Here is a 72,089-nt window from a genome sequence, read left to right as displayed (position 1 = left end):
ATTTCCGACTGCGAGTTGTGCTAGGTCCTTCGAAATATTTCTTCAATTTGGTCCAGATCGGTCTAGATTTGGATATAGCTGCCATATAGACCGATTCTCGATTTAAGGTCTGGAGCCCATATAAGGCACATTTATTGCCAGATTTTGCTGAAATTTGGGACAGTCAGTTGTGTGAGGCCCTTCGACATCCTTCTTCAATTTGGCTCTGATCGGTCCAGATTTGGATAAAGCTGCCCTACAGACCGATTTCTTGATTTAAGGTTTTTTGCCCATAATAGGTGCATTTATTGTCCGATGTCGCTGAAATTTGAGACAGTGAGTGGCGTTAGGCTCTTCGACATCTTCCTTCAATTTGTCCCTGATCTGATCAGATTTGGATATAGCTGTCATATAAAACGATCTCACGATTTAAGGTTTTGGCCCCATAAAAGGGACATTTATTGTCCGATGTCGTCGAAATTTGGGACAGTGAGTTAAGATAATATCCTCGACATACTTCGGCAATATGGCACAGTTCGGTTCATATTTGGATATAGCTGCCATATAGACCGATTTTTATACCCACCACCGAAGGATGGGGGTATATTCATTTTGTCATTCCGTTTGCAACACATCGAAATATCCATTTCCGTATATATATTCTTGATCAGCGTAAAAATCTAAGACCATCTAGACATGTCCGTCCGTCTGTCCATCTGTCTGTTGAAATCACGCTACAGCCTTTAAAAATTGAGATATTGAGCTGAAACTTTGCACAGACTCTTTTTTTGTCCATAAGCCGGTTAAGTTCGAAGATGGGCTATATCGGACTATATCTTGATATAGCCCCCATATAGACCGATCGGCCGATTTATGGTCTTAGGCCCATAAAAGCCACATTTATTATCCGATTTTGCTGAAATTTGAGACAGTGAGTTGTGTTAGGCCCTTCGATATCCTCGGTCAATTTGGCTTAGATCGGTCTAGATTTGGATATAGCTGCCATATAGACCGATCCTCCGATTTGGGGTCTTAGGCCCATAAAAGCCACATTTATTATCCGATTTTGCTGAAATTCGGGACAGTGAGTTGTGTTATGCCCTTCGATATCCTCCGTCAATTTGGCTCAGATCGGTCTAGATTTGTATATAGCTGCCATATAGACCGATCCTCCGATTTGGGGTCTTAGGCCCATAAAAGCCACATTTATTATCCGATTTTGCTGAAATTTGGGACAGTGAGTTGTGTTAGGCCATTCGACATCCTCCGTCAATATGGCTCAGATCGGTTCAGATTTGGATAAAGCTGCCATATAGACCGATCCTCCGATTTGGGGTCTTAGGCCCATAAAAGCCACATTTATTATCCGATTTTGCTGAAATTTGGGACAGTGAGTTGTGTTAGGCCATTCGACATCCTCCGTCAATATGGCTCAGATCGGTTCAGATTTGGATAAAGCTGCCATAAAGACCGATCCTCAAATTTAGGGTCTTAGGCCCATAAAAGCCACATTTATTAGCCGATTTTGGTATGATTTGAGACAGTGAGTTGTGTTCGGCCCTACAACGTCCTTCGTCAATTTGGCTCAGATCGGTTCACATTTGGATATAGCTGCCATATAGACCGATCCTCCGATTTAGGGTTTTATGCCCATAAAACACGCATTTATTGTCCGATGTCGCCGAAATTTGGGACAGTGAGTTAAGTTAAGCCCCTTGACATACTTCTGCATTATCGCACTGATCGGTCCAGATTTGGATATAGCTGCCATATAGACCGATCTCTCGGTTTTAGGTTTTGGGGCCATAAAAAGCGCATTTATTGTCCGATGTTGCCGAAATTTGGGACAAAGAGTTAAGTTAAGCCCCTCCACATATTTCTGCTATGGGACATAAGTTATGAGTTTTGCACCGGATTTTGACGAAAGGTGGTTTACATATATAGCCGAGGTGGTGGGTATCCAAAGTTCGGCCCGGCCGAACTTAACGCCTTTTTACTTGTTTTTTTAACCGATTTCGCAGCAATTTGAAATAGTGGGCGTATTTTAGCCTCCCAACATCCGACCCAAATACGGTACAGATCGGAATATATTTAGATATAACTGCCATATAGACCGATCTCCCAATAAAGGGTCTAAAGCCTATAAAAGCTTTATTTATTGCCCGATTTAGCAGAAATTTGAAACAGTCGGTTATTTTCAGCTTCCCGACATCTGACCTAAGTATAGTTCAGATCAGACTATATTTAGATATAGCTGCCATATAGACCGATCTCCCGATAAAGGGTCTTAAGCTTATAAAAGCTTTATTTTTTAACCGATTTCGCTGAAATTTAAAACAGTGAGTAGTTTTAGACCTACCAACATCTGTCTTATATATGGTTCAGATCGGACTATATTTAGATATACCTGCCCTATAGACCGATCTTCCGATAAAGGGTCTGAAGCTCATAAAAGGCCTCTTTATCATCCGATTTCGTTGAAATTTGAAACAGTGGGTTATTTTAAGCCTCTCGACATCCGCCCCAAATATGGTTTAGATCGGACTTTACGACTTTTTACTTGTTTTTGTTTTTAAGAATAATATCAGCGTCGTATGAACGATGAGCTATATGACCTTCATTGCGATACGTCGTCATTTGTAAGAATCTTTTATTTCTTGAGCATCTAAAGGGTGCAAAAGTCATATGAACTACTTTTCAAATTTGATTTGAGCACCTAGAGGAGGCAAATATTAGCCCATTGCTGCACGCGGTGTTTTGTTATGACTTTCTACAACCAACCATACTTTTTATGTACCAAATCAGTTTCGTAACTTGATAAAGCTCCTTCTTGAGCCTCCGTAGGAAACAATGATCCCGTTGAACTTAAAGTGGTTTAATTTTTGTTTGCATATTCTAATTTAAATTTAACTCTTCATGCAAAAAAAACATGTCTGCTGTTTTTTATGCTCTTTTTTGTCATGAAGAGATTAAAATAGATTATTTGTCATTTTGGTCATGATAAATCCTCGTTGCTGGTTTTGTTCATCACGACCACATGAATATGTGGAGTAGAGTTTTTTAAATTAAATTTTAGGAAATGTTTTTTTTTTAATAGCATAGAAAATCTGCAAAAACGACCATTAAAAAAAACCGAATAAATTCAATGAAAATGGGAAAATTGAAAAATTTGTATACACACAAAATAAATGAAAAACTTAAACAGATTAAAGAGACCCCAGGCAATTTTCAACAAAAAGCTTTAATGAAAAACTTTAATGCAAAAAAATTGAATTAGTTAATTAAAACTTGCATTTAAGTGCTGTCATTGCAAACAATGCCACATTTATTGGCACTTTACATTAATTAACAATAAATTACCACTTTAATAAACAAATGGAATTTAAAATTCTTTTCTGTTTTTCATTCGCACCTCTTGTATTAGCAGCAATTTGTGAAGTACAAAATATCTGTAATTAATTGTTCGTTTATTTATTCAGTGGAATTTCAATGAAAAATTGCATAATTAGTTCAACTGGTTAATGGTATTGCTATACGATACACTCTTGTAGCGTTGGAAAATTCTATAAAATAAAGGAATGCATTAAATTCATATAAAGTGATAAAACCTGGCATTCCCTATGTTCCTGCACTCAACAAAATTTAATAGCAAACAAGTAAAAGCGTGCTAAGTTCGGCGGGGCCGAATCTTATATACCCTTCACCGAGAATCGCATTTGTCGATCTCTCTTTTCGGTATCTCTTTTAAGGCAAACAAATGGTAAAAGAAACCCAGTAAGGGTCAAAGATTGGTCAATAAATGCGCTTGCAATGGCTCTTTGAGTGAAAATCCGGCTATACATATATATGAGAGCTATATCCAAATCTGAACCGATTTCTATGAAATTCACCCGTAATGTCGAGAGTCATAAGAAAATCCGTCCTAGCAAATTTCGAGAGAATCGGTAAACAAGCTACCATTTTATTGCATTATTTCTGCAAATCGGACGAACATATATATGGGAGCTATATCCAAATCTAAACCGATTTCAAGCAAACTTCTCATATATTTTTGTAGTCGTCGAGGAAGGTGTTGTACACAATTTTGGAAAGATTGGTCAATAAATGCGCTTGCAATGGCTCTAGGAGTGAAAATCGGGCTATAAATATATATCACAGCTATATCTAAATCTGAACCGATTTCTATGAAATTCAGCAATAATGTCGCGTGTTATTAAGAAATCCGTCCAACCAAATTTCGAGAGAATCGGTTTACAAATGACCATTTTATTGCATTATTACTGCAAATCGGACGAACATATATATGGGAGCTATATCTAAATCTGAACCGATTTCGAAAAAACTTCTCAGATATTGTGGTAGTTGTTGAGTAAGGCGTTGTACAAATTTCGGGAAAATTGGTTAATAAATGCGCTTGCAATGGCTCTAGGAGTGAAAATCGGGCTATATATATATATATATATATATATATATATATATATATATATATATATATATATATATATATATATATATATATATATATATATACATATATATATACAAGAGCTATATCTAAATCTGAATCGATTTTCATGAAATTAACCAACAATATCATAAGAAAATCCGACGTACCAAATTTCGAGAGAAACGGTTAACAAATGACCTTTTTATGGCATTATTACCTCCACCATGGATATATATAAGAGCTATATCCAAATCTGATCCGATTTTTCCAATTTCAATAGACTTCGGCTCTAGGCATGACTGTACCAAATTTGAAGAAGATCGGATGAAAATTGCGACCTGTAGTTTGTACACAAATTAACATGGACAGACAGACAGACGGACGGACAGACAGACAGACGAACATGGCTAAATCGAATCAGAAAGTGCTTCTGAATCGATCGGTATACTTATCAATGGGTCTATCTCTCTTCCTTTTGAGTGTTACAAACTAATTCACTAAGTTATAATACCCTGTACTACAGTAGTGGTGTAGGGTATAACAATTGCTATGTTATTGCAACAATATCAACTTATTGTTAATTTCGGACCATAATTGAATTGAAATTTGGAGACCATAGGAGAAGCAGTTGTGTAACATTTTAACCAAATCTAATAAGAATTATGCCCTTTACTGGCTGAAGAAGTAAAGTAGGGAGATCGCTTCATATGGGATCTGTATTAGGCTTTAAACCGATTCACAAGCCGTTGTACAAAATTTCAGCCAAATCGGATAATAATTGCGCATTTTAGAGGCTCAAGAAGTCAAGATCCCTGATTGGTTTGTAAGGTAGCTATATCAGGTTTTGGACAAAATTGAACCATACTTAGCACAGTTGTTGGAAGTCATAACAAAACACCTCATGCAAAATTTCAGCTAAATTGGAAAATAAATGCGACCTCTAATGGCTCAAGAAGTCAAGACCCCAGATCGGTTTATATGGCAGCTATATTAGGTTATGGACCGGTATGAACCATTCTTAACACAGTTGATGGAAGTCAAAACAAAACTCGTCATGTAAAGTTTCAGCAAAATCGGATATAAATTACTCCCTGTTGAGGCTCAAGAAGTCAAGACCCCGGATCGGTTTATATGGCAGCTATACCAGGATATGGACTGATTCCAATCATATTCGGCACAGTTGTTGGAAGTCATAACAAAAAAAGTCATGCAAAATTTCAGCAAAATCGGATAAGATTTGCTCCCTGTAGAGGCTTAAGAATTCAAGACCCCCGATCGGTTTATATGGCAGCTATATCAGGTTATGGACCGATTTAAACCATACTTGGCACAGTTGTTGGATATCATAACAAAACACGTCGTGCAAAATTTCATTCAAATCGGATAAGAATTTCGCCCTCTAGAGGCTCAAGAAGTCAAGACCCAAGATCGGTTTATATGGTAGCTATATCAAAACATGGACCTATATAGCCCATTATCAATACCAACCGACCTACACTAATAAAAAGTATTTGTGCAAAATTTCAAGCGGCTAGCTTTACTCCTTCGAAAGTTAGAGTGCCTTCAACAGACAGACGGGCGGACATGGCTAGTTCGACTTAAAATGTCGTGACGATCAAGAAATATTTCGAGCAGTTACAAACAGAATTTCGAAAGTATTATACCCCCATCCTATGGTGGAGGGTATAAAAAGTAAAAGCGTCAGGGCTCAATCTTGGGAGCCCACACACAGTGGATTGTGCTTAAAATTTTCATACCCTACACCACTACTGTCGGCGGGAGGCCACCATAGCGTAGAGGTTAGCATGTCCCTCTATGATGCTGAACGCCTGGGTTGAATCCTGGCGAGACCATAAGAAAAATTTTTCAGCGTTGGTTTTCCCCTCCTAATGCTGGCAACATTTGTGAGGTACTATGCCATACCTTCTCTCCAAAGAGGTGTAGCACTGCGGTACGCCGTTCAGAATCGGCTATAAAAAAGGAGGCCCCTTATCATTAAGCTCAAACTTGAATCGGACTCCAATCATTGACAGGTGAGAAGTTTGCCCCTGTACCTTAGTGGAATGTTCATGGGTAAAATTTGGAAAAATTTGCATTTGCATTCCATGCTACTTGCAAAATCCTTAATTGTTTTCAATATCACTCCCCTAAGTTGGTTCATGTCTGGTATTGTGTCTCCACTTAAGTGCCGGTTTCGGTTAGACGCAAAGACCGGGCAAAGACAAAGGAAATGCTTCAACGTCTCATCATCTTCCCCGCATGCCCTACACATGCTATCACTTGCCGCACCGATTTTACATAAGTGAGCTCGTAGTCCTATGTGTGCCGTTATGATACCAACAGCTATACTGACCTCCTCCTTACTTGCTTTCAGTAATAGCCTCGTCTTCTCACAATCTGGATCCCCTCATAGGATTTTCGCCGTCCAACCTACCGTTTCGTTGTTCCACAATGTTGCATGCGCATTCGTTGCCCACTCCCTTAACTCGGACTGCGTCGACCCGAAAGGCTTCGGGTTAACCAAGTTTATTGACGGCGGCAGTCCTCTGGCCTTCACCGCCAAATCGTCTGTCCTTTCATTTCCCCTTAATCCGTTAGGGCCTGGCACCCAAACGATGCGGATTTTGCCATCCTCAGGGAAGGCCTTAATCTCCTTTTTACACTGCAAGACTGTTTGTGACCTTAGCATCCTGGCTGTTATTGCCCTTATGGCAATTTTACTGTTGGTAAAGATGTTCACATTCGACGTCCTCGCGTAAGCGTTCAAAATTTTATTTTCTAATAAAACTCTGTTAAATATTGTTTTGTATTTTTACTTTGAAAATTGTTTTGTGTTATTATTTCGAATAATAGGGTCTTCCAATAAACCAGCTACCATCAACATATAGAGTTTACGGCGGCTTTGACCAATGCCTGTTGTCCTCCTTTAGGCTTGTGGTTACATTTTACGGCTTGATCTTTGTGAATAAATTCAGTTAAAATTGCAACAAATGAAACCGCTAAAATACTACAACCCCAAACAGGCGTTACAGGTCATTGTGTTAGTGTAGGAGTGTATGTGTGTGTGTGTGTATATGAGCTTGCATCCATGGTTCAATGCGGTTTATTGCAATCTCACACTCAGTCTACCATATAACTACAAGTCATTATAGAATTCTCTGGCAACTTTCTCTACCTCTCTCTCACACACACACACACACACACGCAGAGACACACTACAATACCATGGCAATAGGAAACCTCGTTTAAGCACCAGCGGTCGTTAACAAAGGTCGGAATTTTTAATCATATAACTCTTTTATAAATCAATTAGATTTTCATGCTCTCGCTGATGCGCTCATTAATTCATTTGTCCTTACATCCACTCTGCAACAATCGCCCATTTTGTGGAAATTGCCAATTAATGATTGTAATTAACCCAAAGAGAGATTAATTTCAAACACCTGGCCGAGCGTTTTCACCACGAAATACTTAAGTGGAGGACAAGCGAATTGTGGGTGATTAAAAGAATCTTTGGATGAAGGTGTGAAAAGGTCGAGTGGAAATAGAGAAGTTGCTGCTCAATAATTAGCATTTAAACGTAAATGAATACATACGGAAAAGAGCACTCACTGTTCGAAAGGGGTAAAGAATATCACTATGTTGCTATAGAGACAAGAGATTGAAATATGTTCCAAGAAGAGATTTAAGTTGCTGCCAAGCTATGTCCGAACCACCTAGGGGCTTGGAAATGACCGCATCTCTAAGCAATCACAATTCTAAGGAGTTTTCTTCGCCCGTTCTTTATTGTCAGAATTCGTATACCCTCCACCAGAGCATGGGGAATTTTAACATTGCCATTTTGTTTGTACCACATCGAAATATTGGACAAAGACCCTATAAAGTATATGTATCTCTTCTTCCAAGGACATTTTAAGTCCGTCTGGTAATGTCCGTCCTTCTGTATGTCTGTGGAAAGTCCGGTAAGTTTCAAAACAGTAAAGATAGGTGCCTGACATTTTTGCGAAAATACTTCCACCACGTTAGGTGCGGTTGTTTTTGTAAATAACTCCTATTTAGTTATAGCTCCCATATAAACCGATCCCCTAAATATATTTCTTGACCCCTTTAGAGAGAACAGTTTTTATCCGAGTTTGCTTAAATTATGTGCCATGACGTTTTCCATAACATTCAACAGATGTGCCCTGTATGTTCCGCATCGGTCCAAAACCTGATATAGCTCCCCTATAAACCGACCTCCCGAATATGCCTCTTGATTTTGCACAGTGACTTTTTCTATAACAGCTAACATATACTTCTTAAGACCCTATGGAGCGGAATTTTTATCCGCTTTGATTAAAATTTTGCACAATGCCATCTAATATGTTCTCCAACATACAAACCAAGTATGGCCCGAACCGGTTCATGACCTGTCATAGGTTCAATAGCATAGCAATTCTTATCCATTATCCTTTGCTTGCCTATAAAGAGATACCGGACAAAGAACTTGACAAATACGATCCATAGTGAATTCTATTTAAGATTCGGCCTGGCCGAACTTAGCAAGCTTTTACTTTTTTTTATACCCCTACACCACTACATAACTTAGTGCATATGTTTGTAACACCCAGAAGGAAGAGAGAGATAGACCCATTGGTAAGTATGCCGATCGACTCAGAATCACTTACTGATTCGATTTAGCTATATCCGTTTGTCTGTCTGTCTCTCTGTCCGTCTGTCTGTCTGTTTGTTTGTCCATCTGTCTGTCTGTCTGTCTGTCCGTCTGTCCATCTGTCCGTCTGTCTGTCTGTCTGTCTGTCCGTCTGTCTGTCCGTCTGTCTGTCCGTCTGTCTGTCCGTCTGTCTGTCCGTCTATCTGTCCGTCTGTCTGTCCGTCTGTCTGTCCGTCTGTCTGTCCGTCTGTCTGTCTGTCTGTCTGTCCGTCTGTCTGTCTGTCCGTCTGTCTGTCCGTCGGTCCGTCCGTCTGTCCGTCTGTCTGTCCGTCTGTCTGTCCGTCTGTCTGTCCGTCTGTCTGTCTGTCCGTCTGTCTGTCCGTCTGTCTGTCTGTCTGTCCGTCTGTCTGTCCGTCTGTCTGTCCGTCTGTCTGTCCGTCTGTCTGTCCGTCTGTCTGTCCATCTGTCTGTCCATCCGTCTGTATGTCCATCTGTCTGTACGTCTGTCTTCCCGTTTGTCTGTCCATCTGTCTGTCCATCCGTCTGTCCGTATACATCTTTGGGGTCAAATAACCTGGGGGGACGTCCCATCCCAAAACCCACCCGAACGGACATGTCTACCGATTGGGACAATTTGGGTATTAAATGAAAGGTATTTATGAGTAGAGTGCGAACTTGGCATAAAAGTGATACCCTAGGTGTCGGAGGGATACCCCACCTCCAAAAAATATCACCTAACAGGACACTTTTACCGCTTTGTGCACTATGGGTATCACATGAGAGTTATTTAAGAGTAGAGTACGTACCTGGTATACAAATTTCACCATAGTTACCAAAGGTTCCCCACCTCCCGCACGGACATGTTTACCGATTGGGATAATATGAGTATCACACGAAAGGTATTTAAGAGTAGAGTACGAACTTGGTATCCAAAATTCCGCCCAAAGTGTTAGGGGGAGTCCCCCACCCCCAAAAAACGCCCCAACAGGACTCTTTCATTGCTTTGGGCAATATGAGTATCAAATGAAAGGTATTTAAAAGTGAAGTACAAATCTAACAAAAAAAAAAATTTGTTCCAAGGTGTCTAAGGGGCCTGTCCAAACATCTGGTATCCAATTTTGTGGACAAGTGCTTTTGGGTAGTGACACTCCATAAATGCAAATTTGCCTATGAACGATCCACTACGGAACTGGAGCAAACTTCTGACATATCACTGAGTGCTGTCCCATTAAAATTTTAAGCTCAATGATAAAGGGCCTCCTTTTATAGTCCAAACGGCGTGCCACAAGGGGACACCACTTTGGGGAGAAGTTTAAACATGGCATAGTACCTCACAAGCGTCGCCAGCATTAGAACGGGATAACCACGGGACATATTTGTGGATTATGGCAAAAAAGGCGCTCCAATCTGATATCTGTTTTATGACCAAGTGTTTTGGGGACGACTCATCTCATAGACACCCTCTGAACCAAACATAAATACCGACTATAGCAATATGTAGCTTAAATGTGGTTTTTGGGAGAAGATTATTAATCTGAAATACACTTTCGGAGCAAAGCGTTTGGCTACTCCAATCCACCGCCAAAACCAAAGGAATAAAGTTAAGCATATATCAAAACATTAATGGGCCTCCTCTTACCCTATTTTCAAAAACGTCAGTTCTAGGAGATTGGTTCGGCGATTTACGCGAAATTTAGTTTTGTTATAATAATTCGATAGATGAAATTTTGAAGAAGCCTGCCAAATGGAAGCGGTGGGTTTCCCCTCCAAAAGCTGGCAAGATTTGTGAGGTACTATGCCGTGTAAAAGTTCTCTCCAAAGAGGTGTCACACTGCGGCACGCCGTTCGGACACGGCTATAAAAAGGAGGCCCCTTATCATTGAACTTAAACTTCCATTGGACTGCCCTCATTGATATATGAGAAGTTGCCCCTGTTCCTTAGTGGAATGTTCATGGGCAAAATTTGCATTTGCAATGACAATATTAGGCTCAAATGAAAGCTATTTAAGACTAGAGCTCAAATCTGATATGGGGGGACCACGTCACCTCCAAGAACACACCTATACCGGACATATTCACGGACCATAGCAATATTAGGCTCCGATGAAAGATATTTGGGAGTAGAGCACTAATAAGATATGGACCAAATAGACGATATAGACCAAATTGACGAAGGATGTCGAAGGGCCTAACACAACTCACTATCCCAAATTTCAGCAAAATCGGATAATAAATGTGGCTTTTATGGGCCTAAGACCCTAAAGCAGAGGATCGGTCTATATGGCAGCTATATCCCAATCTGGACCGATCTAGGCCAAATTGACGAAGGATGTCGAAAGGCCTAATACAACTCACTGTCCCAGATTTCAGCAAAATCGGATAATAAATGTGGCTTTTATGGGCCTATGACCCTAAATCGGAGGATCGGTCTATATGGCAGCTATATCCCAATCTGGACCGATCTGGGCCGAATTGACAAAGGATGTCGAAGGCCCTAACACAACCCACTGTCCCAAATTTGAGCAAAATCGGATAATAAATGTGACTTTTATAGCCCTAGGACCCTAAATCGGAGGATCGGTCTATATGGCAGCTATATCCAAATCTGAACCGATCTGAATGAAATTGAAGAACGATGTCGAAGGGCCTAACACAACTCACTGTCCCAAATTTCATCATAATCGGATAATAAATGTGACTTTTATAGCCCTAGGACCCTAAATCGGAGGATCGGTCTATATGGCAGCTATATCCAAATCTGAACCGATCTGAATGAAATTGAAGAACGATGTCGAAGGGCCTAACACAAATCACTGTCCCAAATTTCAGCAAAATCGGATAATAAATGTGGCTTTTATGGGCCTAAGACTCTAAATCGGAGGATCGACCTATATGGCAGCTATAACCAAATCTGAACCGATCTGGGCCAAATTGACGTAGGATGTCGAAGGGCCTAACACAACTCTCTGTCTCAAATTTCATCATAATCGGATAATAAATGTGACTTTTATAGCCCTAGGACCCTAAATCGGAGGATCGGTCTATATGGCAGCTATATCCAAATCTGAACCGATCTGAATGAAGTTGAAGAACGATGTCGAAGGGCCTAACACAAATCACTGTCCCAAATTTTAGCAAAATCGGATAATTAATGTGCCTTTTATGGGCCTAAGACCTTAAATCGGAGGATCGGTCTATATGGCGGCTATATCCAAATTTATACCGATCTGGGTCAAATTGCCAAAGGATGTCGAAGGGCCTAACACAACTCTCTGTCTCAAATTTCATCATAATCGGATAATAAATGTGACTTTTATAGCCCTAGGACCCTAAATCGGAGGATCGGTCTATATGTCAGCTATATCCAAATCTGAACTGATCTGAATGAAATTGAAGAACGACGTCGAAGGGCCTAACACAACTCACTGTCCCAAATTTCAGCAAAATCGGATAATAAATGTGGCTTTTATTGGCCTAAGACCCTAAATCGGAGGATCGGTCTATATGGCAGCTATATCCAAATCTTGACCGATCTAGGCCAAATTGACGAAAGATGTCGAAAGGCCTAACACAACTCACTGTCCCAGATTTCAGCAAAATCGGATAATAAATGTGGCTTTTATGGGCCGAAGACCCTAAATCGGAGGATCGGTCTATATGGCAGCTATATCCAAATCTGGACCGATCTGAACCAAATTGACGAAGGATGTTGAAGAGTCCAACACAACTCACTGTCCCATGTTTCAGCAAAATCTGGCAATAAATGTGACTTTTATGGGCCTAAGACCCTAAATCGGAGGATCGGTCTATATGGCAGCTATATCCAAATCTTGACCGATCTGGGCCAAATTGACAAAGGATGTCGAAGGGCCTAACACAACTCACTTTCCCAAATTTCATCATAATCGGATAATAAATGTGACTTTTATGGGCCTAGGCCCCTAAATCGGAGGATCAGTCTATATGGCAGCTATAACCAAATCTGAACCGATCTGGGCCAAATTGACGAAGGATGTCGAAGGGCCTAACACAACTCATTCTTCCAAATTTCAGCAAAATCGGATAATAAATGTGGCTTTTATGGGCCTAAGACCCTAAGTCGGAGGATCGGTGTATATGGGGGCTATATCAAGATATAGTCCGATATAGCGCATCTTCGAACTTAACCTGCTTATGGACAAAACAAGAATCTGTGCAAAGTTTCAGCTCAATATCTCTATTTTTGAAGACTGTAGCATGATTTCAACAGACAGATGGACAGACAGAAGGACATGCTTAGACCCTCTTAGATTTTTACGCTGATCAAGACTATATATACTTTATAGGGTCCGTAATGGATATTTCGATGTGTTGCAAACGGAATGACAAAATGAATATACCCCCATCCTTCGGTGGTGGGTATAAAAATAAAAGTGGAGCATTATGGACAATATGGGATTCAAATGAAAGATATTCAAGAGTAGAGTTAGAATAAAAGTTGGGTCTAAGTACCTGGGGAGCCGCCCCAGCCCCAAAACCCCTTAAATTAGGTTTAATTGACGATCATGACGATATGGGACTCAAATGAAAAGTATTCAAGAGTACAGAACGAATATAGCCAGGGAGAAGAAATATGCCTTATAATTTGTTGATATCGGAAGGGGGCGGACCCTCCCCCTTACCCCGAAAATACCACCCAAAATCACAAGTGGACCGATAAAGACAATATGGATATCAAATGAAAGGTATTGAAAAGTAGAATACGAAGATGGTATTAAAAATTGGATCCAAGTACCCAAGAAGTTGCCCTAGCTCCAAAATGTCAAAAAACAGACAAATTGGTCGTCCATGTCAACATGGGATTTAAATGAAAGGTATTCGTGAGTAGATTACGATTATTAAGTGTAGGGGGTCACCCCAGCCCCCAAAAACTCCCCAAATGGGCATATGACCCATCATGACGATATGGGACTCGGTTTGTTTGTTTGTCCGTAGAATCAAAAAAAGGAAACATAGGCTACATAATTTTTAGATATCGTCTGATGGCTGACCCTCCGCCTTACACCAAAGACGCCAACCAAAACCAAAAGAGGACTGATGGGCACAATAGGGGTATCAAATGAAAGGTATTGGAGACTAGAAAATGAAAATCATATTAAATTTTGGGTCCAAGTACCGCCCAACCCAAAAACTCGTCTAAACAGAAATATTCGATGTTCCTATCAATATGGGACTCAAATGAAAAGTATCCGGCAGTAGATTACAAATATGGCATAAAAAGTTAGTTGCAAGTAATAGAAGGTCGCCTTACCCCCACATACCCCCAAATGGGCATATCAGCCGACCAGGGCTATATAGGATTCAAACGAAAGATATTTGGGAGTATATTAAAAATATGACATTAAAAATTGCGTTTAAGTCAAGGTGGCATCTTTTCCTCCTAAAAAAACGTCGGATAGATTAATTGACCCATTATGGCAATATGGGACTCAAATGAAAGGTATTTGAGAGTAGAAAACGAATTTGATATCCAATTTTGGGGGTAAGCTCTAAGCCACCCCTTAAACTGAACTTCATTTCCGACTATAGCCATATGGAGCTCAAATCAACGGTATTTGGGAGTAAAGAACGAATTTCATATCTATTTTCAGGTGCCGGTAGCCTCCCCAGCCCCAAAACACCCTCCAAAGGGTTTATATTTGCCCACCATGACAAATGAGGTTCAAAGTAAAGGGATTTGCGAGTGGACACGAATTTGATATCCATATTTGAATCGAAATGTCTCCCCTAAAAAGCACTTCTCATTACCCTAATTTCAAAAATACCAGATTTTGGAGATTGCTAATGCGATTTGGTCGAATATTTTTGCACTCTAACAATCACCAAAAAAAAAACATGCTTTCTATTGTTGAGGAAGGGTACTGCGGGGACAGCCCAAAACCCTCCAAATGGATACATGGACCAGACACGACAATATAGAGCCATGTATTTGGGGAGCCGCTCCACCCCAAAATACCTTCCTATTATATAAAAGCTATTTGGGGTGGATATTTATTGATCTTCGGGGAATTTTTATTCATTTTCGAGACAAAGACCCTGGGGTCCACCCCACCTTCAAACACAACTTATTTACCGATCATGACATTATGGGACTCATACGAAATGTTTCTGAAAGTAGAACACGAGTCTTATATTTACTTTGATGGCCATTTGACCACCCCCGAAATACCCCCTAAACCCGAAATATTTACCAATACTGCAATATGGGGCTCAAAAGAAAGACATTTGGGAGTAGAGTAAAAATTTTCCCAGGAACCGAGCGGGGGCAAACTTTTCATACTACTTTCATAGGCTACAGTAGCACGATATCCACATTCAGGGCGAAGTGTCCCCACCCTAAATAGATCTTAGAGAGTTAAAGAAGGCGCAGCGGAGCGGGCCCTGTCCAGCTAGTGTTTTATGAAACGAAAACAAAATCATGCAAGCTAATTTGTCGAAGTAAATTTGTTGCAGAGTCCTTCGTCGAAATAATTGTTGTGTTTCTTCTTCTTAGTTTTCTGTTATAAACTCACCTTTTCAAACAATGCTGGTCTTTTTCATTGATTGATTATATGCCGTTTCCTTCTTTGGCAATGGTATTCTCTTAAAAGCCCCCTGATAATGTGACCTATCAATTGAGGTATTTCTCTCCCTCCTTGCCTCACATAAGCGCCACTGCAATAGGCCCGTTCTGGTGCTATTGCCATAGCTATGCAAATAATCCTGCCGCAAAGTGGACTTTTGGATTCCGGCATCGTTTCGCTTGGCAAACTCCTGGGGCATTATGCGAAACATAAGGTCATTGGAGGTGGTAATGTTCTTTTCATATTCAGGACCATGCCATAGTTTTATGTTGCTTCCCTCACCCCTTAAGCGATTGCTGAAGCCTTGCATTTTCCATTCTTTATACTGCTCATGGTCTTTGGTTGAATCAATGGCTATGGATTGAGTGAAGTCACATCTATACAGCGGCTTCTCTTGGCCACATTCACTTTGTCCAATAATCGCTGGTGTGATGGCTTTCTTGTCACTTTTATCTGTCAAACGTTGCTCATACCAATTACCCAACAGAACGCGTTGACTATAGGGATTCGGCCGCATTTCAAGTTGCATCAAATTGTCACTTAAATGGTGATCACTATCACTGCCGCCGCCACCGCCGCCGCCACCAACTGTAAGCATGGCAAATGACATTTCACAAAAAAGTTTGGGAAAAAAAAGTTTTGAAAGCTGAATATTTCAAATTTATCTACGGCTTGATTTTGGGTTCTATGAAAAATGTTTTTTATTCTGATTTTTTAATTTTCATGATGGCTTGCTTTGGATATTTTAAAATGTGCCAACTGTGGAAAAGTTAAGCACAAACAAGTAAAAACGTATAAAGTTCGGCCGGGCCGAATCTTGGGAACCCACCCACATGGATTCTGCCAAAAATTTTCACAACTGAACTTAGCCTTCCAAATTTTTGCCAAATAAAGTGAAAATTTATGCTTCCAGAGGCGGTCGAAGACTAATCGGGACATTGGTTTATATGAGAGCTAAATTAGGTTATAGACCGATTTGAAGAATGCTTACCATGGCATATGTAAGTCATAATAAACCCCTTAGTGCAACATTTCGGCCAAATAGGACAATAATTGCGATTTTCAGGAGCTCAAGTTGTCGAATCGGGAGATACGATTATACGAGACTTATATTAGGCACGTCTATGACAAATAGTAACAGAACACTACATGCAAAATTTAAGCCAAATAGTTTGAACATTTGAACTATCCCACAAAACCCATGCGGTTGGGGCGCTGGGCCAGTAAACCGCCCCCAAAAAACTATGAGAAGCAAAGGAATAGCAAAAACTTTAGTTTTAGAATAGAGTCTAGAAAACATTTTGCCAATATACAATATACCTATTGACATAGTGTTTCATAGGCAGCAACACTTGGGCTCACAAGACCCGGAATTTAATTCCATTTGGGTTAAATTTAGGATTGGAACACACATACTTTACTTCGGGTTTATATATAAAAGTCCAAAACGCGGAAAGAGAAGCTTCCTTATATATAAAAGTCCAAACTCGGAAAGGCAGGTTTCTTTTGACTCCCTTTCTGACTCAATTACTACAATCTTAAAGGATTTCCGGACAGTGAAATCGTTGTTGCTGGGGATTTCAGTGTCCATAACTCCTCTTGGCTTTCTTAAATTCATTCATACAAGCTTCTATTTCCATTTATGTTCCTAGTTTTTCAAAATGCAGGAGAAATAATTGAATTACAAACAAAAAGAAAATTCCTAAATTTCAAAGTGGGAAGGGTCCTTTATATAAATTTCAAATTTAACGGATATACAGGGTTGCATTTTGGGATCTTATGACAATGGTTACTACTACTTTTTTAAGCAACTGTTAATATAACAAGTGTCATCTTATGGCTTTATCATCGTCGTTCCGACAAACATTTATAAATTCGTGTACCCCCCATATAGACCGATCCGCCGATTTAGGGTCTTAGGCCTATAAAAGCCACATTTATTATCTAATTTTGCTGAAATTTGGGACAGTGAGTTGAGTTAAGCCCTTCAACATCCTTCGACATTTCGGCACAGATCGGTCCAGATTTGTATATAGCTACCATATAGACCGATCCTCCGATTTAGGGTCCTAGGCCCATAAAAGTCACATTTATTATCCGATTACAATGAATTTTGAGACAGTGCGTTGTGTTAGGGCCTTCGACATCCTTCGCCAATTCGGTCCAGATCGGTCGAGATTTGGATATAGCTGCCATATAGACCGATCCTCCGATTTAGGGTCTTAGGCCCATAAAAGCCACATTTATTATCCAATTTTGCTGAAATTTGGGACAGTTGTGTTAGGTCCTTCGAGACCCTAGGTCAATTTGGCCCAGATCGCTCAAGAATTTGATATAGCTGTCATATAGACCGATCCTCCGAATTAAGGTCCTAGGCCCATAAAAGTCATATTTATTATCCGATTTCGATGAAATTTGAGACAGTGAGTTGTGTTAGGTCCTTCGACATCCTTCGTCAATTTGACCCAGATCGGTCCAGATTTTGATATAGCTGCCATATAGACCGATCCTCCAATTTAGGGTCCTAGGCCCATAAAAGACACATTTATTATCCGATTATGATGAAATTTGAGACAGAGAGTTGTGTTAGGCCTTTCGACATCCTACGTCAATTTGGCCCGGTTCGGTCCAGATTCGGTTATAGCTGCCATATAGACCGATCCTCCAATTTAGGGTCCTAGGCCCATAAAAGACACATTTATTATCCGATTATGATGAAATTTGAGACAGAGAGTTGTGTTAGGCCTTTCGACATCCTTCGTCAATTTGGCCCACATCGGTCCAGATTTGGTTATAGCTGCCATATAGACCGATCCTCCCATTTAGGGTCCTAGGCCCATAAAAGACACATTTATTATCCGATTATGATGAAATTTGCGACACTGAGTTGTGTTAGGCTTTTCGATATCTTTCGTAAATTTGGCCCACATCGGTCCAGATTTGGATATAGCTGCCATATAGACCGATCCTCGGATTTAGGGTCCTAGGCCCATAAAAGTGACATTTATTATCCGATTTTGCTGAAATTTGGGCCAGTGAGTTATGTTTGGCCTTTCGATATCCTTCGTTAATTTGGCCCAGATCGGTTCAGATTTGGAAATTGCTGCCATATAGACCGATTCTCTGATTTAAGGTTTTGGGCCCATAGAAGGCGCATTTATTGTCCGATGTCGCCGAGTTTAGAGACAGTGAGTTAAGTTAAGCCCCTTGACATACTTCTGCTCTTTGGCACAGATCGGTCCAGATTTGGATATAGCTGCCATATAGAAAATTTCAGTTAAATCGAATGAGAATTACGCCCTCTAGAGGCTCAAGTAGTCAAGACCCAAGATCGGTTTATATGGCAGCTATATCAAAACATGGACCGATTTGACCCATTTACAATACCAACCGACACTAATAAAAAGTATTTTTGCAAAATTTCAAGCGGCTAGCTTGACTCCTTCGACAGTTAGAGTGCTTTCGAAAGACAGACGCACGGACGGACGGACAGACGGACTGACATTGCTAGATCGACTTAAAATGACATGACGATCGAGAATATATATACTTTATGGGATCTCAGAAGAATATGTCGAGGAGTTACAAACAGATTGACGAAATTAGTATACCCCCATCCTCTGTTGGAGGGTATAAAAATTATATTTCCTCCTGAAAAACTCAATCAATATCAGGACGCAAATGCATGGCAGCCAAATTTCATTTAAATATTTGACTGTCTTAAGTGCCTGCTGTTTTGTGTTCATATGACCATGCCTTCGGATAGATTTTAAGTAAATTTAATGCTTTTTACATTCAATTTATAGTTTCAATTGCATTTTCCACACTTGAGTTGGCAACTGCAAAATGCCACGTTCAGCTTTCTTTCTCCGTTTCTGCCTTCCCCCTCCCTTTTTTTATTTGGACAAATTTCATTAAAAACTTTTTGTTTTTAACTTCTCGCTCTTCGAAGGATTATTTCAATTCTCAAGTTGTGAAAATGGTAGATATGAAGGATACGAATTGTATCCTTTTGCATTTGGAGCGAAACCGATCCAAAGTGCTGAAAAGGCAAGGAATATAATAATTGAACAACAAATCCTTTACGACAGCAGATCTACAAAGTCAATGGAGTTATGTTGGGTTGCCCAAAAAGTAATTGCGGATTTTTTAAAAGAAAGTAAATGCATTTTTAATAAAACTTAGAATGAACTTTAATCAAATATACTTTTTTACACTTTTTTTTCTAAAGCAAGCTAAAAGTAACAGCTGATAACTGACAGAAGAAAGAATGCAATTACAGAGTCACAAGCTGTGAAAAAAATTGTCAACGCCGACTATATGAAAAATCCGCAATTACTTTTTGGGCAACCCAATATAAGTTGCCATTTTCATAAGTTCCATATCCCATATCTCTTCGATGTAGAACAAATGCAGTTTGTCTTAAACAAGCGAATCCCTGTTGTTGTGCATACTCTTTTTTTTCTACCCACCACCATAAGGGTATACCTCTTATGGTGGTGGTCATTTAGTCATTCCGTTTGCAACACATCGAAATATCAATTTCTGACCCTATAAGGTATATATATTTCGGATAGGATCGTAAAATTCCAAGACAATCGTCTACGATGTCCTTGTGTTTGTCCGTCTGTACGACCATCTGTTGTAATCCCTCTACAGCCTTAAAAAATTGAGATATTGAGCTAAAATTTGGCACAGAAATCTTAAACGGGCCAAATCGGACCATATTTGAATATAGCTGCCATATAGACCGATATGCCGGTTAAGGGTCTGAAGCCCATAAAGCTTTATTTATTACCAGATTTTGCTGAAATTTGAAAAAATGATGCATTTTAAACCTCCCGACATACGACCTAAATATGGTTCAGATCTGGCTATATTTAGATATAGTTGCCATATAGACCGATCGGCCGATAAAGGGTCTGAAGATTTATTTATTACCCAATTTCGCTGAAATTTCAATCAGTGTTTTATTTTAAGCCTCCCGATATCTGACCCAATCTGACCCATGGTTCAGATCGGACTATATTTAGATATAGCTGCCCTATATACCGATCGGCCGATAAAGGGTCTGAAGCCTATAAAAGCTTCCTGTGTAAACCGATTTCGATGAAATTTTAAACAGTGGTTTATTTTAAGCCTCCCGATATCTGACACAAATAAGGTTCAGATCGGCCTATATTAAGATATAGCTGCCATATAGACCGATCTGCCGGTTAAGGGTCTAAGGCCCATAAACGCTTTAATTTTTATCCGATTTCGCTGAAATTTGAAAAAATTAAGAATTTTAAACCTCCCGACATACGACTTAGATATGGTTTAGATCGGACTATATTTAGATATAGCTGCCATATAGACCGATAGGCCGATAAAGGGTCTGAAACCTATAAAAGCTTCCTTTGTAAACCGATTTCGATGAAATTTGAAACAGTCAGTAGTTTTAGGCCTCCCGACATCTGGACCAAATATGGTTCAGATCGGAATACATTTACATATAGCTGCTATATAGACCGATCTGCCGATAAAGGGTCTGAAGCCAATAAAAGCTTCCTGTGTAAACCGATTTCGATGAAATTTTAAACAGTGGTTTATTTTAAGCCTCCCGATATCTGACACAAATAAGGTTCAGATCGGACTATATTAAGATATAGCTGCCATATAGACCGATCTGCCGGTTAAGGGTCTAAGGCCCATAAACGCTTTAATTTTTATCCGATTTCGCTGAAATTTGAAAAAATTAAGAATTTTAAACCTCCCGACATACGACCTAGATATGGTTTAAATCGGACTATATTTAGAGCTATATCTAAATATAGACCGATCGGCCGATAAAGGGTCTGAAGTCTATAAAAGCTTCCTTTTCAAACCGATTTCGATGAAATTTGAAACAGTCAGCATAGTTTAGGCCTCCCGACATCTGGCCCAAATATGGTTCAGATCGGAATACATTTACATATAGCTGCTATATAGACCGATCTTCCGATTAAGGGTCTGAATCCCATAAAAGCTCTATTTTTTAGCCGATTTCGCTAAAATTTTAAACAGTGATTTGTTTTAAGTCTCCCGACATCCGACCCAAATCCGATCAGGCAATATAGGTAAAGCTGTGATATAGACCGATCTTCCAATATAGGGTCCTAGTCGCATAAAAAGCAGATTTATTGTCTGAAAATATGACTTGTATTGAGTTCTCGGTACCTCAATAAAATATGATTGAATTTGAGTGCATAAGTTTGACAATTTTCATCGGATTGTGACGAAAGGGGGTTTACATATATACCCTAGGTGGTGGGTATCCAAAGTTCGGCCAGACCGAAATTAATGCCTTTTTTGCTTGTTTAATATTATCTGCTGCTGTTGTTGCCATAATCTTCTTTAAGGATATTATCTAAAGTCCTCCAAGTAATTTTTGTTTTACACAAACACACGCACATCTACACATTTGTACGAATACATACACTTGCGTTCAAAAGCTATTTATATAAACTCATACTATTTAGACATAGATATTCGCATTTGCTGTGATGAATGCTGACTACGTGCCAACATTAGGATGCCATAATTCATACAGATTTAAAACATTTATATAACTTAATTGGAAGCATGTGCAATATGTTGATGTACTAATAGAGTAAGGGTTAAAGCATTTAACCTTCAAAAACCGATGAAGAGGTTAAATGTTATACAAAGTAAGAATATGCTTAGTTTGGCCGGGAATACCTCATGTCCCATAGCATCTATATTGAAATACATATATGGGCGCAAGACCTTAAATCGAGAGATCAGTCTATATGGCAGCTATATCCAAATATGGACCAATCTGTGCCATATTGAAGAATGATGTCGAAGGGCCTTACATAACTCACTGTCCCTAATTTCGGCGACATCGGACAATAAATGCGCTTTTTATGGGCCCAAAACCTTAAATCGAGTGATTGGTCTAAATGGCAGCTATATCCAAATCTGGACCGATCTAAGCCAAATTGAAGACGAATTTCGAGGGGCCTTACACAACTCACTGTCCCAAATTTAGGTGATATCAGACAATAAGTGCGCCTTTTATGGGCCCATAACCTTAAATCGCGAGATCGGTCTATATGGCAGCTATATTCAAATCCAGACCGATCTAAGCCAAATTGAAGATGTATGTCGAGGGCCTTAACATAACTCACTGTCCCTAATTTCGGCGACATCAGGCACTAAGTGCGCCTTTTATGGGCCAAATACCTTATTTCGAGAAATCGGCCTATATGGCAGCTATATCCAAATATGGACCGATCTGAGCTAAATTGACGAAGGATGTCAAAGGGCATAACATAACCCACTGTGCCAAATTTCAGCAAAATCGGATAATAAATATGGCTTTCATGGGCCTAAGACCCTAAATCGGAGGATCGGTCTATATGGCAGCTATATCCAAACCTGGACCGATCTGGGCCAACCTACAAAAATATGTCACTGCCCAAATTTTTGTGACATCGGGCAATAAGTGCGCCTTTTATAGGCCAAAAATATTAAACCGAGAGATCGGTCTATATGGTAGCTATATTCAAATCTGGACCGATCTGGGCCAAGTGGAAGAAGAATGTCGAAGGACCTAACACAACTCACTGTCCCAAATTTCAGCAAAATCGGATATTAAATGTGGCTTTTATGGGCCTAAGACCCTAAATCGGAGGATCGGTCTATATGGAAGCTATATCCACATCTGGACCGATCTGGACTAAATTGACGAAGAATGTCGAAGGGCATAACACAACTCACTGTGCCAAATTTCAGCAAAATCGGATAATAAATATGGCTTTCATGGGCCTAAGACCCTAAATCGGAGGATCGGTCTATATGGCAGTTATATCCAAATCTGGACCGATCTGGACCAAATTGACTAAGAATGTCGGAGGGCCTAACACAACTCACTGTCCCAAATTTCAGCAAAATCGGATAATAAATGTGGTTTTAATGAGTCTTAGACCCTAAATCGGTCTATGTGGGGGGCTACATCAAGATATAGTCCCATAAAGCCCATCATAGAACTTAACCTGTTTATAGACAAACAAAGAATCTGTGCAAAATTTCAGCTCCATATCTCTAGTTTTAGAGACTGCAGAGTGATTTCAACAGACAGACGGACGGACATGGCTAGATCGTCTTAGATTTTTACGCTGATCTAGTTTTTATATACTTTATAGGGTCAGAAATGGATATTTCGATGTGTTGCAAACGGAATGACAAAATGATTACAGCCCCAACCTTCGGTGGTGGGTATAAAAATTGTATCGAAAACTCATCAAAGATCCACAATTTTACCTACAAAATGTTAAACTTGCTGTATCTTCTGAACTATGCATCGTAAAGGAAAATTGGCCCAAATCGTCTCCTAGACATTCAAGATTTCATGGAAAATCCTTAACTATATGGCCTAAAGGGAAATGGGCCTTAAATTGTGACACCTTAAAGAAATTCAAAATTTCATCGAAAATCCATCAAAAACCGAACTTTGATCAAGAAAATTTTAAATGGGCTGTATCTCCTTCACTATGCGTCCTAGAGGGAAATGGGCCTTAATTCGTGACTACTTCGAAAAATTAAAAATTTCATTGAAAATCCATTAAAAACCGAATTTTCATCAAGAAAATTTAAGATTGGCTGTATCTCCTAAACTATGCGTCCTAGAGGTAAATGGGCCTTAATTCGTGACTCCTTCAAAAAATTCAACATTTCATCGAAAATCCATCAAAATCAAACTTTCATCAAGAAAATTTTAGATTGGCTGTATCTCCTTAACTATGCGTCCCAGAGAGAAATGGGCCTTAATTCGTGTCTCCTTCAAAAAATTCTAAATTTCATCGAAAATCCAGGAAAAAACTAATTTTCATGCAGAAATTTTTAAAAGGGGCTGTATCTCCCTATCTATGCATCCTAGAGGGAAATGGGCATTAATACATGACTCCTTCAAAAAATTCAACATTTCATCGAAATCTATCAAAAACCGAATTTTCACCAAAAAATTTTAAACGGGCTGCATCTCCCTTACTATAAGTTCTAGAGGGAAATGGGCCTTAATTCGTGACTCGTTCAAAAAATTTATAAAGGCATCGAAAATCCATGAAATAGAAATTTCACTAGAAAAACTTAAATTGGCTTTGCCTCCTATACTATGCGTCCTAGAGGGAAATGGGTCTTAATTCCTGACTCCATCAAAAAAATCAGAATTTCACGGAAAATCCACTTAAACTTGAAATTTCACTTGGAAAACTTAAAATGGCTGTATCTTCTAAACTACGCGTCCTAGAGGGAAATGGGCCTTAATTAATGACTCCTCAAAAAAATTCAACATTTCATCGAAATCTATCAAAAACCGAATTTTCACCAAAAAATTTTAAACGGGCTGCATCCATCTAACTATACGTTCTAGAGGGAAATGGGCCTTAATTCGTGACTCCTTCAAAAAATTCAACATTTTATCGAAAATCCATCAAAATCAAACTTTCATCAAGAAAATTGTAGATTGGCTGTATCTCCCTAACTATGCGTCCTATGGCTGTCCGTCTGTCCTTCCGTCGGTCTGTCCGTCGGTCTGTCCGCCCGTCTGTCCGTCCGTCGGTCTGTCCGTCCGTCGGTCTGTCCGTCCGTCGGTCTGTCCGTCCGTCGGTCTGTCCGTCCGCCCTTTTGTCGGTCTGTCCGTCCGCCCTTCCGTCGGTCTCTCCGTCCGCGCTTCCGTCGGTCTGTCCGTCGGTCTGTCCGTCCGTCTGTCCGTCCGTCTGTCCGTCCGTCCGCCTGTCTGCCTGTCAGAAGCACGCTAACTTTCGAAGGATTTAAGCTAGCCGCTTGAAATTTTGCACAAATACTTTTTATAAGTGTAGGTTAGTTGGGATTGTAAATGGCCTAAATCGGTCCATGTTTTGATATCGCTGCCATATAAACCGATCTTGGGTCTTGACTTCTTGAGCCTCTAGAGGGCGCAATTCTTATCCGATTTTATTGAAATTTTGCATGTTGTGTTTTAGTATCACTTCCAACAACTACGCTAAGTATGGGCCATATCGGCCCATGTTTTGATATAGCTGCTATATAAACCGATCATCGGTCTTGACTTCTTGAGCATCTAGAGGGCGCAATTCTCGTCCGATTTGACTACAATTTTGCACACGGTGTTTTGGTATTACTTCAAACAACTGTGCTGAGCATGGTCTAAAACGGTCTATAATCTGATATAGCTGCCATATAAACCGATCTGAGATATTGATTTCTTGAGCCTCTAGAGGGCGCAATTCTCATCCGATTTGGCTGAAAATTTGCATGAGGTGTTTTGTTATGACTTTCAATAACTGTGCTAAGTATGACGCAAATCGGTAAATAACCTGGTATAGCTGCCATATAAACCGATCTTGGATCTTGACTTCATGAGCCAATAGAGGGCGCAATTCCCATCCGATTTGGCTGAAATTTTGCATGAGGTGTTTTGTTATGACTTTCAATAACTGTGCTAAGTATGACGCAAATCGGTAAATAACCTGGTATAGCTGTCATATAAACCGATCTGGGATATTGATTTCTTGACCCTCTAGAGGGCGCAATTCTCATCCGATTTGGCACAAATTTTGTACAACCGCTTCTGTCGTGACCTTCAACATATGTGTCTTATATGGTCTGCAACGTTTTATTGGTTGATACAGCTCCCATATAAACCGATGTCCCGATTTTGCTTCTTGAGCCCCTACAAGGCGCAATTCTTATCCCAATTGACTGAAATATTACACAATGACTTGTGCAATGTTCCACATTCAATTCATTTATGGTCCGAATGGGATTATAACTTGATATATCTCCAATAGCATAACAGTTCTTATTCATTATTCTTTGTTTACCTTAAAAGAGATAACGCGCAAAGAACTCGACAAAAATGCCATCCATGTTTGAGGTTTTGGTTGTTTAGTTTTGGCTGTTAGCACGCTCTTGTTTTGTGCTGAGTTTCATGAAAATTTGTACAACGTTTTCATACCCTACTATTGCTAAGCGAAAAATGTGTTATTATCAATTTTGATTTTTAGCTGTTAGCGTTGCCATTGTTAAACGTACAGAGAAAAACAAAGAAATCGATTGAAAGGGATTGAATTGAAAATAAACAAAATATCGATGTTTTGATCGGTTCGTCAATTGTATTTATTCTTTGTTCTCCCCTAATGTTGTGGCATTCACTCTCTCTAGTTTCTAATCTTGAAATGAGTTATCACAAGGTATAGAGATAACGAATTTGAGTTACTTTTTATACCCACCACCGTAGGATAGGGGGTATATTCATGTAGTCATTCCGTTTGTTTTTATACCCTCCACCATAAGATGGGGGGTATACTAATTTCGTTACTCTGTTTGTAACTACTCGAAATATTCGTCTGAGACCCCATAAAGTATATATATTCTTGATCGTCGTGACATTTTATGTCGATCTAGCCATGTCCGTCCGTCTGTCCGTCCGTCTGTCCGTCCGTCCGTCCGTCTGTCTGTCGAAAGCACGCTAACTTCCGAAGGAGTAAAGCTAGCCGCTTGAAATTTTGCACAAATACTTCTTATTAGTGTAGGTCGGTTGGTATTGTAAATGGGTCATAACGGTCCACGTTTAGATATAGCTGCCAGATAAACCGATCTTGGGTCTTGACTTCTTGAGCCTCTAGAGTGCGCAATTCTTACCCGATTGGAATGAAATTTTGCACGACGTGTATTGTTATGATATCCAACAACTGTGCTAAGTATGGTTCAAATCGATCATAACCTGATATAGCTGCCATATAAACCGATCTTGTCTTGACTTCTTGAGCCTCTAGAGTGCGCAATTCTTACCCGATTGGAATGAAATTTTGCACGACGTGTTTTGCTATGATATCCAACAACTGCGCCAAGTATGGTTCAAATCAGTCCATAACCTGATATACACCTCCCGACATCTGACCCAAATATGGTCCGTATCGGACCATATTTATATATAGCTGCCATATAGACCGATCTGCCGATTAAGGGTCTGAAGCCCACAAAATGCTTCATTTTTCATCCGATTTCACTGAAATTTGAAACAGTGGGTTACCTTAGGCCTTCCGACATCTGACCCAAATATGGTCCGTATCGGACTATATTTAGATATAGCTGTCATACAGACCGATATCCCGATAAAGGGTCTGAAGCGAATAAAAGCTTAATTTTTCATCCGATTTCGCTGAAATTTAAAATAGAGGGTGACCTTAGGCCTCCTGTTATCCGATCTAAATATGGATCAAATCGGACTATACTTAGGTATAGCTGGCATATGGACCGATCTCCAGATAAAAGGTCTAAATCCCATAAAAGCTTTATTTTTTAACCGATTTTGCTGAAATTTTAAACGATGAGTAGTTTCCATATATGGTTCAGATCGGACTATATTTAGAGATAGCTGCCATATAGACCGATTTCCCGATTAAGGGTCTGAAGCCCATAAAAGCGTTATTTTTTAACCGATATCGCTGAAATTTGAAACAGTAAGTGGTTTTAGGCCACCCGCTATCCGAACCAAATATGGCAAAGTTCGACTGCATTTAGATATAGCTGTCATATAGACCGATGTGGCGGTTAAGGGTCTGAAGCTCATAATCAAACAATTTTATACACAACTGCGTTAGTAAGTGTACAATTGTAAAATTTTTAGCATGGATTTTGCTTCGACCCGGTGTAACTTAACCCATTTTCACTCGTTTCAATTTTGGAAATTTGTTGCTCTCGTTTAAAAAGAGTACAGCTGTGAAACTCTTAGTCCATTTGTCGGTCAGCGAGTTTGGCGTTTATATATATTATATTGTTTTCTCTTATCGCTCTTCAGTTTGAATTCTATCCCAAGGCAATAAGTACACGGTTCGATCGTTACTTGGTTTCATATCAGCATTTTTCTTGTCTAATAATCAAATAACTTAAGAATGTTAAGTTAGTGATAAAAACCTCCCCTAATATCAAATTAATAGAGGAGAGAGGTTTGGTAAGCAGTTAAAACGTGGTTTTTGCTTCCACAAAATTATACATGAAAATTTAAACGAAATTGTGGCATTTTTTTGGTGTTTCTGCCAGCTGATATTTGTGAATTGAAACTGATAAATTAAAAAATATAAATTATACTCAATACCACTACTGTGATACAGGGCATACAAACTTAAGTTAAAAACTTTTAGCCAAATCGGATGAGAATTGCGCCCTCTAGAGGCTCAAGAAATCAATATCCCAGATCGGTTTATATGGCAGCTATATCAGGTTATTTATCGATTTACGCCATACTTAGCACAGTTATTGGAAGTCATAACAAAACACCTCATGTAAGATTTCAGCCAAATCGGATGAGAATTGCGCGCTCTATTGGCTCAAGAAGTCAAGACCCAAGATCGGTTTATATGACAGCTATGTCGAAACATGGACCAATGTGAACCATACTCAGCACAGTTATTGGAAGTGATACCAAAACACCACGTGCAAAATTTCAGTCAAATCGGAGTAGAATTGCGCTCTCTAGAGGCTCAAGAAGTCAAGACCCAAGATCGGTTTATATGGCAGCTATATCAAAACATGGACCGATTTAAACCATACTAAACACAGCGGTTGGAAGTGATACCAAAACACCACGTGCAAAATTTCATTCTAATCGGATAAAAATTGCGCCTTCTAGAGGCTCAAGAAGTCAAGACCCAAGATCGGTTTATATGACAGCTATGTCGAAACATGGACCGATTTAAACCATACTAAGCGCAGTTGTTGGAAGTGATACCAAAACACCACGTGCAAAATTTCAGTCAAATCGGATAGGATATGCGCTCTCAAGAGGCTCAAGAAGTCAAGACCCAAGATCGGTTTATATGGCAGCTATATCAAAACATGGACCGATTTGGCCCATTTACAATACCAACCGATCTACACTAATAAAAAGTATTTTTGCAAAATTTAAAGCGGCTAGCTTTACTCCTACGAAAGTTAGCGTGCTTTCGACAGACAGACGGACAGGCGGACGGACATGGCTAGATCGACATAAAATGTCACGACGATCAAGAATATATATACTTTATGGGGTCTCAGACGCATATTTTGAGGTGTAACAAACAGAATGACGAAATTAGTATACCCCCATTCTTTGGTGGAGGGTATAATAACAAGTAATAGGTAAAACGGCATTAAGTTCGGCCGGGCTGAACTTTGGATACCCACCACCTCGGGTATATATGTAAACCCCCTTTTGTCTCAATCCGGTGAAAATTGGATACCCTATGCACCAAAATACGGCACGGACATTGAGTGGACTAATAATGTTCCGTATAGACTCAAAAACGGCTGAACCGATTACTTTGTAATTTTCACACAATGTGTAGGTTGAACTGGAAGAAAACATAGGCTATAAAATTTTTTGACATCGGTAGGGGGGCGGACCCTCCCCCTTACCCTAAAAGTACTATCCAAAAATAAAAGTGAACCGATCGGGACAATATGGGATTCAAATGAAAGATATTCAAGAGTAGAGTACGAATTTCATAAAATAAAATGGGTCCCAGTACCTGAGGGCCGCCCCAGCCCAAAACCCCCTAAAATAGACTTATTTGACGATCATGACAATATGGGACTCAAATGAAAGGTATTCGGGAGTTGATTACGAATATGGCCAGGAAGAATAAATAGGCTTTATAATTTTTTGGTAACGGAAGGGGGAGGACCCTCCCCCGTAAACCTAGAAACACCACCCAAAATCAAAAGTTGACCGATTAGCACTATATTTGATATCTATTTTCAGTGCAAAGTGCCGGTGGCCGTCCCAGCCCCAAAAAAAAACCTCCAAAGGCTTCATATTTACCGGCCATGTCGATAAGGGGCTCAAATTAAAGGGATTTGGAAGAGCAGCAGGAATTTGATATCCATATTTGAAATGAATTGTCTGAGGTGCCATCCCTCCCCAAAAAAGCACTAATTTTTAAAAACACCAGGAACCCCATTCAGCGTCATAGGATAAAATGGCACGAATTCGATATCTGCATTCAGGGCGAAGTGTTCCCACCCTAAAAGGATATTTGGAAAGTTAAATAAGGCGCAGCGGAGCGGGCCCGGTTCGGCTAGTAAGTCATAAAGGTAAGTCACATATAGACCGGCATATCGGTCTATATGTCATATGGACCGATATGGCGGTTAAGGGTCTGAAGCTCATAAAAGCTTTTATGGGTTTCAGACCCTTTATCGGTAGATCGGTCTATATGGCAGCTATATCCAAATATAGTTCAATCTAAACAATATTTAAGTCGGACGTTAGGCGGCTTAGAACAACTCACTATTCAAGTTTCAGCGAAATCGTGCAATAAATGCAGCTTTTATAGGCCTTAGACCCCTATCCGGCAGATCGGTCTACATGGCAGCTATATCTAAATGTATTTCGATCTGATCCATATTTAAGTCAGATATCGAAAGGCCTTAAACTACTCACTGTTTCAAATTTCAGCGAAATCGGATAAAAAATAATGCATTTTAGACATTAGACCGTATATCGGCCGATCGGCTTATATGTCAGCTATATCCAAATATGGTCCGATTTGACCCGTTCAAGAACTTAACCAGCGTGCATCAAAAAGACGTATCTGTGCAAAATTTCAGCTTAATATCTCAATTTGTGAAGGCTGTAGAGTGATTACCACAGACGGACTGACAGACACGCGGACATCGTTAAATCGGACCCTCCTCCATACCGATTTAAGCGAAATATTGTATGCGACCTTATGGTACCCCAAAAACACGAAATTGGTATAAAATTTTTGGGTCAAATAAAGGGGGGGGGGGGGGGACGCCCCATCCAAAAACCCCTCCGCACGGTCATGTTTAGAGTTTGGTACAATATGGGTATCAAACGAAACGTATTTAAGAGTAGAGTACGAACTTGGTATACAAAATTCGCTTAAAGTGTTCAGGTGATCCCCCCAACCCCCAAAAACCCCCCAACAGGACTCTTTCACCGCTTTAGGCAATATGGGTATCAAATGAAAGGTGTTTAAAAGTAGAATACAAATCTGACATACAAATTAACTCCTTGGGTCTGAGGGGCCTCGCCACCCCCCAAAACCCCCTCGCAAGGACATGTTTACCGATTGGGACAATATGGGTACCAAACGAAAGGTATTTAAGAGTAGAGTACGAACTTGGTATACAAAATTCGTTTAAAGTGTTCATGGGGGTCCCCCAACCCCCAAAAAACCCCCCAACAGGACTCTTTCACCGCTTTAGGCAATATGGGTATCAAATGAAAGGTGTTTAAAAGTAGAGAACAAATCTGACATACAAATGTATTCCTTGGTGTCTGAGGTGGGGAGGCCACCCCCCCAAAACCCACCAGCAGGGCTTATTAACCGATTGGGACATTATGGATATCAAATGAAAGGTGTTTGGAAGTTGAGTACACATCTGTTATAAGAATTCGGTCCAAGGTATCTACGGGGCCTCCCCAACCCCAGAACCCCTTAAACGGATATGAATGTCCAACACCAAAAAATGGGTATCAAATGAAAGGTCTTTGGGAGTTGACTACGAATCTGGTATACATATTTGGGATAGAGTCTGGGACCGGGAGTCGAACTCTTTTGACAAGATTTACCGATTGGGACGATATGGGTATCAAATGGAAGGTATTGGAGATTAGAATACGAATATTGTTATAAAGGTTGGGTCCATGGAACCCACTACAACCCTAAAAGTTCCTCAAACAAACAAAACGGATGTACATATCAGTATGGGACTCAAATGAAAGGTATTTGGGAGTTGATTACGATTATGACATTAAAATTTGTGTCCAAGAGTCTAGGTGGCGCTTTACCTCCATAAATCGTCTCCAACAGATTAAATAAAACAATGGGTGATCAAATAATAGACATTTTTGAGTAGAGTGCGTCATTCAAATATGTGCTCAAGTGGCAGTTGGAGTGTGGCGCACAACCCCCATATAGACGCCCTCCACCAACTGACTGCATACACCAATCATGACGATATGGAGTTAAATCAAAGGTATAACGTTATGGACTGCGAATCTGATATCTTTATTCTGCTCATATATCTAGCGGACCACCTCACCCCAAAACAGTCGATCAGGCATAACGAATATGTGGGGTCACAAATAATTGTAGGCCGCCATACCCTAAAAATTATGACGTTCAGCGCGATAGGAGGAGTTGCATATCTTAACGTTAAGATTGCAACCATTTTTAGCTCATGGATAGCCAAGACCAAACCATGTGCTGCTGGGCAACACTTTTTTGTTCGAAAGTTTTACATGATTTTATATTGGGTTGCCCAACAAGTAATTGCGGATTTTTCATATAGTCGGCGTTGACAAAATTTTTCACAGCTTGTGACTCTGTAATTGCATTCTTTCTTCTGTCAGTTATCAGCTGCTACTTTTAGATTGCTTTAGAAAAAAGTGTAAAAAAAGTATATTTGGTTAAAGTTCATTCTAAGTTTTATTAAAAATGCAGATCGCTCTATATGGCACCTATATCCAAATCTAGACCGATTTGGGCCAAGTTTCAAAAAAAGTGTCGAAGAGCCTAACACAACTCACTGCCCCAATTTCGGCGAAATCGGACAATAAATGCACATTTTATGGCCCCAAAACCTTAAATCGAGAGATCGGTTTTTATGGCAGCTACTAGCCGAACCGGGCCCTCTCCGGTGATTTTGGGTTGTGTTTTTGGCATAAGGGGTAGGGTACGTCCCCCTTCCGACACAGAAAAATTATTTAGCCTACGTTTGCTTTCATAACAAACTACACAATATGCGAAGATTTCGGGAAAATCCTTCTGCCGTTTTTCAGTTTATACGGAACAAACAAACCGAGTCCCATATATCCGTGTGGGGGTGGAGTGACCCTCTATACTTCAACATACATTTCTATGCCAGATTCTTTATCTACTCCCGCATACTTTCCATTTGATACCCATATGGTCCTTATCGGTCCACTTTTGATTTTGGGTGGTATTTTTAGGGTAACGGTGGAGGGTCCGCCCCCTTCCGTTATCGATAAATTATAAAGCCTATTCCTACTTTCTGACCATATTCTTAATCTACTCCCGAGTATCTTTAATTTGAGTCCCATATTGTCATGATCGTCAAATAAAACTATTTTAAGGGGTTTTGGGGCTAGGGCGGCCCCCCAGGTACTTAGACCCAACTTTAAGTATGAAATTCATACTCTACTCTTGAATACCTTTCATTCGAATCCCATATTGTCCCGATCGGTCCACTTTTATTTTTGGGTAGTACTTTTGGGGTAGGGGGAGGGTCCGTCCCCCTTCCGATAGCAAAAAATTATAAAGTCTACGTTTCCTTCCAGACCAACCTACATAATCTATGAAATTTTCAAGGTTAACCGACAAACAAACAAACACAAATTTAATTTTATATGTAAGATATCCAAAACTGAACCGATCTGAGCCAAATCGAAGAAGATTGCCGAAGGGCCTAACACAACTCATTGTCCCAAATTTCGGCGACATCGGAAAATAAATGCGCCTTTTTTAGGCCCAAAACCTTAAATCGAGAAATCGGTCCACCCGAATACGCACTTGTGCGTATTCGACCGGCAGCGAGCGGCTGCTGCGTTAATGACGTCTCGGAATTTCCTCTCGGCCACTAGCACATCAAAAGGGGGGTGGCAGTTTACTGAAGCGGCGATTGGTATACTCTCTAAAGCCAGCCCAATCGGCCTTATTATGATTGATAAACGTCCGGCGCTCAGAGGTTATGAAGTCGGATGGTCGGTCGATGGTGAGAATTATGGGGAGGTGGTGTTACCCCAAAGAGATGACGGCTCGCCAGGATACGTCACGTCCAGGAGATCAGGGGATGCAATGGAGATGTCTGGCGAGCAGCTGCACCTCCTCGAAATGCTAGTGGGGGCATCCTCAGTCACCGTGCAAAACGTGGAGCTTTCAATCGGCTCTGCCAAAGCAATGCCACGTTGGTCGTTACCTAGGGGAGAATGCCATGGCGTGTGATGCGCATTCAAGTCGCTTAGAACCAGACGATTATGGCCAGATAGCAACCCACTTATGTTGGGGTTGTAAGCCTGGCCATTAATCGGGACACAGCTACCAACCGGCGGTATGTACGCGTAGTATAGCTCCATCTCGACAGTACCGGACCTGACTGCTATCCCCATGCATTCCATGTAGGGGTCACTAGTGCTATGCGCAGGCGAGATAGGTCTATATTGCACGGAATGGTATATTACGAAGGCCAATCCCCCACCTCCATTCCTTGAGCGAGCCTTACGCAGCACATTGTAACCGTGACAACTGTGCAAGCTGCAGGTGTTGGTCAGCTTTGTCTCCTGGATCGCTGCGACCATTATGCTCTTCCAACTCATAAAGTCCACAATCTCATCGATCTTGCCACGAAGTCCGTTGCAGTTTAACTGCAAAAACTATAAAATTTACGATACCGTTGCATAAATTGCCGTACGGGAAAGGTCGGGGGGTCACATAATCTGATGACGAGAACGCAGAAGGCGACGACGACGACGCTTGTGACCCACTGCTGGCTATGTTCGCACAGGTGCTGTGCGACATAACCAGTATGACTATACTCCCGTAGTGAAGTGAGGCCAGAGCAAGATCAGAGGAGGAGGCGGTTCTGGCAAACCGAACAGAACCAGGGTACAGGGTTCTTTTCAATCCCGGCACGGACCAGAAGCGTACGGAGAAGGCACTCCGGGATGTGCCTCTCCCATAACAAAAAAAAAGACGAACACGTACACTGAGGCGGCAGCCCTCGCCGATTGGGATTCAATCGGGTCAATTCGGTGCGTACTACCGGCTGCCATGATCGGTGTGTTTGTGTATTTCTTTGATTAAGGGCATTGGCTAAAGATCTCTCCTCATCTAGACGCTGAAGTTACAATTGAAGACTGCGTGATTGGGAGTTATTAATAGAAGGCAATGAGGAGTGATTACTTAAACTATTAGCAAAGTGAGGTGACATAAGATTAGCGTGATTGGGGATTCAATTTTGGCATTTGAAGATTAGATTTGATACTACGTCCCCACTATGATCTGAAGGGCATTCATAGCTCTTTTGGTATATTGTGCAAGTAGTCGTATTATGGTCTCTGGTGGGTTAAGGCAATATGTGGAATTAGGAGAGTTTTGTCGACCCTCCATTGGTACATACTGTGATTGGCAAATATGGGCTGATGATGAATACTTCCACAGAAAGGTATGAAATTCTAGGCGTAACGTAACGCAATTCGTACCATTTGGTACTTTGTTTACAGTTACAAATAAGAAATATATGATGGGTGGATAACTGATTCACTATTCGTACATTTTGGTATTAAAACTGGAACAATTTGGTACTTTTTTTACACATGGAGCTAGAGATCCGAAGAGAGATCATGACTAAATTATCTATTCAAAATTCGTAAATTTTGGTACCAAAATTGGAAACATTTTGTACTTACAGATGGAGCTAGACGTCTGAAATTTGGCATTCCGGTACAACTAGGAAAAATATGATCTATGATCGTTTTAAAAATTCGTACTTTTAGGTACCAATATTAGTACCATATGGTACTTTCTGTTCAGATGCAGCCAGAGGTCTGAAATTTGTCATGCAGGTATAACCAGGAAATATATGATGGGTGGCTAACTGATCTATTCACTATTGGTACATTTTGGTACCGAAATTGTTACCGTTTGATACTTCCTTTACAGATGGAGCTCTAGGTCAGAAATATGGCATTCAGGTACAACTAGGAAAAATATGATGGGTGATTTTCATGACACATACTTTTAGGCATTTGCTCCTTCCTGTGCAGATTGAGCTAGAGGTCTGCAATTTGGCGGACCTGTAGCTCAAGTACCAAAATTGGTACCATTTGGTACTTTGTTTATAGAACGAAATTTGGCAGGTAGGTACAAGTAAGAAATAATGGATGACTAAATGCTCTGCTCAAAGTTCGTAGATTTTGGTACCAAAATTGGTACCATTTTATTCTTTATGTTCAGTTGGAGCTTGAGGTCTGAAATTTGACATGTAGGTACAACTAAAAAGTCGTACATTTTTTACCATTTGGTACCCCCGCGCGGGTTAACAATCTTGTCGCGATGCGGGGGCTTAAGGGCTGAATCTAGGGTCGGTGCATTCAGCTGGGAAATCATAATGCCCAAGGGCGCCATGGTTTCCTAGGCGAATGCAGTGACTTCGGATTAAACCTGAACTAAAAGTTATCCCAAAAATACATACATGAGTGACATTATTACAAAGAGTAACTCTGCAGGTGGTCAGCGGTCCAGTACTGTGAATCCACCGAACAAACAAGTTCGGCAGGGATGCAATATCTGCAGTTCCCAACCTCATGTAACACACCACAATCATGCACACAACAATCATGCACACAACAATCATGCACACAACAATCATGCACACAACAATCATGCACACAACAATCATGCACACAACAATCATGCACACAACAATCATGCACACGACATACATACAGTACACTGAAACGACAATATAACATTAAATTGCCCCCCTGCGAGGATACCTGCGATGGACTCTCGGAAGTCTACTCAAAACTGACAGCAGCCGGTACCTCAACTCCTGGTGGAGCGGCGGATACCTCGCAGCGCGGCAGGTGGAAAATACAGAAGACGATCGAGCAGAAACGGGAAGAAGACTACAAACGCTCGTTACGGTATCTGAGGAAGATTCATGGTCTAGAGCCATCCACTCTGACGTTCCGTCATAAGCATTTTATGCGCAAGCATTGGTTCCTCGTCAGGAAGCACGAGTCTATGATGAACACTACTGTCGTGGAACGTATGCGGCCCTCTGCTTCATCGAACGTTTCCGGAACTGACACCGACGCAAACACTACAACTGGTAATGTCAAATACGCTACAGACAAGACCGAGACCGCCAGTGGAAGCATCGCGTGCTTAATACCTGGCCCAGAAGAGGGCAAAACTGTTAAGCGGAGGCCTTTCGATGATCCTGCCGCTATTGCCAGGAAGGGTGACCAGGAATGTGTCCCCCCGGCAAGGGTACCTCACTCAAATGACAAGCCCAATTCAGGTATCAAACAGCAACGATCTGTCGATGCCCAGGCGCCTGATGGCAGAAGGGCCAAGAAATTAGTCAGCTTGTCATCAGCACCTGAACTACAGGTGGCTATCCTGGACCGGAGCAATCCTGAAGGCCGGCTATCAACTATAAGATGGTTATTAGTCGAAGAGAAGATTCTCCGAGCTCTATCGGAACACATTAGAAAAGGCGAGGATGACTCCTTCGTGGCTTTCGATGGCGCTAAGTGGCAGAAGGGCGTCAAGGTCATCGGATGCGGTAATAAGAAAGCTCTAGATTTTCTTTCGACCTGCATCGGTGGCCTTGACCCTCTTTGGCCTGGCATGAAGATAGAGCTGGTCCCGATTGATCAGATCCCCCGCTGGACGACGCTGCGAGTGTGGATTCCCCCTCCAGTATTGGAGGACGACGCTATACTCAGCCTGCTTAAAGGGCAGAATAAGCATCTGCTAGCGGAAAGCTGGACAATTGTAAGGGGACGAGCGAGGGATAAAGGTAATGGCAAGGACCTCTGGATTAGGGTTGGTTCAGAATCCTTGTCACTCTTGAAGTCCTCGCTGGGAGAGGTCAAGTTCGGCTTAAACCATGTGAGAATGGACCTGCCCGCCGATGAAGACGACGCCACCCAAAGAGCTATGGGGAGAGAGATGGCACTGACGTGGCCCTGCTCGTTCAAGAACCGTGGTTACGAGGTAACAAGGTTCGTGGACTCAGACTCAGACGAAATCTGAATCTCATCCCCCCCCTTACAAAGAAGGTAAGTTTAGAAGCTCTATCGTGGCCAGTAGGGATTTGGACCTGACTCTGATTTCTCGTTTCAGCGATGAAGACCTAACGATAATGGCCTTGGAGATACCCCGCAAACAATTACTGGTCCTGGCCCCCATGTACCTACCTTACAATGTGGACAACCCCCCTACAGACACAGTCCGGGCCCTGGTCGGTTGGTGCGAGGAGAAGGAGCATGACCTTGTGCCAGGGGGTGACGCCAACGCACAGCACAGTCTCTGTGGAAGCACGGATACCAATGGAAGAGGTGAGTCACGTTTTTATAACATTTTATCCAAGTGCCTAGTTGTATGCAATAGGGGCAACGCCCCTACTTTCTACAACCGGATCAGGGAACAGGTTATAGATATAACGTTTGTGACGAATAGTGACTCGGTGAAGGTTTTGGACTGCAATGTTTCCACCAAGTGCTCCTTTTCGGATCACTATAGGATATGTTTTCAGGTCGGGAGGATACCATATAGAAACCCGAGGAGGACTGACTACGATAAGTTCAGGGAACAGATGGAGAAATTGGGGCTCCTAAGGGGTCCTCCGGAGGACGCAAGGGAAATGGAGACCACAGTAGATCTTGTCACGGGATGCCCGAATGAGGCCTTTTAGAAGTCATGTCCCGAAAGAGTACCGTCACGCAAAACCAGTCAAGCATGGTGATCACCGGAGCTGAAGGTGCTAAGGAGCGAGAGTAGAAGGCTTTTTAATAACGCCAAGAGAGAGAACACGGCAGAGGGCTGGGACGAGTATCGTGACGCCCTTGGCAAGTTCAAGAAGGAGACGAGAAAGGCAAAGAGGAGTTCCTGGGCGAAATTTTGCGGAGAATTAGAAAGCACTAGGGAGTTATCTAGGTTGCGCAAAGTGCCCTTACTTCCCAGGTGGCCAGAATGAGGTCGGCGATCAGGACATCGCAATACTAACACATGTGAACTAACGGATGAACTCATCAGGGCCGGAACTAACGGAATTATCCCGGCACTGCTGCAGGAGTCCCTTGGAGTCACCCTGCCGTGGCTTGAACAGATCTTCCGATGACATGGTCCTACATACCGAGGGCATGGAAGGAAGTCAAGGCTGTCTTTATCCCCAAGGCCAGAAGAATAAACCACAGTACGACGAAGGATTATAGGGCTATTAGTCTGTCATCATTAGAAGGCTATTAGTCTGTCACTGGAAAGACTGTTTGACCTGTAGGTTAGAGGGGGTCTGATGCCGGAATACTTCAGTGGGGCACAACACACATAACTCAAAAGCAGGTCGGAGGAGACGACCCTTCATGAGGTGGTACATGAGGACGAGACGTCTCTCGAACAGAAGGTCCTCGATTCGAAACTTTCCTGGAAAAGGAACACCGAGGAAAGAAGCCGTAAGGTACTGTGCGCTTTTTACTCCTGCAGGAGGATGTTCGTTAGGAAGTCCACTGGCCTGCGTCGGTATCACAGGGTCGCTGAGATCCGCACCGCAAGCAGGCCTGTAAGCGATGCTGGGTATGCAGCCCATTTGGGGCCAATATTTGGAACTGCGCCGCCAGGGTCGCGCTTAGGCTGAGGGATCTCGGCATGCTGAAGGAGGCTGAAGTTCGGAGTAGACTGAGGAGCATGCCAGACTACCTGGCACCAGTGCCAACTGGAGTGAGGGCATTCGCTATTCGATTTCCTGAGCGGGAGGAATGGTGTACTTGAGGAGGATGAGACCTCGATCTACACAGATGACTCCAAGATAGAGTCTGGGACTGGATTGGAGGTCTACTCTCATGCACTCAATATTAGCATGTCTATGAGTGTACGGTATTTCAGACAGAGGTCAGTGTCATTGCAGTGGCCGCAAGAAATTCTGTTAAGGGGTTTACCGCCCACAAACTCAGAAACTCAGTCCTAGGGTCGAGCATGGTGAGGCCGAAATGCGTGACGGATTGTTTGGAATCCCTGGACATGATCCGGGCCCATGATATGACGCTGCCATGGGTTCCTGGGCATGAGTGGATTCCAGGAAATGAGGGGGAGTACGAGTTCGCCAGGAGGAGTTCGTTTGCGCCGGGCGGACCGGTCATCAGTCTTGCCCACGTGCCATTTGTCGAGCTACTGAACACAGTAGATGAGATGGTCAGGGCGGCGTCCGTGGCGAGGTGGGACTCGGTGGATGGTTGCCTGACTGCGAGGGCGCTATGGCCAGTCATCGACCAGAGGAGGACGAGGGAGTTGCTGGCGTTCAATAAAAGGTCGTTAAGTACCTTGACAGGAGTCATAACCAGACACTGTGCCATAGGCCGCATGGCGGCGCGCATGGGGATACCGCACAATGACTTCTGTAGAAGTTGCCTCGATGAGGATGAGGTGGAGAGCACTATTGAGCACTTGCTGTGTTCCTAACCGGGTCTGCAGAGACGTTAGCTCATCTTTCTGGGGAGCCATTACTTCTATGATCTGGGTGAACTTGCGAACGTACATCTGGATTGTCTCCTGAGGTTTGTTGAGAGAACAGGATGGCTTCGACGGGGAGTGCCACAGGCTCCGGCGTAGGTAGATCCGTGCTGGCGTGGGAACTGACGTTTCTCCACCTCCGCTCGGGTTCTCCACACCTCCTGACTTTCTTCGGGCCGGCCCAACCCCTCTCCAATACCTTTCATTTGATACCTATATTGTCCCGATCGGTCCACTTTTGATTTTGGGTTGTGTTTTTGGCATAAGGGGGAGGGTCCGTCCCCCTTGTGATACTGAAAAATTATATAGCCTATGTTTCCTTTCAGACCAACCTACACAATATGCGAAAATTTCGAGAAAAATCGGTTCTGCCGTTTTTCAGTCTATACGGAACAAACAAACCGAGTCCCATAAGTCCGTGATTGGCTAATGTCCCCATTTTGGGAGTTTTTTTGTTGGGGGGGTTGGGTGACCTCCTACACTCCGACATGAATTTGTATGCCAGATTCGTTATCTACTTCTACATACTTTTCATTTGATACCCATATTGTGCTAATCGGTCCACTTTTGATTTTGGGTGGTGTTTTGGGGATAACAGTGGAGGGCCCGCCCGCTTTCGATATCAATAAATTATAAAGCCTATTTCTGACCATATTCGTAATCTCCTCCCGAATACCTTTCATTTGAGTCCCATATTGTCAAGATCGTCAAATAGACCTATTTTAGGGGGTATTGGGCTTGGGGTGCCACCCAGGTACTTGGATCCAACTTTTATAATGAAATTCGTGTTCTACTCTTGAATACCTTTCTTTTGAATCCCATATTGTCCCGATCGGTCCACTTTAATTTTTGGGTGGGACTTTTGGTGTAAGGGGGAGGGTCCGTCCCCCTCCCGATATCAAAAAATTATATAGCCTATGTTTCCTTCCAGACCAACCTACAAAATCTGTGAACATTTCAAGGTAATCGGTTCAGCCGTTTTTGAGTCTACATGTAAGACAGAAGAAGTAGATTGGACTGAAACTTGAACAGAGCCTCGCGGGTAAAGAAGGCCTTTGAGGCTCTTTACTCCTGTCAAAAGCTTATAGGAATTAGGCGGGGTCTACGACCTAAGTTGCGGTTGTACGGCCAGTTCTGACGCATGGCTGTCATGTTTGGTGACTGGTGACGGATAGGGGGACACATGTGCGTGATCTTAATAGGATTAATAGGGTTGCCTTGATATTTATGACTGGGGCTATGGGCACTACTGCCTCCAGGTTCCTAGAGGTTATGATGGAAATCCAGCCGATCGATTTGTTTTTAAAGGAGTCGGCAGAGAGAACTCTGTTAAGACTATCACTGCTCGGTCTGCTTAGGATAACTCCTGACAAGTAGGGACGGAAATAGTAGAGCGCCGACTTTATATTAGGATACCAACTCTGACGGAATGGTTAAAGAGTCGAACTTGGTTTACGGATATTAATTTATTTACAGATGGATCTAAGATGGAGAATGGGACCGGTTGTGGCATATATTGACGAAAACTTGTGCCCAACGCCTCTTTGCGAATGCGTGGTGACTGCAGCATTATCCTGGCAGAGGCCTTTGCGATAACCAGAGCGGCAGAGATTGTGCTATCCAGAGGTATAGATCGATAGAGCGATAGTCAAGCAGCATTGAAGGCTGTAGTTGGCACGAGTATATAATCTAAGGTTTTGCGGCGCTGTCAAGAGGTCTTAAATTGTCTTTAGAGGAATCACAATCTGGCTTTTAGCTGGGCTCCCGGATATAAGGATATCCTGGGAAATGAGAAGGCGGACATGCTTGCGAGATCTGGTGCAAGGCTTGCTCTTGTGTCCATGTTGGATGTATACCCACCGCTGTCGAACACTTTCCATGGAATTAAGGAGCGTTATAAGGATACATGGTTCAGTCGCAGGAATTCAATACCCGGATGTGAACAAACAAAGCTACTGTGAGACGAACGCTCGAAATCGAACATAGAGAGTCTGTTGTCAATGGAAAAGGGACATCCGAGTATGGTTATCGGAATTATAACAGGACATAATAAGTTAAGTAAACATAAGTTTAGTATTGGCATTAGAAATGACGACATCTGTCGGTAGTGTCGCCTCGGAGGACAGCTTTCACTGTCTTTGTCGATGCCAGTGCTTCATGTCATAGTAGAACCAGAATAATGGGTTTTATTTTTCTTTCAGGCGCTACAAGAAGAGAGAGCCCTTAATCCCTGCAGAATAAAGGCGTTTGCTTTTTCATCTGGACGTGAATTCATCGGAAGAAGAAGAGGGAAGATGAGGAATCACAATGGGCTTTAATCTGGCCAACGTGGATGTCTAGACGATGAGGTCTTGGCATCATCCTAACCTAACCTATATCAAAATTTCGAGGTCTTACAAACGGAATGACTAGATTCGTATATCCCCAGCCTATGGGGGGTAAAGAGGGGCTACAGTAAGGCAAAGCCGACCTACAAAACATTGGATATTACAGACTTGGTCATCGCAGTTAAAATCGAAATCTTAAAATCTAAATTTGAAATGGTTTCCATTAAATTCACCAGCAATCTCAAAAACAAAAGAGAAGCTATTATGGCAAATTTTTTGAAGATTGGTAAACAAATATCCAAATTTTTACATATGGGAGCTATATCTAAATCTGAACCGATTCCGATGAAAACCCATATATACTATGGCAGACGTTGTGTAACATTTTGAGATGATCGGTTGCTTATTGCGCTTTTTAAGGCTCTAGAAGTGACAATCGGTAGATCGATAAATCCACCTCATCCCTACAGACCCTGGATAAATCCTCATTGTTTCGAGCCCATCAGTGGCCGTTCAGGACTGCCACCAACAATCCAAGGTTGCGCTTCTCCAGCTCCAGAACAATCGCCGTTCTTGTTCCGCAAGACCTCGGCCACAGGGTCTTGGCAACACTGCAGCCCCCAGGAGCCAGCCGCCAGCGCCAACTCACACCACCTCTGCCTACTCGCCGTAATAGGCATCACCCATGTGCAAACAGTCAACACAGTGGGGGTTCAACATCGGCGTCGCATTCACAGAGTCCATCCGTGATCCAAACCTTGCTAACCAACGCTCCAACGATCCACCCGGCATGCCATGTAGTCGTGCCACGCCAACAAACGAAGGCCCGAGATCCGGTTTGTCCCAGACTCCCTCAGTATCCCTCTCTCAGAGCAGTCCTCAACGTCGCACACTCAAGTATCGCCTTGAGTGCTGCTCACCTTTCTTCGCCCCGATAACAGCACCGCCGCTGTACCCTGAACCTAATCCATCGTACCACGCAAGCCTACACTTTCGAAGTCCATCCGTGATCCAAACCTGGCTAACTAACGCCCTCCCCCTCAAAATCTGACAGCAGCCCTCGAGATGTTTCTAGCATTTCCCGCCAATCCTCGACTTCATAGCCAGGGCCTTCAACGTCGCCTGACTGTTCACATAAATCGCGACAGTATGACTGGGTTACCTCATCTGACTTAGGATTACATCGATGTGACTTCCTAATTCCAGTAGTAACCAAGAAGGTCGAGACGCCAAAGCCCAAAGCTTCCCGGATCCCGGGAAGAAAACCTTCGGATTGCCATGAAAGAAAGATCCACCCGTCATGCCATGTAGTCGATCCACGCCAACGGCCTTCTTCTGAACAAACGAAGGCCCGAGATCTGGTTTGTCCCAGACTACCTCAGTATCCCTCTCTCAGGGCAGTCCTCAACGTCACACACTCACACACACTTTTCTTCGCCCCCCAATAACAGCACCGCCGCTGTACCCTGAACCTAGTCCATCGTACCACGCAAACCTACACTTTTAAGCGCCCGGTGGCATACCGGGCCGAACCTCACCTGTGGGTAGGTGAGGATTTGCCGAACCATAGCAGTGTACATCTAGTGGATTATTCTGCAATTTCTACCCATTGGGTTGCGACATGACATCGCAGTAAGTAGATCGCATTCGGCCCCCGTTTAACTCTCCTCAACGTTTCTTCACCAGTTCAATTTCAGAAAAGAATAGCGCCCAGGTATTTAGCCTCCCGAGAGAGCGGCAGCACCACCCCATCAAAGACCGGTCCGCCGAACACGCCCTCTTTTGGCCAACACCAGCTCGGTGTATCCAGGGTTTATGACAAGCCTATTGACCCTTGCCCATGTAGACAGCTTCCTTACCGTACCCCTGAAGGATATCCATAATAGAAGTGAGAACTCCGCCGCCCATCAAAATAACGGTGTCATCAGCATGGCCAAACACCATCACTTCTTTCTGCTCGAAGAACCTGAGAAACCCATAAGATCCGCAAAGATCCCGACCCTCCTACAATTCCTGAATTCCTAGTATTTCCAATTTAATTTTAATTCTTTATCTTTGAGAAATAAATGTTGCATTGATTTTTTCCCCACACACCTTAGTGTTTTCTTCCCTTTTAAAACGGCTCTAGTACTTGCGTTGACTACCTGTATGATTGGGCCACGTTCTTTATTTGATCATAAAGTTCATAGATAACAAACAAGCCCCCCCTTTGGGACAATTGGGTAAGGCAACAGCAAGAGTCATCAATTTGGCGACAAGAAAAACATCAGCACGCACACTCACACGATTTGACAGCGACGTCCACTCATAATTGTGGTAGCACAGAATGTTATGGTAGTGCAACGTAGGCTATTTGACAATGGCAAAAACTGAGCGGGAAGAGGCAACAGGGAACCATGTCAGACAGTGAGCCAATGAGAAACTATCAAGTAATAGTGGTGGGTATAGAGCAGCGATGCTCAAAATGAAATGCTTTTATCGCCTTAAGACCTTTAATCGGGAGATCGGTCTATATGACAGTTATATCTAGATATAATCCGATCTGAACCATATATCGGACAGATAACGGGAGGCTTAAATTAACCCACTGTTTCAAATTTCTGCGAAATCGGTTGAACAATACAGCTTTTATGGGCTTCAGACCCCTTATCGGCAGATGGGTCTATATGGTAGCTATATCTGAAAACGGACCGATCTAATCCATATTTAAGTCAGTTGTCGGGAAGCCTTAAACTACTCACCTTTCAGCGAAATCGGTTGAACAATACAGCTTTTATGGGGTCTTGACTTCTTGGGCCTCTACCGTGAGCAATTCATATCCGATTTAACTGAAATTTTGCATGACGGGTTTTGTTGTGACTTTCAACAACTGTGTTAACAATGGTTCCAATCGGTCCATAATCTGATATAGCTGCCATATAAACCGATCGGGGGTCTTGACTTCTTGGGCCTCTACCGTGAGCAATTCATATCTGATTTTGCTGAAATTTTGCATGAAGGGTTTTGTTATGACTTTCAACAACTGTGTTAACAATGGTTGCAATCGGTCCATAACCTGATATAGCTGCCATATAAACCGATCGTGGGTCTTGACTTCTTGAGCCTCTACCGTGAGCAATTATTGGGTTGCCAGTAATCGCAATTATTATCCGATTTGCCTGAATTAATCAACATACGTGTTTATTATGGTCTGAATCGGTCTAAAGCGCGATACAGCTACCACATAAATCGACCTCTCTATTTTACTTCTTGAGCCCCCAAAGGGCGCAATTCTTATTCGAATTGGCTGACATTTTACACAGGTCTCCAACATATAATTCAATATCGCTTTAATAGCAGAGCAAATCATTTCTTATATCATTTTTTGCCTAAGAAGAGATGCCGGGAAAAGAACTCGACAAATGCGCTCCATGGTGGAGGGTATATAAGATTCGGCCCGGCCGAACTTAGCAAGCTTTTACTTGTTATATATAAGATTATTATATCCTTGGTGGTGCGTATCCCAAAAAATTTTGTACTTATATGGATATCAGACCAAAATTGTGGCTTCTAAAGCCTTAAAAGGTCATATCGGATGAAAGATATGCATCCGATGTTGACAACTCTGGGGAAAATATATAATTCAAATTTCTATGACAAATAACGCAGGTCCTTGGCCGAGTACCAGTGTTGGCATAGAATAATTGGTAGTTGATATGGTTCAGTTTAGAGACTTTGTTTCGGGTCGTCCATGGCTCCTGAATTAAGGCAATATGAAACTTGCCCTTGCTGATTTTCTTTATGAGAGCGTGTGTGGCAGTCTCGCTCCGGTGGAGGTTTATCTGGATTACCTCAATCATTACTCAATCATCCTCCAGTAGGGAGGGAGTAGGTGATGATGTCATCTTCTGCTCCCTGCTCTTTAGACTGCATTGACTTTCCTGTCACTGCACTGCCTGATGTCATCGTTTTAGGTTCATTGCCTAGTCTAGTCTTCCGATTTTGTATAAAGTCGGTAATGGTTCCATCGTCGGGTACCTGTTCGTTAAGCTTTATTGGGTTTCCATTCCCTGTTCTGCCTGGTGTTTCAATACTAGGATCTTTGCCTATCTTGGCCTTCAAAATCTTAAGTAAATGGGCTTCTTGGGAGTAGGTGATGGTACCATCATCGGCTCCCTGTTCGTTGGGTTGCATTGAGTCTCCTGTAGCAGCGCTGCCTAATGTTTCAATATTAGGATCTTTACCTATCCCAGTATTCCGAATCTTTAAGACGGTGATGGGTCCGTCGTCGGGTTCCTGTTTGTTAGGCTGTGTTGGGTCTCTCGCCACGATACTGCCTGATATTTTAGTATTAGGATCATTGCTTCCACTAGTCTTTCCCATATTGAGAGATGCCGTGATTGTCTCGTTGTCGGCCCCCTGTTTGTTGGGCGGTGTTGAGTCACCTGGCACTGCAAAGCCCGGGGGCGCAGAATGAAAATTTCTGCCTATCCTAGTCTTCCAAATCTTGAAAAAGACAACTTTGCCTTTAGTCCAAACTTGTCACGAAGACTCGATCAATGCCAAGCACAAAGAGAGTTCCTTCCTCCTTCTCCTCCCTGTGGAAGACCTCCCACTTCTCTGCGACCAAACCTTGGTTTTGCTTGACCAAGAATCCCAACATGCGTTCCGTCGCAAATTTACTGCCCCAACCATTGATGAAGAGTAGCCTTTGAGAGCTGGATCCTCCAGCCCTTTCTCACAAGGTCGAGGCAGCGTGAATACCTCTGACGAGCTGTTTGACGGTATCAATACATTCCGCCGACGCAAAACGCAGCCTTAAGATGTCCCCTCTAAACTCGCAGCTCATCATTTGTATGGGTGGAGCCTCTATAGAGTTCCACATATGTTCAAAAATCCAGATCCTCCACTTGGGACCGATGATCTGGTGGAATCCAACCGGATGCACAGCCGATATTGATGACTGCATACGTCAGCTCATCTCTGTTGTGCTTCCTTGCCACTCTGGCGTAAGAAAGCGGCTGCTTACCATTCTCAGCGACCATCTTCCTCTTCCGCGATGGCTGTGGCCTTTTGGAAGTCACAGTCCTCCACGATGACTCAGGGGCCGTGCGCGCGAAACAACCGCAGACATTTTTTTTTCTGATGGTCTCGCCAGTATACGAACCCAGGCGTTCAGCGCCATAGGCGGACACTCTATCCTCTGCGCTACGGTGGCCTCGGTAGGTCTTGCGTTGTAAGTGCTCAAAAAGACGGAAATTCGTACATTTAGGTACTAAAAAGTACGATATGTTGACTTTTTGCCCAGCTCGAAAGGATGGGGCTAGAATTGCGATTTTCCAAAAAATTAGATTTGATGACAAAAATTTCCCAAAAAACGTACCGGAAGTGGGAAAAATATAACGTCTCGAACCGCAAATGGTACTTTTTGGTACCTTGTTTGTTAATTGAGCTAGAGCTTTGAATTTTGGAATTGAGGTAAACTACGGCAACCTAAATTGAGATGCCAAAAGAGTTTTCGGACATTTAGAAACAAAAAAAAAGTACCAACAAGTAAAAGTGTGCTAAGTTCGGCCGGGCCGAACCTTGAGAACCCACCACCATGGATTCTGAAAAAAAGTAATCGGCAAGTATTGCGGCTTGTGAGAACCTAAGAAATCAAATCCGGAGATCGGTTTATATGGTTTATAGGCCAAATTGGACCGTACTTGACACAGTTGTTGGAAGTGATATCGAAATACTACGTGCAAAATTTCAGTCAGATCGGACGAGAATTGCGCCTTCCAGAGGCTCAAGAAGTCAAGACCCAAAATCGGTTTATATGGCAGCTATATCAAAACATGGACCGATATGGCCCATTTACAATACCAACCGACCTACACTAATAAGAAGTACTTTTGCAAAATTTCAAGCGGCTAGCTTTACTCCTTCGGAAGTTAGCGTGCTTCCGACAGACAGACGGACGGACGGACAGACGGACGGACATGGCTAGTTTGACTTAAAATGTCATGACGATCAAGAATATATAGACATTGTGGGGTCTTAGATGCATATTTCGAGGTGTTACAAACAGAATGACGAAATTAGTATACCCCCATCCTATGGTGGAGGGTATAAAAAATGAGATATCTTTAACAATTTCACAGTCGCAAGACTTTGGCAATTTTCCATTCTAAAACCAGTAAGGAAAGGCAAAAGTCGGGCGGAACCGACTATATATAATACCCTACACCTACCCTACAATTTTAAATTCGAGCAAGATATAAATATATATGTATGCTAAAGCTATATCTAAATCTGAACCGACTTTAAAACAGATCGTTTGAAAGTTGTTATATAAATAAATATGGGTGCTACATCCAAATCTGAACCGATTTTGATGAAATCCATTTCCGTCCATCCGTCCGTCCGTCCATCCGTCCGTCCGTCCATCCGACCGTCCGTCCATCCGTCCGTCCGTCCATCCGTCCGTCCGTCCATCCATCCGTCTGTTAGTCCATGTATTCTTGTAATCAAAGTACAGGTCGAATTTATTGTCCAATCATCACAAAATGCACGCTATTTGTTTAGGTAAAAATCGGTTCAGATTTAGATATAGCTCCTATATATATATATATGCATCGCCCGATTTGCACTTATATGGCCGTAGTAACTACAAGTTTCAGTCACCCGGACGTGATAGAATATTTCCGGAATTACTGTAAAAAGAGGCAGACTATCTGGCGCCTTGTGTGGCCAACATTTTCACAGCGTGCCTAGGACTACTCCGAAAGCCTGGCAGGAGGCAAGGGTAGTGTTTACACCCAAGCCCGGCAAGGCAAGTTATGCGACACCAAAGGCCAACAGAGGCTTACGTCCTTTCTACTCAAAACCATGGAACGTATTGTGGACACCAAGATAAAGAGTATGACATCCAGCGAACTGCTCAAATACAAACAGCATGCCAATGTCAAGGGAACGTCGGTGGAGACTGCCCTGCACGAGAAGGTGCATAAAAAAGAAGAACCCTTCGATGCCAAAACGTACACACTGACGCTATGCATTGACTTCGAGGGGGCTTTTAACAATGTGCGAAGCGACACACTGATCCAAACCTTGGAACAGTACCGGGTGGACCCGGTCCTTAGAGACTGGATATACCATATGCTAAGGAACAGGTGGATAAATTGTGTGTCCTACGGCCTAAATATAAGGGAGAAAGTGGGACAGGGCACGCCACAGGGGGGCATTTTATCGCCACTCCTATGGGTGACCACTACAAATGACCTATTACGGATGCTGACTGAGGAGGGATTTGAACCCGCTACGCAGACGATGTTTTAATATTTGTAAGTGGTAAGGATCCGAACGAGCTACGCAGAAGGGCCGAAAGTGTCTCTGCATATGACTGGGCTAGACCTAGAGGTCTCAATGTTAACCCAGAAGAGACTGAAATAGGCCTGTTCACGAGGAAAACGAAGGTGGACCAATTTAATGCACCACGTTCCCTCACTAAGACGATTTCGATATCTGACAAGGTCAAATACTTAGGTGTTATCTTGGACAGGAAACTGAATTGGAAGTGTCAGTACTCAGGAGCGTACTGAGAAGGCTCACAGATGTTGGGCACTATGTAGACGGGCCGTAGGCTCCAATCCTAGGATAGTCCACTGGCTCTATAGGAGCGTGATTAGACCAATACTTACTTAAGCCTCAGTAATTTGATGGACTGCTATGGAGAAAAAGTGCAACATAAGGACCCTACAACTGGTTCAGAGAACCTGTTGTCTTGGCATAGGCGGAGCGGTGAGAACCACGCCCACTAGGGCATTGAAGACTATTCTAGATATTCGAGTCATTGACATTCAGATTAAATGTGAGGCAGCCACTGCGGCTATGAGACTTAAGGCGATGGGAGACTGGATTGAGGATGGGAGCAGCTCATACCATCGCGGTATAATCGAGGCGACGATAGGAAACCTGGAAGGTAGGGAAGAGGTTTCCGATCGGATACCTGAGATGAACCTTGAAGTCGAGTGCGAGGCACTGCTGCCATCGGCACAGTCTTGGATTGTCGGAACCCTAGTATTACAGTATTGTCATCTGGAAGATCATGTTACACGGATGGATCAAAGCTAGAGGACATAGTGGGCCTGGGGGTTTATATTGCGAACCCAGGGACTGAGATCTGTTTTAGACTGCCTGACCATAATACGTTCCTGCAGGCGGAGATCATGAAATGCGTAAAGTGCTGTGGTGCTAAGGCGAGGATGTCGTGTGTGAACATCTTTACCGACAGCAAAATTGCCGTGAGGGCAATAACAACCAGGACGCTAAGGTCACCAACAGTCTTGCAGTGTAACAAGGAGATTAATGCCTTCTCTGAGGATGGCAAAATCCACATCATTTGGGTGCCGGGCCATAACAGAGTAAGGTGAATGAAATGAAATGAATGAAATGAAAGGGCTGACGATTTGGCGGTGAAGGCCCGAGGACTGCTGTCAATAAATTTAGCTAACCCGAAGCCTTTCGGGTCGACGCAGTCCGACTTAAGGGAGTTGGCGACGAATGCGCATGCAACATTGTGGAACAGCGAAACGGTCGGTAGAACTGCGAAAATCCTATGGGGGATCCAGATCGTGAGAAGAAGAGGCTATTACTAAAAGGAAGCAAGTAGGAGGTCAGTATAGCTATTGGTATCAAAACGGGACACATAGGACTACGAGCTCACTTATGTACAATCGGTGCGATTTTCGGTAGGGATTTTGTATACAGCCTTCAAAAATTGAGATATTGAGCTGAAATTTGGCACAGATACCTCTTTTTGATGCACGGTGGTTAAGTTCTTGAACGGGCCATATCGGACCACATTTGGTTATAGCTGCCATATAGACCGATTTCCCGATAAAGAGTCTAATGCCAATAAATGCTTCATACTTCATCCGAAGCATTTGGACCACATTTGGTTATAGCTGCCATATTATATATTATATATATAGACCCGATAAAGGGTCTAATGCCAATAAATGCTTCATACTTCATCCGATTTCGCTGAAATTTAAAACAGTGAGTAGCCTTAGCCGACATCTGACATAGACATCTATATAACTGCCATATGTACCGATCTGCCGATAAAGGGTCTGAAGCCCATAAAAGCTTTATTTATCACCCGACTTCGTTGAGATTTGAAACAGAGGGTTATCCTAAGCTTCCTGATATCCGACATAAATATGGATCAAATTGGAATATAAATAGGTATAGCTGACATATAGACCGATCTCCAGTTAAAGGGTCTAAATCAAATAAAAGCTTTATTTTTTAAAAGATTTCGCTGAAATTTGAAACAGTGAGTAGTTTTAGAACCCTTAACATAGGACCCAAATATCGATAAGATCGGACTATATGTAGATGTAGCTGCCATATAGCCCGATTTTCCGATTAGGGGTCTGAAGCCCATAAAAGCTTTATTTTTTAACCGATTTCGCTGAAATTTGAAACAGTGAGTAGTTTTAGAACCCTTGACATAGGACCCAAATATCGATTAGATCGGACTATATGTAGATATAGCTGCCATATAGCCCGATTTTCCGATTAGGGGTCTGAAGCCCATTAAAGCTTTATTTTTTAACCGATTTCGCTGAAATTTGAAACAGTGAATGGTTTTAGAGCCCATAACATAGGACCCAAGTATGGTTCAGATCGGACTATATTTAGATATAGCTGCCATATAGACCGATTTCCCGATTAAGGGTCTGAAGCCCATAAAAGCTTTATATATCAACCGATTTCGCTGAAATTTAAAACAGTGGGTAGTTTCAGAACCCCCAACATAGGACCCAAGTATGGTTCAGATCGGACTATATTTAGATATAGCTGCCATATAGACCGATTTCGCGATTAAAGGTCTGAAGCCCATAAGAGCTTTATATATCAACCGATTTCGCTGAAATTTGAAACAGTGAATGGTTTTAGAGCCCATAACATAGGACCCAAGTATGGTTCAGATCGGACTATATTTAGATATAGCTGCCATATAGACCGATTTCCCGATTAAGGGTCTGAAGCCCATAAAAGCTTTATATATCAACCGATTTCGCTGAAATTTAAAACAGTGGGTAGTTTCAGAACCCCCAACATAGGACCCAAATATGCTTCACATCGGACTATATTTAGATATAGCTGTCATATAGACCGATTTCCCGATTAAGGGTCTAAAGCCCATAAAAGCTTCATTTTTTAACCGATTTTGCTGAAATTTGAAACAGTGAATGGTTTTAGAACCCTTAACATAGGACCCAAGTATGGTTCAGATCGGACTATATTTAAATATAGCTGCCATATAGACCGATTTCTCGATTAATGGTCTGAAGCCCATAAAAGCTTTATTTTTTAACCGATTTGGTTGAAATTTGAAACAGAGGGTTATCTTAAGCCTCCTGGTATCCAAACCATATATGGATCAAATCGGACTTTATTTAGATATAGCTGCCATATAGACCGATCTCCATATATAGGGTCTAAAACCCATAAAAGCTTTACTTTTTAACCGATTTCGCTGAAATTTGGAACATTGAGTAGTTTAACGCCTCCTAATATAGAACCCAAATATGGTTCAGATCGGACTATATTTAGTTATAGCTGTCATCTGATAATAAAGGGTCTAAAGTTCGACTGTATTTAGATATAGGACATAGCTGTCATATAGACCGACGAGCCGATTAAGGGTCTGAAGCTCATAAAAGCTTTATTTATCACCCGATTTTGTTGAAATTTGAAATACAAAATTCAACAGTGACTTTTATTTATTAGCCCACTCAATGCCCGTGCCGAATTTGGGTTCATCAGTTATCCAATTTTCACCGGATTGTGCGGAAAAGGAGTTTTCATATACACCCGAGATGGTGGGTACAAAGCTCTAGCTAGAAATGTTCCTTGTAGATAAATATGTGCTAAGCGAAATTTTCGCTTTCATAAGAGTCAGCCTAATCGAATGAAAATTGAATGTTCCAGGGGCTCAAGAAATCAGATCGGGAGATCGGTTTATATGTGAGCTACAATATATCAGACCGTACTTGGCACAGTTGTTGCAAAATTTCAGCCCAATCGGACAAAAATTGCGGCTTGTAATGGCTCAAGAAGTCAAATCTGAAGATCGGTTTATATGGGAGCTATATCAGATTATAATTCGATTTAGACGGTACTTAGCACAGTTGCTGAAAGTCATAACACAACTCCATCCAACTCCAATTTCAGCCAAATCCGACAAAAATTGCCTCTTCCAGGGGATCAAGAAGTCAAATCGGCTATTCGGTTTATATGGGAGCTATATCCAAATCTAAACCGTTATGGGATATTTACAATCCCCAACAACCTACATCAATATTAAGTAACTATGCAAAATGTATAGCGGCTAGCTTTAAGCGTTCGACCGCTATCGTGATTTCGACAGACGGACGGACATGGCTAGTTGGTATCACAATGTCGAGACGATCAAATAAAAATATATATATATATATGCTTAATGGGGTCCTTGATCAATATGTCGAGTTGTTGAAAACGGAATGACTTGATTAGTATACTCGAATCCCATGGTGGTGGCTATAAAAACCAAAGTGTTACAAGTGCTGCCCTAAGTTCGCTAAACGCATTTGAAAAAAAAATGCATTCGTTTGTTTGGTTTTTGATTTATTTTTTGTTATTACTTTATGTTAACAAAACTGTGTTAGTTTTTGTTTAAAAAATAGATACATAATATTTTTCCATCACGTCAAGTCAAGTCAATATCTCCAGAAGCTTCGGAAGTAGGCCAGCGTATTGTTTTTTAAAAGGGGCCACAACTAAAAAAGAAAAAAAAGAAATAGCGCAAATATTAGGAACAGAGTTGGAGACCCACATATATCATATATCAAAATATTAAAAACTCAGTAAAAAGGCGTTAAGTTCAGCCGGGCCGAACTTTGGATACCCACCACCTCGGGTATATATGTAAACCACCTTGCATTCCAAATCTCGACCAATATGGACCAAATTTACGAAGTAAATCGAAGGGCTTGACACAACTCACTTTCCCAAATTTCATCAAAATCGGATACTAAATGTGGCTTTTGTGAGCCTCAGACCCTAAACCGGAGGATCGGTCTATATGGCAGCTATATCCAAATCTGGACCGATCTGAGCCAAATTGATGAAGGATATCGAAGGGCCTAACCCAACTCACTCTCTCAAATTTCAGCAAAATCGGATAATAAATGTGGCTTTTATGGGCCTATGACCCTAAATCGGCGGATCGGTCTATATGGGGCCTATATCAAGATATAGTCCGATTTAGCCCATCTTCGAACTTTACCTGCTTATGGACAAAAAAAAAGAATCTGTGCAAAGATTCAGCTCAATATTTATATTTTTGAAGACTGCGTGATTTCAACAGACAGACGGACAGACGGACGGACGGACATGTCTAGATCGTCTTAGATTTTTACGCTGATCAAGAACATGTACACTTTATAGGGTCGGAAATGGATATTGCGATGTGTTGCAAACGGAATGACAAAATGAATATACCCCCATGCTTCGGTGATGGGTATAACAAGTTATAGTCCGATTCGGACCATAAATGAATGCTGATCATTGTAGAAGTCATTGTATAATATTCAGATCATTCAAGAAACAAAATCGGATAGGTTTATATGGGAGCTGTATCAAGCTATTGATCGATTCAGACCATATTAGACACGTATGTTGAAGGTCATAAGAGAAGCCGTTGTACAAAATTTAAGCTAAATCGGATGAAAATGGCGCCTTCTAGAGGCTCAAGAAGTCAAGATCCAAGATCGGTTTATATGGCAGCTATATCAGGTTATGGACCGATTTGGACCATACTTGGCACAGTTGTTGGATATCATAACAAAACACGTTCATTCCAATCGGATAAGAATTGCACCCTCTAGAGGCTCAAGAAGTCAAGACCCAAGATCGGTTCATATGGCAGCTATATCAAAACATGGACCGATTTGGCCTATTTACAATACCAACCGACCTACTCTTATAAAAGTATTTGACCTTTTATGACGGCAAAATTTTTTTTCTTTTTTTAACTTTTTTCATAAGTTTACTTCACGTCAATCTGCATTTTATTAGGACACCTCTTTCGCAACTCGTGCTAGAATTTCTCTAAGACAGCTTTATGCTTGGGTATTTTTTAGTCATTAGTCGTTATTGGGTTACTAAGAATACCGATCGATCTGATCGGTTCGATTTAACTGTGTCCGTCTCTCTGTTCATGTTAATTTGTGCACAAAGTACAGATCGCAGTTTGCAGTCCAATCGTCTTTAAATTTGGCACAGGCATCTTTTTTGACCTACAGCTGGATATAGCTTCGATTTTGACTAATACAGCAATAATTTTGTGATTTGTTAACCGGTCCTTTTGAAATTTGTCACGAAGGTTTCTTCTTATAACTCTTAAGATCACTGATGAATATCACTTTTACAGCATTTGCAAACACATCTTCTCACAAATTTTGCACAAATGGTCAGCTTTGTTTCTTAAAATTTCTTCGAAATGGCCGTAACATTAACTCACCGATGACCTTTTTTCCGGAATGGGACACCTGCACATGGGGCACGTGCTATAACCAATTTTCTTTAGTTTCTTCACACAGTCATTACAGAAAGAATGACCACAATATAATGTCACCGGAGACCGCATTTCCTCATAGCAAATGGCACAGGGATCCATATTTTTACAAATGAAGCGTCTTATGGTGTATACTTGTTTAAATGTCTTTTACTCGACTTGAATCAATTTATACTAAAAAATGTGCATACTTTTTCACAAACACCAACACACAGGGCATAAGAACCTGTGTTATCGTGAAAGATAACACAGGGAAACTTTAAAGCTTTAAAGTGCTGTGAATTTTTCGCTATGCCACTGATACCAAATATGGCAGCCGTAAGTGAGAATTGGCCCAATGCATGGCCTGTACAAAAGTAATTCGTCATGTTCAGTTTCGACTTCCAGGTCAATAACGGGTATAAAGCCCGTCCACATTTGATCACCTTGAGGCACACGGACATCGATTTGACCATGTCAGTGTGTCTGTCCGTCCATCTGTTGTAATCACTCTACAGCCTTCAACAATTGAGATATTGAGCTGAAATTTGGCACAGATACGTCTTTTTGATGCACGCTGGTTAAATTCTTGAACGGGCCAAATCGGACCATATTTGGATATAGCTGCCATATAGACAAATTTTCTGATAAAGGGTCTAATGCCCATAAATGCTTTATTTTTTAACCGATTTCTCTCAAGTCTGAAACAGTGATCAGCTTAAGGCCTCCCGATATCTGATCTAAATATGGTTCAGATCGGACTATATTTAGATATAGCTGCCATATAGACCGATCTGCCGATAAAGGGTCTAAAGCCCACAAAAGCTTTATTTATTTCCGATTTTACTGAAATTTAAAACAGTGGGTTGTTTAAAGCCTCCCGACATCTGACTTTAATATGGATTAGTTCGGTCCATACTTAGATATAGCTGCCATATAGACCGATCTCCCGATAAAGGGTCTAAAGCCCATAAAAGCTTTATTTTTTTTAAACGATTTCGCTGAAATTTGAAGCAGCGAGTAGCTACAGGCCTGTCAATATCCGACCGAAATATGCTTCAGATCGGACTATAGTTAGATATAGCTGTCATATTGACCGATCTCCCGAAAAAGGGTCTAAAGCCCATAAAAGCTTTATTTTTTTTTACCGATTTCGCTGAAATTTAAAACAGTGAGTTGTTTTAAGCGACATCCCGACATCCACCCCAAATATGTTTCAGATCGGACTATATATAGCTGTCATATAGACCAATCTTCCAATATAGGGTCTTAATCCCATAAAAAGCAGATTTATTGCCTGACAATTTTACCTGCATATGAGTTCTCGGGACCTGAATAAATTATGATCGAGACCAGCCCCTATTAAGATATATCTACGTACAAAGTAGTGGAGTTATAATAAAATAGGATAATTATTATCTCCTTGTTTACTTTGGTTCACATAGGTTCAGATTTTGTTAAGGATGCCATATAGAAAGAACTCTCGATTTACAGTCTTGGCCCCATAAAAAGCGCATTTATTATCCGATTTCGTTGAAATTTGATGCAGTCACTTATGTTAGCCTTTTCGACATCCGTGTCCTATATGGTTCAGATCGATATACTGACCACGGCAATATGGGGCTTAAATAAAAGGTATTTGAATGTATGACATCCAAATGTGGACCAAGTTTCTGGGGGTCCACCCCTCCCAATAAACCCCCCAAGAGGACAAATTTACGACCATAGCAATATGCGGCTCAAGTGAAAGGTCTTTGGGAGCAAAGCAAGAATTTGGTATCAAAATTTGGGAAAAAGTGTCTATAGGGCCACCCGGCCCCCATAACACCACCCATATCGGACGTATTTGCTGACCATTCCAATATGGGGCTGTAGTAGGAGGTATTTTAGAGTAGAACGCGAATCTGATATATACTTTGAGGGTCAAGTCACTGAACTGCCGCCCATCCTCCAAAACACCCCCCAAACTGGTCATGTTTGCCGACTATGGAAATGTGGGGCTCAAATTAAAGGTATTTGTGAGTAGACCACGAATCTGATATGAAAATTCGGGACCAACTGACTAGGGGACGTCCCACCCCCATAACAACTCCCAAATCGGACGTATTTGCTCGTCATGACAATTTGGCTCTTAAATGGAGTGGATATCGATATGGATAGTTTTTAGGGCCCATACCACAAACCGAATATATTTACTGACTTCAAAAGAAGGCTATTTGAGATTAGAAAACGAATTTGGTATCCAATTTTGAGGTCAATGGCAATATGGGGTTCAAATAAATAATATTTGAGAGCAGAGTACGATGCTGATATACTTTCAGGGCTTAGTGTTTAGAGGAACCACCCCACTCCCAAAAACACCCCTAAATCGAGCATATTTACCAACCACGTCAATGTGGAGCTAAAATTAAAGGTATTGGGGTCTACCCCCCGTCCCGCTAAATTTCGAGGGAATGGGTTAACAAGCGACCATTTTATTGCCATGTTACTGCAAATCGGACGAACATATATATAGGAGCTATATCTAATTCTGAACCGATTTCGAGCAAACTTCTCAGATAATGTGAAAGTCGTCGAGCAAGGCGTTGTACAAAGTTTTGGGAAAATTGGTTAATAAATGCGATTGCAATGGCTCTAAGAGTGAAAATCGGGCTATATATATATATACAAGAGCTATATCTAAATCTGAACCGATTTCTATGAAATTGAACAGTAATGTCGAGAGTCATAAAAAAATCCGCCCCGCTAAATTTCGAGGGAATGGGTTAACAAGCGACCATTTTATTGCCATGTTACTGCAAATCGGACGAACATATATATGGGAGCTATATCTAAATCTGAACCGATTTCAAGCAAACTTCTGAGATATTGTGGTAGTCGTCGAGGAAGGTGTTGTACAAAATTTTGTTAAGATTGGTCAATAAATGCGCTTGCAATGGCTCTAGGAGTGAAAATCGGGCTATATATATATATATACAAGAGCTATATCTAAATCTGAACCGATTTCTATGAAATTCACCAGCAATGTCGAGAGTCATAAGAAAATCCGTTGTACCAAATTTCGAGAGAAACGGTTAACAAATGACCTTTTTATTGCATTATTTCTGCAAATCGGACAAACATATATATGGTAGCTATATCCAAATCTGAACCGATTTTTTCCAATTTCAATAGGCTTCGTCTCTAGACCGAGAAACATGTCTGTACCAAATTTGAAGACGATCCGCTGAAATTGGCTTTAATTTTGCATGCGTTGTTCTGTTACGACTTCCAACTATTGTGCCAAGTACGATTGAAATCAGTCGTTAACCTGATATAGCTCCTATATAAACCGGTCTCTCGATTATCTTTGTTCGGTTCCTAGAAGCTTTAATATTTCCTTGTTAGGTATGTAGAATAAAATTGTGCCCTTAAACTAAATTTAGTTTATAGAAAATTTTAGAAGAATTCCGACGGGCCGAACTTATCAGTAGTCTTTGAAAACCTGCATTTATAATCATATCAAAATAAACAAACCGTTCGCAGTGATGATAAGATAACTTACTATTTGTCATCAGTTCGTCTTCTCCCATGGATATTTTGAGTTTTCGTTTTTGAAATTGACAGATCCTTAGCGAAAATTTCGCTAAGGATCTGTCAATTTCAAAAACGAAAACTCAAAATATCCATGGGAGAAGACGAACTGATGACAAATAGTAAGTTATCTTATCATCACTGCGAACGGTTTGTTTATTTTGATATGATTATAAATGCAGGTTTTCAAAGTGAGTATTTATTAACGGTCCATCAATTATCAATTATTTGTTTGTGATTAAGTTGAACACAGTGTTCCGTTATGGCTTCCAACAACTGTGTCGAGTACCGTCCAAATCGATCTATAACCTGATATAGCTCACATATAAACCGATCTAGCGATTTCATAGTCGGATATGAAGTTCAGTTTAGGGAGTGACGCCCTAAAGCACCCCCTAAACTGAACTTCAAACCCCCCCCCCCCCCCCCAAACATTTGGCTCCAAAATTGGATATCAAATTAATTTTCTATTCTCAAATACCCTTCATTTGAGTCCCATGTTGTCATAATGGGTCAATTAACTTATTTGACGTATTTTTAGGAGGAAAAGCGCCACCTGGACTTGAACGCAAATTTGTATGTCATTTTTTGTCACCTACTCCCAAATACCTTTCATTTGAGTCTCATATAGCCATGGTCGGCTAATATGCCCATTAGGGGGTATTTGGGGGTGGGGCGACCACCCACCCATTACTTGGAACTAATTTTTTATGACATTTATTTTTATGGCGAATACTTTTCATTTCAGTTCCATATTTATAAGAACTTTGAATATATATGTGTTTCGAAGAGTTTTGGGAATGGGGCGGCCAGCTGGGTACTTGGACCAAAATTTTAATAGGATATTCGTTTTCTAGTCTCCCATAACTGTAATTTGATAACCATATTATGCCTATCGGTCCACTTTTGGTTTTGGGTGGCGTTTTTGGGGTAAGGGGGAGGGACCATCCCAATTCGATATCTAAAAATTATATAGCCTCAGATTCCTTCCAGACAAACTTTATATAATCTGTGAAAATTTTCTGAAAATCGGCTTAGCCGAGTTTGATTCTCCGGAACAAACAAAAAAACCGAGTCCCATATAGCCATGATGGGTCATATGCCCTTTTAAGTCATTTTTGGGAGGTAGGGTGACCCCCTAAACTTCGAACTGATTTTGTATGCCAGACTCGTAATCGACTCTCGAATACCTTTCATTTGAGGCCCATATTGGCATAGACGTCCAACATGTCTGTTTGGAGGAATTTCGGGGTTGGGGCGACGCGATGGGTACTTAGACCCAAATTCATATACCATATTCACATTCAATTTTCAAAATCTTTCATTTGGTCCACTTTTGATTTTGGATGGTGTTTTTGGGTAACGGGGCAGGGTCCGCCCCCTTCCGAAATCAATTAATTATAAAACCTATTTCTCCTTCTTGTCCATATTCGCAATCTACTCCCGAACACCTTTCATTTGAGTCCCATATTGTCATAATCGTCCTAAAAACCTATTTTAGGGGGTTTTGGGGTCGGGGCGGTCCCCCAGTTACTTGGACCCAATTTTCAATATGAAATTCGTACTCTACTCTTGAATACCTTTCATCTAAATTCCATATTGTCCCGATCGGTCCATTTTTATTTTTGGATAGTACTTGGGGTAAGGGGGAGGGCCCGCCCTCCTCCCGATATCAAAAAATTATATAGGCTAAATAAACGTAAATTTAATCCTATATATAAAAATCAATTTGTGTTTGTTTGTTTGTATGTTCCTTATAGACTCCGAAACGGCTGAACCGATCTTCTTGAAATTTTCACAGATGGTGCATATTGATCCCGTGGTGAAAATATGGTACTAAATTTTTTGATATCTAAAGGGGGGGCGGACTCTCCCCCTTACCCGAATTTTCAGAAACACCAGATCTCGGAGATGGGTGGTGCGATTTAAGCGAAATTTTGTATACTCTCATATAGTACCCTAAAAATAAAAATTTGGTATCCAAATTTCGGATGGGGTACCTGGGGGGGGGGGGGGGGGCCGCCCCACCCTAAAACCTACCAAACATATACTTAGACCAATCACGACAATATGGGCCTCAAATGAAAGGTAATTAAGATTAATAAACTTATCTGATATGCAATTGTCGGACCAAGTGTTTGGGGGACCACCCCAAACCCCAAAACACCCCTAATCGAACATATTTGCCGACCATGGCAATATGGGACTCAAATGAAAGGTATTTGCGAGTACAATACAAATCTGATATCCAAATGTGGGACCACATTTCTGGGGGTCCACCCCTTCCCCCCAAACAGGACTTATTTACTAATCATGGGAATATGGGGCTTAAATAAAAGGTATTTTAGTGTAGAATTCGAATCTTATATTCAAATATGGGTCCAAGTGTTTGGGGGGCCTCTCTCCGAAAACCTCCCCCAAAGGGGACACATTTAGCAATATGGGGCTCAAATGAAAGGTCTTTGGGAGTAAAGCACGAATCTGATATCGATATTCGGGAAAAGTGTCTATGGGGCCACCCCACCCCCACAACACCACCCAAAGAGGAAGTATTTACTGACCATTGAAATATGAGGCTCATAGAAGAGGGTTTTAGGAAAAGAAAACGAATCCGATATATATTTTCAAGGCCAACTCACTCAGTGGCCGCCTATCCCCCAAAACACCCCCAAGCTGGTCATGTCTGCCGACTATGGAAGTATGGGTCTCAAATTAAAGGTGTTTGGCAGTAGACCACGTATCTGATATCAACATTAGGCACCCATTGTCTAGGGGACGTCCCACCATCATAACCCCCAAATAGGACGTATTTGCTCACCAAGACAATTTGGGTCTTAAAGAGAGTGGAACGAAAATATTCATAGTTTTTAGGGCCAATACCCCTAACCGAACATATTTGCTGACTTTTGCAATAAGGAGTTCAATAGGGATTAGAAAACGAACTTGATATCCAATTTTGAGGCCAATGGCAATATGGGGTTCAAATAAATGGTATATAGATATATGATAATAGAGCACGTTGCTGATATATTTTCCGGGCTTAGTGTTTGGGGGACCACCCCAATCCCCAAAACACCACTAGATCGGGCATATCTATCGACCATGTCAATGTGGGGTTTAAATGAAAGGAATTTGGGGGGTAGAGCAAGAATTGATTCCCACTTTCGGGACCAATTTTTTGGGGGTCTACCCCTTTACCAAAATACCCCACAAACAACAATTTTTGAGTGACCATCGCAATATGGGGCTCAAATAAAGGTATTTGGAAGTAGAATTCGAAATTGATAGCCAAATGTAGGACCATGTATTTAGGGCATCACCCCTTCCCCAAACCTCCCCCAAAGGATACAAAAGGCTGATATTTGGGACAGTGAAATGTGTTAGGCCCTTCGACATTCTTCGTCAATTTGGGCCAGATCGGTGCAGAGTTGTGTTAGGCCCTTCGACATTCTTCGTCAATTTCGCTCAGATCGGTCCAGATTTGGATATAGCTGCCATATAGACCGATCCTTCGATTTAGGGTCTTAGGGCCAAAAGAGCCACATTTGGTATCCGATTTTGATGAAATTTGGGATAGTGAGTTGTGTCGAGCCCTTCGATTTACTTCGTAAATTTGGTCCAGATCTTTCGAGATTCGGAATGAAAGGTGGTTTACATATATACCCGAGGTGGTGGGTATCCAAAGTTCGGCCCGGCCGAACTTAACGCCTTTTTCTTGTTTTAATATCTATCACCATGGGTTAGGGGGTAAAATTCATTTAGCAATTCCGTTTGCAACACGTCGAAATATCCACTTTCGGCCATATGCAGTATATGTAGACTCCATTGTCGTCAAAATCTAAGACATTCAAGCAATGTCCGTCCATCTGTTCGTCCGTCTATTGTAATCACTCTACAACCATCAAAAAATTGAGATATTGAGCTGAAATTTGGCACCGATACGTCTTTTGGATGCACGCTGATTAAGTTCTTGAACGGACCGAATCGGACCATATTTAGATATAGCTGATATATAGACCGATCTGGGGACAAAGGTTCTGAAGCCCAAAAATCTTTATTTATTACCCGATTTCGCTGAAATCTAAAACAGTGAGTAATTTTAGGCCTCCTGATATCCGACCCAAATATGGTAAAGATAGGACTAAATTTATTGTAGATATAGCTGATATATAGACCGATCTGTCGATGAAGGTACTAATGCCCCTAAATGCTTTAGTTTTTAACGGATTTCTCCGAAATTTGAAACAGTGAATTGTTTTAGGCCTCCTGATATCCGACCCAAATATGGTAAAGATCGCATTTATTATCCGATTTCGTCAAAATTTTACGCAGTAACTAATGTTAGGATTTTTGGACTTCCGTCTCCAATATGGACCAATACTTTTGAATTTGAGTGCATAAGTTGGACAATTTTCACCGGATTGTGACGAAAGGGGGCTTACCCAAGGTGGTGGGTATTCACTCCTGCGAACTTAATGCCTTTATAGTTGTTACTTCTTCGTCTTGACATTCGAAATCGTTTTAGCTATTTCCGCCGACTGCTATCGTGACTTCCACAGACGGACGGACGTACATGGCTAAATCGAATTGGCATGCCAAAATTGTCAATACTTTATGGGGTCTTAGATGCACAGATTAGTGTAGCCCCTTGCCATGATGGTGGGTAGAAAATGGTCAACAAAATTTTAATACCACATACCACACTAGTGGTGTAGGGTATATATTGGGTTGCCCAAAAAGTAATTGCGGATTTTTAAAAGAAAGTAAATGCATTTTTGATAAAACTTGGAATGAACTTTAATCAAATATACTTTTTTTACACTTTTTTTCTAAAGCAAGCTAAAAGTAACAGCTGATAACTGACAGAAGAAAGAATGCAATTACAGAGTCACAATCTGGAAAAAATCCGCAATTACTTTTTGGGCAAACCCAATAATTTCCTTTCAGAAGTTCATAGACTATTATCAGATACTGCGACCACGACATGATTGTCGATTGTGTGGAAATTATGCCAGCTGAAGGTGAGATCACATCAATTAGTTTCTTCGATCTTTTGCACCGTTGTACATTACGGCACTAACTAATTTCGCATATTTTTCTTTCCAGGTGGCAACCTTTTATTAAATAAAGATCAGCTGTTATTGCTGCCAGCTTTTGAAGTTTTTTTTTTCTTTTATTATCTACATTGTTGATCAATACCAAATATTATTAATTTCGCACTATTCGCCATTGGAATCCAGTGAATATTCTCTAAGATGACACGTCATGATTGATTGAATGATGTTTTATCAATACAATTGTCTAGTGTCCATGAAATTATCATGATTATGTCTGCTACAATCGGCGATAATGGAGACCCCATTGGCATGAACTTTTTCTGTTCACAAAACCTGTCGTCATACATAAAGTATCTGGAATCCTTTGTACATAAGTTATCCATCCCTATAAGAATTTTTGTATATTCTTGAATAATTGTCCATTGCTTCTTTATTGTCGATATTGACAGATTCACAGGAACACTAGGGGAACAAGGATACAACATCGAACGAGACTAGTAATTCCGTGTCTTTAATCTCTTGGTCGTTGATTCTCGTTTTGAATTCAAATCCGTCTGTTGTATATTGAGCCCTTCGTAACATTGCTTAATATATCTGTGATGTATTTGGTTAATCCCTATTTAGGGGAGTTTATGGAGTTTTATTGATTTTTGGTAGTCCATATACCCTTGGAGCGTTAGCAGTTTTACTCAATAACTTGTTTCTTCTCGCCGTGTTTATGATGTTTTGAATAATGAATAAGGACAGAGGAGAAGGAGAAGGAGAAGGAGAAGGAGGAGGAGCTATATCAAGTCAAGTCCGATTGGGGGCTCAAGAAGCAAAATCGGGAGATCGGTTTGTATAGATCGATTTAGACCATATTGCACACGTATGTTTAAGGTCATGGGAGAAGCCGTTGTACATAATTTGTGCCAAATCGGATGAGAATTGCGCCCTAGAGAGGCTCAAGAAGTCAAGACCCAGATCGGTTTATATGGCAGCTATATCAGGTTATGAACCGATTTAGACGTTACCTGTCACACTTGTCATATGTGATACCAGAACACCATATGCAAAATTTCAGCCAAATCGGATAAGAATTGCGCCCTCTAGAAGCTTAAAAATCAAGACCCCAGATCGGTTTATATGCCAGCTATATCAAAACATGGACCGATATAGCCCATTTACAATTCCAACTGACCTACACTTATATGAAGAATTGGTGCAAAATTTCAAGCGTCTAGCTTTACTTCTTCGAAAGTTAGCGTGCTTTCGACAGACGGACGGGCGGACGGGCATGACTAGATCGACTTCAAATGTCATGACGATTAGAATAGCCCCATCCTATGGTGGAGGGTATAAAAACACATTTAGTTCGGCCGTGCCAAACCATTGATACATTTATTATCCTTTTCATATCCACCATATTTTTTAACAGCGTGCCTTAGACTTGCATATACTCCGAAATCCTCGCAGAAGGCAAGTGCGGTATTTATGCCCAAGCCCGGCAAGGTAGGTTATGCGACACCAAAGACCTACAGACATTTTATCACCACTGCAATAGGTGACCACCATAAATGACCTATTACGGATGCTGACTGAGGAGGCATTTGAAACCGTCAACGAGTGGTAAGGGTTCGATCTAGCTATGCAGAAGCGCCGAAAGGGTCTCGCATATGGCATATGACTGGGCTAGACCCAGAGGTCTCAATGTCAATCCAGAGAAGACTGAAATATGCTTGTGCACGAAGAAGACGAAGGTGGGCCAATTTAACGCACCACTTTTCCTCAACGAAGGTCAAATATTTAGGTGTGACCTTGGTCAGGAAATACTTAGGCGGGATCTTGGACAGGAAACTGAATTGGAAGCCTCACATTCACGAGCGTACTGAGAAGGCTCACAGATGTAGGGCACTATGTAGACGAGCCGTAGACTCCCAAAATGGGGCCTGAATCCTAGGATAGGCCACTGGCTCTACAGGAACGTGATTAGACCAATACTTACTTACGCCTCAGTAGTTTGGTGGACTACTATGGAGAAAAAGTGCAACATAAGGACCATACAACAGGTACAGAGAACCTGTTGTCTTGGCATAGGCAAAGCGGTGAGGGCCACGCCCACTAGGGCACGGGAGACTATTCTAGACTATTCTAGCCACTGCGGCTATGAGACTTAAGACGATGGGAGAGTTATAATCGAGGCGACGATACGAAACCTGTAAGGAAGGGAAGAGGTTTCCGATCGGATACCAGAGTTCATCTCTGAGGTAGGTAGAGTGTGAGGCACTGCTGCCAGCGGCACACTCTTGGTTTGACGGAACCCTAGCATTGCCATCTTTCAGATCATGTTACACGGATGGATCAAAGCTACAGGGCAGAGTGGGCCTGGGGGTCTACATTGAGAACCCAGGGACTGAGATCTGTTTTAGACTGCCTGATCATAATACGATCCCAGAGGCGGAGATACCGGCGATCACCGAATGCGTGAGGTGGTGTGGTCGTTATGGACAGTAAAATTGCCAATAACAATCAGGATGGTAAGGTTACGAACATGCCCCTGAAACTTGCAGAATGGCTATTCTTGTTGCTTGTAGGAGATTTGCGGCACAGTCATCGAACGAGCGATATAGTTGGGCAAAGACAGCCCAGTTGTGCCTCAAATGTCTGAAGCACGGCAAGGATATGCGGTGTTTGAGCGATGGCAAATGTCAGAAGTACGGATTGAGCCATAACACACTAATCCATTTGGAGAGAATCAACAACACAAAGACAATGACAACCAACTCAGCAGGAAAAGTTATTCTGGCTACCGCCCAAGTTCGTGTAAAGTCTTTACATGGAGAATACGTAACATTAAAAGCTTCAATCGACCAAGGATCACAATTTAATATCGGTATCGGAAGACGCAGCGTAGTTACTACAACTACCAAAGATGAAGACTGAGGTGAAACTACGAGGTCTCGGTGAAACCATGGCGGGAATGGCAAAATCTAAAGTACCAGTGGAAATAAGACCTAGATGTGTCGGCAACACTGGGACGCCAGGACGGTAGGGTCACGTACAGTTTTGCAGTGTAAGAAGTAGATAAACGCCTTCTCTGAGGATGGCAAAACCTGCATAGTTTGGGTGCTGGGCCATAACGGAGTAAGGGGGAATGTTCGTAAAAATATAGGGTTGCCCAAAAAGTAATTGCGGATTTTCCATATAGTCGGCGTTGACAAATTTTTTCACAGCTTGTGACTCTGTAATTGCATTCTTTCTTCTGTCAGTTATCAGCTGTTACTTTTAGCTTGCTTTAGAAAAAAAGTGTACAAAAAGTATATTTAATTAAAGTTCATTCTAAGTTTTATTAAAAATGCATTTACTTTCTTTTAAAAAATCCGCAATTACTTTTTGGGCAACCCAATACATATATACCCGAGATGGTGGGTATCCCGGCCCTGGCCCGACCAAACGTAACGCCTTTTTACTTGTTTTCTTAATCCTTTGTTGGCCTAACAAGAGATACCGGGAAAATAACTCGACCAAAAGCGATCCATGGTGGAGGGTATATAAGATTTGGCCCGGACGAACTTAGCACTCTCTTATGTGTTATTAAATATGGTTGTGAATCTATTTTGCGGGTTGAAAAATTAATTCTAAAATATTTCAATCAAAACATGATGCCAAAACCTTCATGAATTTAGAACAGCGTTGAATTTGTGTAAATAGAAATTCACAATCATTATGGTCATTCACATTATGCAGGTTGGCGTACTCATGATTGTGTGTAAACATTTATCGTATCAAACTGAATGCATACTCGTACAACAAATCAACTAAAACTTGATATGACATACGATACGAGACCTTTGAATAAGTAAGCAAACTGTTAATAATTCTAGGCAACAGCACAAAGAGAAGAAACTGAAGGATGCATTACTGATGCCTGTGGCAACTTCCAGTTCGAAAAAGTCAGAGCTACAAATTTGAACTGTAGCTTCTTTTTAAAAAGCAGCCCTCAGCCTAAGAATTCTTTGAAATATTTCTGTGGGGTATGTGCAATTACAATATACCCGGCCGAGGCTGTTAGATTATATTTCCTATACTTTCGATTGAATACGCTGGCGCCCACTGCAAATGTTTAGGTGTCCAACATACATATTTGAACAACAATCGACAATTCTAATGACTTAACTATTATTTGCATATGTTGCACAGATATCATTCAACTCTTTGACATTTAGTATCCGATATAAGTGTCTGTGTCTGTGAATGTGGTAATGGGTAATGGTAATGGGTGTGTTCATGAGGACCAATGTGCGTGTGTATAAATGAACATTAGACTGTCCCATGCTATACTGGAGGAATTTAATTATAATTATTATACCCTCCACCATAGGATGGGGTTATAGGGTGATTTTTTTGAGGTTAGGATTTTCATGCATTAGTATTTGACAGATCACGTGGGATTTCAGACATGGTGTCAAAGAGAAAGATGCTCAGTATGCTTTGACATTTCATCATGAATAGACTTACTAACGAGCAACGCTTGCAAATCATTGAATTTTATTACCAAAATCAGTGTTCGGTTCGAAATGTGTTCATTCACCGTAACGTTGCGTCCAAAAGCATCTTTGAAAAAATACGGTCCAATGATTCCACCAGCGTACAAACCACACCAAACATTGCATTTTTCGGGATGCATGGGCAGTTCTTGAACGGCTTCTGGTTGCTCTTCACTCCAAATGCGGCAATTTTGCTTATTTACGTAGCCATTCAACCAGAAACACTGATTTTGGTAATAAAATTCAATGATTTGCAAGCGTTGCTCGTTAGTAAGTCTATTCATGATGAAATGTCAAAGCATACTGAGCATCTTTCTCTTTGACACCATGTCTGAAATCCCACGTGATCTGTCAAATACTAATGCATGAAAATCCTAACCTCAAAAAAATCACCATTTATTAATTTCTGTTTGTAACTCTTCGAAATATTCGTCTAAGGACCCATTCTTAGGCGTCATGACATTTTAAGTCGATTTTGCCAGGTGGATTCGTCCGTCCGTCCGTCTGTCCGTCGAAAGCACGCTAATTGTTGAAGGATTAAAGCTAAGCGCTTAGTGTAGGTCGCTTGGGATTGTAAATGGGCCATATCGGTTCATGTTTTGATATAGCTGCTATATAAACCGATCTGAAGTCTTGACTTCTTGAGCCTCTAGAGGGCGCAATTCCTACCCGATTTGGCTGAAATTCTGCATGACCCCATTTTGTTACGATTTCCAACCACTGTGTTTAGTATGGTTGAAATCGGTCTATAACCTGATATAGCTGTCATATAAACCGATCAGGGGTCTTGACTTCTTGAGCCTCTAGAGGGCGCAATTCCCATCCGATTTGGCTGAAATTTAGCATGAAGTATTTGGTTAAGGCATCCAACTACTGTGCTAAGTATTGTTCAAATCGACAAATAACCTGATATAGCTGCCACATTAACCGATCTCCCGATTAGACTTCTTGAGCCTCTAGAGGGCGCAATTCTTATCCGAGTTGGCTGAAATTTTGCATATGTTGTTCTGAAATGACTTCCAACAACTGTGCTAAGTATTGTTCAAATCGGTTCATAACCTGATTTAGCTGTTATATTAACCGATCTATCGATAAGTCTTATTGAGCCTCTAGAGGGCGCAATTTTCATTCGTTTTAGCGAAATTTTGCATGAAGTGTTTCGTTATGATTTCCAACAACTGTGCTAAGTATTGTTCAAATCGGTCCATAACCTGATTTAGCTGTTATATAAACCGATCTCACGATTAGATTTATTGAGCCTCTAGAGGGCGCAATTTTCATCTGTTTTAGCGATTAGACTTATTGAGACTCTAGAGGGCGCAATTCCTATCCGATTTGGCTGAAATTCTGCATGACCCCATTTTGTTACGACTTCCAACCACTATGTTTAGTATGGTTGAAATCGGTCTATAACCTGATATAGCTGTCATATAAACCGATCCGGGGTCTTGACTTCTTGAGCCTCTAGAGGGCGCAATTCCCATCCGATTTGGCTGAAATTTAGCATGAAGTATTTGGTTAAGGCATCCAACTACTGTGCTAAGTATTGTTCAAATCGACAAATAACCTGATATAGCTGCCACATTAACCGATCTCCCGATTAGACTCAAGAGCCTCTAGAGGGCGCAATTCTTATCCGAGTTGGCTGATATTTTGCATGAAGTGTTTCGTTATGATTTCCAACAACTGTGCTAAGTATTGTTCTGTGCTACTGTGCTAAGTATTGTTCACATCGGTCCATAACCTGATTTAGCTGTTATACAATCCGATCTCACGATTAGATTTATTGAGCCTCTAGAGGGCGCAATTCTTATCTGAGTTGGCTGAAATTTTGCATGAAGTGTTTCGTTATGATTTCCAACAACTGTGCTAAGTATTGTTCAAATCGGTTCATAACCTGATTTAGCTGTTATATAAACCGATCTCACGATTAGATTTATTGAGCCTCTAGAGGGCGCAATTTTCATCTGTTTTAGCGATTAGACTTATTGAGCCTCTAGAGGGCGCAATTTACATCCATTTTGGCTAAAATTTTGCA

The 72,089-nt window shown here is 41.5% G+C and overlaps 2 protein-coding genes across 8 annotated transcripts in view; one reads left to right on the top strand and one right to left on the bottom strand.

Annotated features, from left to right (window-relative positions):
- Window positions 1-16,372, bottom strand: part of LOC106091186 (uncharacterized) — a 118,538-nt gene extending 102,166 nt beyond the window's left edge. For all 7 annotated transcript variants that reach the window (XR_009398512.1, XR_009398511.1, XM_059370070.1 and 4 more), the window contains exon 1: window positions 15,629-16,372. Coding sequence is in view for 5 of the 7 variants with exons in the window: in XM_059370070.1 (XP_059226053.1) it covers window positions 15,633-16,289 (657 nt within the window). In the remaining 2 variants the exon portion in view is untranslated. The remainder of the gene's footprint in view (window positions 1-15,628) is intronic.
- Window positions 16,373-36,769: 20,397 nt separating this feature from the next.
- Window positions 36,770-45,413, top strand: LOC131998067 (uncharacterized). The gene is made up of 5 exons (XM_059370118.1): window positions 36,770-38,549; window positions 38,614-38,828; window positions 42,472-43,048; window positions 43,197-44,954; window positions 45,009-45,413. The coding sequence occupies exon 1, from the start codon at window positions 37,036-37,038 to the stop codon at window positions 38,521-38,523; it is 1,488 nt and encodes a 495-aa protein (XP_059226101.1). The 5' UTR covers window positions 36,770-37,035; the 3' UTR covers window positions 38,524-38,549; window positions 38,614-38,828; window positions 42,472-43,048; window positions 43,197-44,954; window positions 45,009-45,413.
- Window positions 45,414-72,089: the final 26,676 nt, after the last annotated feature.

Source organism: Stomoxys calcitrans, chromosome 5, assembly GCF_963082655.1.
Source record: "Stomoxys calcitrans chromosome 5, idStoCalc2.1, whole genome shotgun sequence".
Lineage (NCBI taxonomy): Eukaryota > Metazoa > Arthropoda > Insecta > Diptera > Muscidae > Stomoxys > Stomoxys calcitrans.
Note: the sequence above shows the minus strand (reverse complement) of the source record. Positions and strands in the feature narration are given on the sequence as shown.

Excerpts from the sequence above, each read along its gene's own strand:
- LOC131998067 (XM_059370118.1), top strand. The coding sequence starts at position 37,036 with ATGCAATATCTGCAGTTCCCAACCTCATGTAACACACCACAATCATGC.